The 72089-nt window shown below is 50.6% G+C and overlaps 1 pseudogene; it reads right to left on the bottom strand.

Moving 5' to 3' along the window:
* Positions 1–50817: 50817 nt before the first annotated feature.
* On the bottom strand, positions 50818–70968 carry LOC100089951 (annotated as a pseudogene).
* Positions 70969–72089: the final 1121 nt, after the last annotated feature.

Raw genomic sequence — 72089 nt, 5'->3', positions numbered from 1 at the left:
ACCTGATGACCTCGTATCAACCCGATCCAGGGACTGCAGCATGGCTAAATGTCAAGGGCATGGGCTTGGGACTGGGAGGAGGTGGGTTCTAATCCCTACCCCAACACATTACTGCTGTGTGACCTGTGGCAAGTCGCTTGACTTGTCTGTGCCCTCAGTTACCTCATCTGGAAAATGGGGATTAAGAGTCTGAGCTCCACGTGGGACAACCTGATTATCTTGTATCTCCGCAGATGCTTAGAACAATGCTTGGCACATTGTAAGCGCTTAACAAATACCCTAAATGGGGACTGCCAGCGTGGCTCAGTGGCAAGAGCATGGGCTTGGGAGTCACAGGAGGTGGGTTCTAATCCCTGCTCCGCCACTTGTCTGCTGTGGGACTTTGAGCAAGCCACTTAACTTCTCTGTGCCCTCGGTTACCTCATCTAGAAAATGGGAATGAAGACTGTGAGCCCCACGTGGGACAACCTGATTACGTTCAATCTCCCCAGGTGCTTAGCATATAGTAAGCCCTTAATAAATACCATGAAATAATTTTTTAAAAAGTGCTGAGTACAGTACTTGGCACATAGCAAGCGCTTAGCGTATACCATAATTAGAATGATTATTATTATTATTAAAAAATGAGGGGAAGTGAGGGAGTAGATGGATATGTTGATGAGGCATTTCTATCGCCTAAACTCCTGGCAGTACGTCATACAGCTAACTGGGGGCTGGCAAGAGCAAAGGGAGAGACCTCAACAGACACACACACAGACACAGACACACAGAGAGACGATGAGCATGCACCCCTTGCACCCCATGGTTTCCGCCCCATACCTTTCTCCCCCTCAACAAAACCCTGAGCACCAATCATCCCCCCTAAAACCAGACTGAATAGCATCACAACCACTCAAATTCCTCCTCTCTAGAGATTTTTTTGCCCCAACCAAAATTAGACACTTCCCTTCCTAGATCCCAGATTCATCTCCCAATTAGCCAAACCAAAACCTGTGTAGTCTGTGGCATTCTCTCCCCTCTAGGGCATGAGTACTATAGCCAAACCAGAGGCTGGACTACAGACACCCTTAACTCCACACATCAAAATCCAATCTGATTATCTTGTACCTACTCCAGCACTTGAAACACACAGTAAGTGCTTAACAAATACCATCATCACATCAACAGTATGGACAAGTCAGTAATATCAAACACATTCTCCTTACCACCATCAACTACACCTACAACTCATTAATGTGGGACTAATTCTGGGAGTCAGAAGGTCATGGGTTCTAATCCCAACTCTGCCACTTGCCTGCTCTGTGATCTTGGGGAAGTCACTTTACCTCTCTGTGCCACCGTTACCTCATCTGTAAAGATGGAGATTAAGGATGTTAGTCCCACATGGGACAAGGATTGTGTCCAACCTGATTACCTTCTATCTCACCCAGCACTTAGACCAATGCTCAGCATCTACTAAGCACTTAACAAATACTCTCATTATTGGGATTACCATCACCCCAGACTTGGGTATCCTCTCCCCACCCCTCAAATTCAAACCCTTGAGACCAGCCAATTCCTCAACCCCCTCAATCACCATAATCAGTAAAGACACCAATATCCCCACCTCAAGCCATTGTTGTCTCACCCATGTAAAAGTAACTCCCCTCACCAGCCACCCTATCACTGATATATGCAACATCAATTAGACCAACCTTCAGTAGCTCCCCAAAAGCATCAAGACAAGTCACTCCTGAACTATGAAAGCCAAACCATTTGCCCTACCGACCTCAGCAGCACCAGGGCCATTGGTATAAAAAGTAGGTAGAGAAATCCCACTACGGGGGGCTTTTAATCCTATATATCAACTACCAAGCCAACAACTTCCACAACTGATCAAAAGATAAGTTAACCAAAGGGGACATCTCAGGCCCTACTCACCAAACCCACAGACAAATACACTACATCTCCTCTTCACAGCCTATGGCAAATACAGCCCACTGGCCCGATTTAGGAAAAAGAAAGGCCCAACCCCCTCTGGGATTTTAAAGAGGCACTGCCACTTGTCCCATTGAAGGGCACCTAATGGAGAGACTGGGTTTCTGGGGGTGGGGTTGTAGGATCAGAGAAGGAAGAGACAGAAGGCTATTAAGGAGGAGAGGATTTGCAGCTGCCCATCATTAAAAGGATCTGGAAAAATAGCCTTAATTATACACACCTGCAACCCATTCATTTACTCTTTGAGGATGGGGTCTAAACCCATCCAAGGCTTTCCCAGAGCTTAGTACAGTGCTTTGCACCCAGGAGGATAGTCAAATAATTAATTCATTCAATTGATCAATAAATGAACACAAGCTCTTCACTGAGGCCTCCCCAGTCCCCATGGTCCCCTCTACTCTGTCTCTCTTTTTTGTTTTTTGTTTCCTTTCTAATGATATTTGTTAAGTGCTTTCTATGTGCCAGCCACTGTGCTGGTCACCGTGGTGAATACAAGTAGGTCGGATTGGACAGGGTCCCTGTCCCTCATTCATTTATTCATTCAATCATATTTGAGTGCTTACTGTGCACAGAGCACTGTACTAAGCCCTTGGAATGTACAATTCGTCTAGATCGGAAAGAAAAGCCCAAGAAGGAAAACCAGGAGGGGGCTGTGAAGGGGAAATTGAGGGGACAGATTTCACAGGGGAACAGGGTGGTCCACACTGTCACACACAGCTGAGAGGACTAGAAAGACATGACGGAGATTGAGGACCCTTTTTTAGTAGTGATGGTATTGACTCATACTTCCTACATGAAGAGCTTGTTTTTAAGCACTGACAGTTGCCTTGGTGACAAGAACGGAGTTGGGGCACTGGGGATTTAAGACAGGAGTTAAAAGTCTGGGATAGATGGTGAAAGCAATAGGCATGGGAGTCATTCAGGAAGGGGAATCCTTGCAGCTGAGCAGAAGACAGGTATGAGACCGGCTATGAGATCATCAAGGTGGTCCTAGTACATACATTCCCTCCAGCTGCACTCTGCAGAGTGAGTGGTCTGACGATGCTCCTGTAAGTTGAGAAGGAAATGGTAGGACATGCAAACCAATGCAGTTTCTCCAAAATAAAGACATTTCCCCACCCGCCTCAATCAAGTTACTTCTCAACAGGTCTGAGAGGACCACCACATATGCCCTGGCTTCTCCACTGTTCCCTCCCCTTGCCTTTGGATTCCCACAGTCCCAACCTGGGAGAGGCCTGGACTTCAAGAGCAAGAAGTTTCCAGTGCACTGGCAGACAAAACAGGAGAGTGATACGACCTGCAGTACCCAGGACCAAATTTTTCTATGCTCTCTACAAAAACTCAGGTCGGAGGCTAAAGGACACCATTCATTCATTCATTCAGATTTATTGAGCACTTACTGTGTGCAGAGGGCCATACTGAGCACTTGGCAAGTACAATTCAGCAATAAAGAGAGACAGTCCCTGCCTATACCGGACCAGAAAAGAAAGGAATGGGTACACACACACGCAGTCTGGACACCCACCTCCACCTCGTGCCACCTTCCCTTTGGACAGCTAATAAAGGTGTTGGCTCCATTTCTGCACGGGAGTGGGTTGCAGGTCTGAGAACCTGACACTTGGCTCCAGAACTCGTTACCTTCCCACCCATACCCTGTCCTTCCCATGACTTCCATCAAGGTAGATGGGACCACCATCCCTCCTGTCTCTCAAGCCCATACCCTTGGTGTTAACCTTGACTCCTGTCTCTCAGACAACCCACATATTAAATTCATCACTAAATCCCGTCGGTCCCACCTCCGCAACATCGCTAAAATCAGCCCTTTCATCTCCATCCAAACTACCACCTCAATATAATCACTCAGCCTAGCCTTCCTGCAATAGCCTCCTTGCTGACCTCCCAGCCTCCTGCCTCTCCCAACTCCAATCAACCTTTGCAGGAAACAAAAACTCCTCACTCGTGGCTTCAAAGCTCTCCATCACCTTGCCCCCTCCTACCTCACCTCCCTTCTCTGTTTCTACAGCCCATCCCGTACACGCCACTCCTCTGCCCTTCACCTCTTCACGGTTCCTCGTGCGCGCCTGTCCCGCCGATCCCTGGACCACGATCTACCGCTGTCCTGGAATGCCCTCCCTCCTCACATCTGCCAAACTAAGTCTCTTCCCCTCTTCAAAGCCCTACTGAGAGATCACCTCCTCCAGGAGGCCTTCCCAGACTGAGCCCCCCCTTCCCTCTGCTCCTCCTCCCCTCTCCATTCCCCCTTCTCCCGCCCTCTCTTCCCCTCCCCACAGCACCATGCATATTTGTATCTATTATTTATTACTCTATTTTGTTAATGATGTGTATATATTGATGATTCTATTTATCTTGATGATATCTACGCCAGACTACTTGTTTTGTTTAGGTCTATTTTGCTTTGCTGTCTGTCTCCCCCGTTTAGACCGTGAGCTTGTTATTGGGCAGGGATTGTCTCCATCTGTTGCCAAATTGTACATTCCAAATGCTTAGTACAGTGGTCTGCACACAGTAAGCACTCGGTAAATATGAATAAATGAATGAATGAATGCTTCATTCTGCTGCCCGGATCATTTTTCTACAGCAGTGTTCAGGACGTGGCATCGCTCCTCAAAAAACTCCAGTGGTTGCACATCCACCTCCTCCTCATACAGTTGTATGGGCTTTACCATTGGCCTTAAAGCAGTCCATCACTTTGTTCCCCCCTTCACATCACTACGCTCCTAATACAACCCAGCTCCTCTCCACTTTGCTCCTCTAATACCAACCTTCTCACTCTATCTCACCTATCTCGTCACCGACTGCTCGCCCACGTCCTGTCTTGGGCCTCTAACGCTCTCCCTCCTCAAGTCTGACAGACAACTACTCTCCCCCACTTTCAAGCCTTATTGAAGGCACATCTCCACCAGGAGGCCTTCCCCCATTCCTCTTCTCCCACTCCCTTCCATGTCGCCCTGACTTGCTCCCTTTGTTCTTCCCCGATCTCCCTGCATTTATGTACATAATTGTCATTTATGTATTTCTATTAATGTCTGTCTCCCCGCTCTGGAGTGTAGGCTTGTTGTGGGTAGGGAATGTACTCTCCCAAGCACTTAGTACAATGCTCTGTGCACAACAATACCTCAATAAATATGACTGAATGGAATTGGATACCACCACAACTTGTGCACTGCCTTGCGTTGAGGATGCGGGACTTCCTGCAGGGTCTGGGAGCTGGCTAGAAACTCAACTGGGGAAACTTACTGCTGAGGCCTCCTCTAGCACCACGGTAAAGGACCCCAGAGCATCGGTGGGGTGGAAATGGAGCTCCTGTGCCGGTCCTGTCCGATGCCCATCTGAAACCTTGGCAGGGACATCTGGATTGGTGATTGTGAAGGTTTGAGTTTCTCATCTTGACCCTCTGTCAGCACCTGAGGACCACATTTCCTGTTGCCAAATATTAATGTCTCCAGGAAAATCAACGATCCTGAAGCTGGAGAGAGAAGGGAAGGTGTTTCAGACAACCATTTTTTTTGTTTTGTAAGCCCTCAATTCTCCCTCCACCCAATGACCCCCACCACAGGAGAGGTGAGGTCTACAGACACAATCAATCCCACTTATGTTGAATGCAACTCTCTGCTCTACTAATACTTAGCCACCCCTTCCAAATCTGTTAGTTCGGGAAGGGCATGTACTCCAGGGACCTGGAGGTCCAACCCAAACTGGACAAAATTCAGTTTTGTCTGTCTTCCATGCTCCCTGTCCACACCTGTGACAACTCAATCTCTAAACTCTGTTTTTCAGAGAGGATTATAGTGGACACACCGATAGTCTTCCTAGCTGACTCTGGACCCTAAATTCCCAGCAGCAACCACTGGCAGGCCGAGACAAGTCCCTTTGTTCTATTCCTGGCTCCGGTTCTCATCTGCTGTGTGGCCTTGGACAAGTCACTTCAGTTTTCTGAGCCTTGGTTACCTCATCTGTAAAATGGAGATGGAGTTTAGTGATCCCCACGTGGGACAGAAACTGTGCCCAACCCGATATGCTTGTATCCACACCAGCACTTAGAACAGTGCTTGGGACATAGTAAGCACTTAAATAATAGAATAATAATAATAATTACTATTAATCTCCAAGGCCTGAGGGTGAGCAGGCTGACTCTGCAGACAGGACTGTGGGTGCAGGAAGTTTTGACCCATCTACAGAATTAAGGGTCCTTGGTCTTCTCAGTTCCACACTCAAGTCAGACAGAACCAGTTCCCTGCCCAGACCCCTGGGCCCCTATTTCCAGAACCCAGCTTCCTTGCCAAGAGTGGCAGCTCCCTAATTGTTGTAACCCCTTCATGCAAACACACACACACACACACACACACACACACACACACACACAGACCACCATCCCTTTAACATGGCAGTATAGCCTATGGCTCCATCTGTCGACAACAGGGAAAGTCTGGAGATGGATCTCACAGTGCCCACACTGCATGGAAAGAGTCCTCCGGTGGGAAGACGCATCAAGCGGCCTCTGTAGACAGAGTAGGAGACAGTCAGATTTGCCCCTTGGTCATTCAGCTCTGAGCTGTATGCTGCCAGGGCTACAGTTCTTCGGCCAAGGTCTCAAAACTAGCTGGACATAGAGGTGGGGGATTTGGGACTCACCATCAAAACTTCCTCTGTGGACGGGTTGCAGAAAAGCCTCAAGTTGACACTAGCAGGGCAGTGCCGAAGCTTCTCAAATGATCCTGGCCAATGGATTCCTGGACTTGGGAAATCCCTCTGCTGAGCGGCCACAAACCGAGCGGACCATCGACCGTCGCCCGGGATGGAGGACACTGAGATCTCTCCGCCGAGACATCCCAAACAGGTGCGGACCATTGACCGCCGGCCGGGACGGAGACCTGCCCGAGGACACGACACGCATGATGGTGATGGAGTGGACCACAATGAAGCAGTTTCTGTTTCAAAATCTGGAAATGTTCCATGTACCTGCAAAATAGGACACCACTCAATTGAAACATACACTTTTTTTGGCTCTTCTCCATTTTCAGGCACACCTCAAAGTCAGACTGGGACCTCCACAACTCTAATCTCCAGAGAGGAATGGCAGACCAACGTTCCTGACATCCCTCCCCCTCCCCCCCCCCAACTCACACACATACGCTCCAGGGGAAAGGGGAGAGGCAAGGTGACTCTGCAGGTGGGACTGGGGGCACAGGGAGGTTTGACCCATCTAGAGCTTTAAGGGTCCTGGGTCTCCTCAGGTTCAAGAGTCAAGTCAAATGGAATGAGTTTACTGTGTTAACTCCAAATTCCAGAATGAGCCACTGCACTGAGAGCGGCAGCCCCTTCCTCATAAAACTAATCCCCATCCTGCAGGCACAAGTAGACACAAACACACGTACACTCCATCTTCCCTTTGGACAGGTAATGTGGCTCCTGGCTCCATTTCTCCACGTGAGTGGGTCACAGTTCTGGGAACCAGACAGTTGGATCCTCACTCCAGGGGTCTAAAAATGAACTTAGCAGCCTCTACAGAAGCATTAACATCAGCCAACTACCCCTACAATCTCACCTCCACTCACCCGAGTCATCCACACCCAAGCTGCTCGTTGCTGGGCTGGGAAGATAAGAGGAGCCATCCTCCCCGGCAGCTCTGGGTTGGGATTCTAGGTGATGGTTCCTTCTGGGACCAAGAGCCAAGGGAGTCATTCACCACTGCCATGAAGGGACTTCTCTGGGGATGGGAAGTCGGGAGAAGAGAAAAGAACATCTGTCCTGGAATCTCTCCACTGAGAAAGAAAACAATATACACCTGTATGGAGTTAGAAAGTGCTCTCTCTGCCCTCAAAACTCAAAGCAGCAGCTTCACCCTCTCTCCTTCCATTCCCCAAGCCCAATACTCCTCCAAATCACCTCCCATCTGGCCAGGTGGAGACTCAGACCTAGAGGGAAGTCTTTGGGTGTGTGAGAATCATCATCTTTCACTCCTGATTCTAGCTCCACAACCCCCCAAAAGCAGCTAAGGAAGTCCTTCCCCAAATCTCAGCATGGACCACCCTCACCTCAGGAAGCAGAGAGGAGCTTGGGCTAGTTGTTCAGCAGACAGTGAAGCCTCCATTTAGGCCATCTGGGCCTGGGGCAGAGGCAAATAATCCACGTGGGCTCCTTGGATATCAAATGACCCACGTGGGCCCTTGTCTTTTCTTATGCCTTCGAGTCATCTCCGGCCCATAACGATGCCATGGACACATCTCTCCCAGAATGCCCCAACTCTACCTGCAATCATTCTGGTGGTGTATCCACAGAGTTTTCTTGGTCAAAATATGTCAGTGGCTTACCATCGCCTTCTTCTGTGCAGTAAACTTGAGACTTCACCCTTGACTCTCATGCTGCTGTCTCCCAGCACAGGAGAGTTTTGACTTACAGCATATTGCACATATGCCCTTGGGGGGCTGGGGTGTGTGTGTGGAGGGGTGATTTGACACACATGGGCCTCAGTAGGCATAAAAACTGAAACAGGCCCTTGTGGGGCCAAATAAATGACATTGGCCCCTTGGTGTATGAATGGACCCGGGCCCCTGGAGGGTCAAATATCCCACATGAGGCCATGGGAATCAAACACCTCACTTTCACCCCCAGGAGGCAAAGTATTCCCATGTAGGCCCCTGAGGGGTGCAACAACTCAAAACAGCGCCCAGGGCCCCAGTAACCCACTTGGGAGCCCAGGTGCCACACCCGCCACAACCACATCCCCCACTCCCCTAACTACACCCCACCCCCTACCCTGCATTCCCAATGCCCACCTTATTCTCCTCACCCCCCGTGCCTTATGTCCCCAACCCCCCATCACCACTCCCAGCACCTCCATCCCTCTCCATCCCACCACCCTGTCCCCCTCCCCACAGTTAGTCCATCCCCCCCACACCCATTCTGGCAGCCTCCCCAGATCTCATGGTTGTTCTCAAGCCCAATCCATCATTTTTATTCAACTCCTACATGGTCCACAGCCTTGGGGAGAGTACAGTGTAACTAACAATGACCACATTGCTTCCCCACTCTGGGCTTCTTACAGGCTAGAGTGGGAGATAGACATTATCATACATAAACGTATTACAGGTACATACACCATCGGGGTGGAAAAATTAACAATTCTGGTTTAATCACTGTAAACTGTGGGAGACACCAGAGATGAGGGAGATGTCAGAGATCCACGCTCTACCCTGAAGCTCCTCGTGGCTGTGTTAATTCTGCCTTGTCTGTCTTCCAGTGGAACAGCCAACAATTGGTCTGTTGTGACCTAGTCCGTTCTTCGGGGACCTTCCCTCATCTCAGCTACCCTGAAAACACGAGTGCTCGTTGGTCAAGAAGGATGGCCCAGATGACAAGCATCATGTTAGGGTGGAATGGGTTGGACTCTCTATCCTGGCTCCTCTAAACCCAAGTCAAAACAAGTCCTTTTGGGGAACAACTAGTTCATTCCAGACAGGCCTCAATATTCACGGCTGCTCTCTGGGCCTCTGCTGGCTATGTGGATAAGAAAATGTCCATCCCCGGAGCGAGACAGATGTTTGTCTACTAGTTCTGAGCTGCGCACATCTGCAGTGGTGGATCCTGTGCCCAAAGTACACTTGGATTAGTTACAGACCTTGCAGTCCATCATCCTGCATGCTGCTCCCTGCCTGTTCCGACAAATTCTAGCAGGGAAAACAGGTACCTGTCATATTCTAGTACTTCATCCTAGGGTCTAGGCGCCATAGTATGTAAGGGTTAGTGAATGCCCAAGTCCCTCAAGCATGAGAGCATTAACGTAGCAGTTTGTGAGGGGAAAATAGGATGGAGAGATGAAGATGTCCTGGAGAAGATGTCATCTCAGAAGATCCTTCACAATGGAAGGCAATGGTCTGGCACCTGAGAAGATTGGGGAGGAATTTGAGGGTCTAAAGAAAAAGGATAAGCAGGAAGATAGTGAAAGCCTAAGAGTGCGGAACTGAGAGAGAGGCCCCATAAGTAGCTCATCTCACGAGTTGAGCGGGTGGGCTGAGCTGTAGGGGGAGAAGAGTGAGGCTATGTTGTGGATATCTGGTGGACCATCTGAGGTCCTAGGGAGAGTGGAGAGCATGAGAAGAGAAGAAGATCCAAACTTGGGGGCCACCCACAGGTAAGAGGAGGGAGGTAGAGCAAGTGTCGAAGCCAAAGCAAGAAAAAGATGCCAGAGGAGGAAAACCAGGAAAGGGATGTGTTGGGAAAATTGCCAGTATGTAGTGTTCACAGGTGAACAAGGCAGTCCGGGTGTCAGAAGCAGCTGACAGGCCGAAAAATTCAGGCCTTAAGAACTTCCTGACAGATTTGCAGGGGGAGGTGGAGGGAGGAGAAGGAGGAGCAAAATGGCCTAATGGCTAGAGCAGAGACCTGTGCATCAGAAGGGCTTGGGTTCTAATCTCTGCTCTGCCACTTGTCTGCTGTGTGTCATTGGGCATGCCACTTCACTTCTCTGTCTCAATTACCTAAGCCGCCAAATGGGCACTAAGACTATGAACCCCCCATGTAGAACAGGGGCTGGGTCCCACTTGATTAGCTTCTATCTACCACTGAGATTAGAACAGTGCTTGACCCAAACTAAGCACTTAGTAAAAACCATGATTATTATTAATTCTACTATGGAAGTGAAGGAGGACAAGGATAAGAATGAGGAGGAAATCTGCAGTCTCAAACAAGTGGAGCTCGATTTTAGAGCGACTGAGGTGGTTGAAAAGGAACAAGAGGCTGCTGGTATAAACGTCCCATTCTAGAGTTTTGGACACGAATGGTAGGAAGGATTCAAAATGAGCAGTGTGGCGGGATTAAGGGGTACAGGGCAGGTTCTTTTTTTGTGTAAGACTTGCTGAGGTGTGGGCATGTGTGAAAAGCAGTGAGAAAGGAATTAATTCAGCAGCGGGCCTGGTTTTAAATGGTCATCAGGAAGGTAAGAAAAGTGGATGGAAGTGTTCAGGCAGTGAGAAGCAAGAGAAATCAGAGGCCAAGTTTGAGGGGACTGATTTCAAAATCAGGCAGATGAGAGATAGCTGACAAGGATGAGGAATATTTGGGGACAGGGCAAATCCAGTGGCTTCAGTGTCACTAGAATCTTTGGTGCTAGTAAGAGCGTAGTAGTAGTAATTTGGCAACACAGAACTACACAGGATTAAGCACTGCCACTTGCCTCCATGAGAAGGCGGGAGTTGGGGGATAAAGTTGCTCTTGCTCTTCCTCTGACCCTAGCTAAAAGTCTAGAACAGCAGACAAAGGGAAAAGGCATGGGAGTCAATGCGGGAGGGAAATCCTTTTGGCCGAGCACAAAGATAAATTCATTCTCAACAACTTTGAGATGGTTGAGGGGGGCCTACCACCTGGATTCCTCCCAACAGGGCTCCCTGGCATCAGTGGTCTGTTAGTGCTCCTCAAAGTTGAAAAGCAAATGGGAGGAGACGCAAAGAACTCAGTTTCTCCAAAATAGGGACATTGCTCCCCCCGCCCCGTCTCCCGCCCCACTCAAAGTATTGTTCAAAAGACACAAGATGACCATCGCAGACACCTTGGATTTTCCACTCTTCCCTACTCCTGCCATTTGATTCCCACACTTCCAGAATGAGAGAGAGAGCTGGACTCAAAGGACAGGAGGTCTCCAGTGTAATAGCAGACTAAACAGGGGGGTGGCAAGGCCTGCAGTACCCAGAACCAAATCTTTCTTTGCTCCCTATAAAGGCTCAGGTTCGAGGCTACAGGACCTCAGAGAAGAATCGAGTTAATACTACACAAACACATACACACACACACACACACACACACATATACATATATATATATATCTATATATATGTATATATATATATCCCCTGTCAGTCTTGAAAGTTGCCTCCCACTCCTCTGGGACTAGCCCCTAGCAGATATGCCAAGTCCCTTCTTGAGAGTTAGAGATGTGCAAGGCAGTTTCAATGAGAGGACTCTTCACAGATATGCTCTAACCCTATTTTTCACACTAAACCCCTCTCTGCCCAAGCAGTGACTTTCCAGTCCACCCCTTTCCACACCACCCCCTCAACCCCCAAAAAACCATCAGGCCTGTAGAATTTGTATTCCTGAGTCCAGAGATAGCTCGCACATTTGTACGTTGGCCAGCACTCAGTCTCTAGAACAGTGCCTTCATTTTCAGCTCCCCAGGCTGTGTGCTTCACTCTGCAGGAAATGTATCTACTGCACCCCATTGTGTCTCTGATCTCTGATATCCATTTTCTATTCAAGTCCCCACAACTCAATGTCTCAGGATGAGGTAGACAGTGACTATCCCTGCCTTACTCTCCTGACAAAGCATCCTCTACCCGGCTTCCCTAGAAGCCCTTGACAGACACACAAAAGTCCCTTCTTTGAGGCCTGCACATTTGCAGGGTGATTTTGAAAGCAAGACCGTAGGCACAGGAGGCTTGATAGTTCCACCGTCAAGATAAACAGCACCAGCACCCTACACAGAGCTACAGACCCTATTTCCAGAACCAACTTCTGTGTCAACAGTGGCATCCTCTTCCTCACTGCTCTATCCCCCCGGCCCATCACATTCTCACACCCACACACCCCTGTCTTTTTGAGGTAGCAGTACAGACCATGGTTCCATCTCAATAGGAGAGCAAGTTTGAGAATTGACCTGTCCAAACTGCGGAGAGATGATCATCAAGATCAGGGAAACATATTTGGCAGCCTCTGTTGAGGGAGTACTAGCTAATCAGAGAGTCTCTCCTTAGTCATCCCACCCCCAAACTGCACAGTGCCAAGCTTTGAGGCTGAGGACTTCCTGCTGGGTCTCAGAGCTGTTTTGACACGCAACTGGAGGGACTCACCCCCGAGGCCTCCTCTGCAAACATGATACCGGATCCCGGAACATCAGCCTGATGATGGTGGGGAATAATTACAGCTGCTCCACTGGTCCTGGCTGATACATACTGAAACCTTGGCAAGGACACCTGGGTTAGTGATCCTGAAAGTTTCGACTTCTCACCATGCCTTTTGTCCACAGCTGAGGCCCACATCTAAATCACCAGATACTAATTTCTTTCAGAGAGGTCTCCAAGCTGGAGAGAGACGGGTGAGGGTTTCAGATGACTTTATTTTGGCAAGCATTCAATTCTCCCTCCCACCAAAGATCCCAACACCATCAGATGTGAGGTTTCCAGAAAGAGACCATCTTTCACACAAGCTGGATGCAAAGCTGTGCCTGACGAATACTTAGCCACCCCCTCCAAATTTTAGTCCAGAAGGGGCTTGTAGTCCAGGGACTGGAGGTCCAAACTAAACTGGACTATTTTCATTTGTGATGCTTGCCTTCAGTGCTCCCCATCCACACCTGTGACAACTCAATCACAGAAGTCTGCTTTTCAAAGAGAAACAAAATAGACACAGTGATAGTTTTCCTGCCCAACTCCAGACACTGGACTCCCCAAAGCTACCACTGACAGGCCCACACAGGTCCCTTCACCAGGGCTTGAGGGTAAGCAGGTTGACCCCAGTGACAGGACTGTGAGCACAGGGAGGTTTGCCCCATCTACAGAATTAAGGGCCCTCCATCTTCTCAGTCCCACAGTCAAGTTGGACAGAGCCAGTTTCCTGCACAGAGCCCCAGACCCAATTTCCAGAACCAGCCTCCATCCCAAGAGGGGTAGCCTCCTCCTAAATGTTCTTCCCCAAAAGCTAACTCCATTTTACATACACACACACCAAAAAAAAAAAAATCCCAAAACCAAAAAACCTTCCCTTGGTAATGGCCACATGGGCCACAGAGTTCAATCTGGTGGAGCAAGTCTGGTGATTAACTTGTCTGTGCTCACACTGCAAGGGGATGATCCTCAAGGCCAGGGCATGCATTGAACAGCATCTATCTGGAGAGAAGTAGTTGGTTAGATTCTTCTCTTGGTCATTCTACCCCAAGCAGAGCATTGCAGGACTTCTTGTGTTGGATCCGGCAAGACATCAAGTTGGTAGGAGTGTGGGCAAAAACTTGGCGCACACCACCAAAAACCCCTTTGGGTGAGGAGTCTGAAGCATCCCTCTGAGGGAAGGAGGGAAGTCAGTTGTTGCTGCTGCTTCTCTGCTAGTCCTGGCTGAAACCCATATAGTGTTGAGGAAACTGGCCCTGGAAGAAACTTGTGGAATAATGAGCCTGAGGCTGGGTTCCCTCCATCTGCCCTCTGAGGTCCTCATCTGTTACCAAACACAGTCTCCATTAGCAAAGGTTATCACAATTGTAGATGGAGTAGGAAGTTGCAGACAACTTGAATTTTTCCTTTTTTTGTTGGGGGGGATGGGGTGGGTGGGGGGAGACAAACACTGTTTTCGCTCCTCCCCCCCAACTCCCCGCAAAATGTCATCACCTCTTCTAAATTAACTGCAACATTCTGCCCTACTGATTCTTAGCGGCCCCCCTCCTCAGAACCCCAGTTCTGTTAATCCAGGAGGGGCTCCTTCTCTAGAGACTGGAAGTGCAGCACAACTGCACAAGTCAACTACTAGTATCAAACCTCACTGCTCTTCTCCTCCCACTCCACACCCCTGCTGACTTGGACTCAGACAGGAGTCCTCAAGGCTCTGCTTCTCAGAGGCCAATGGAGTGGCTACACTGATGCCATCCCATCCTGCCCCTGACACTAGACCACCAGAAGCCACCACTGCCAGAGACAGAGGGGTCCCTCTTCCAGAGTCTGAGGATGTGCAGGGTGAGTCTGCATACAGAACTGTTGATATAGGAAGATTTGACCTATCTATGGAATTAATGGCCCAAGGTCTTCTCGGTCCCACAGTCATATCCAACAGAACCAGTGCTTCACACAAAACCCAGGTTACCAAAATCAGCCTCTGTACCAAGAGTGGCAACCCCTGCCTCACTATATCATCCTAAAAGCTAACTCCATCACACACACACACACACACACACTCAAAACCTTCCCTTTGTGGGGCAACGTGACCCATCACTCAATGGTGGGGGTAAATCTGAGAATTGATTATACCCATGCTGCAAGGGGATGGTCCTCAAGGCCAGGTTGATTTGTGGCACAGTCACTCCTTAGAAAGTAATAGCCGGTCAGATTCTCCTTAAGTCATCCTACCCCAAGCTCTGCACTGCAAGGGGTTGGTGCTGTGAGGTTCTTGCCTGCCTTAAACTGATGGAACACAGACCTGATGGAGCTGGGGGAGCCAGAGAAGATGAGGATGAAGACGAAGAAGTCCGAGCCGACCCAGGCGAAGGAGACGCTGACGATGGAGTTGTCAGACATCTGATCCGTCTGCCACGAGATGTGAATTAACCTACAAGGACCCTCGGTTAATAACTCACATCGGTCTGAAATAACCCCCCATTAGCCTGTAATAACCCCCAGCCCACCAACCCCTAAGTATCGCACATCAGGCTCAAGCTCACTATCATTTCATTTCAGTGTATGCCAAAGTAAAACATTTCACATAGTTGATGACACTGGGTGTGTGCCGGAGAGAGTAGAATGTGTTAACATGACAAGAAGCAGCATGGCATAATGTTTAGAGCACAGGCCAGGGAGTCATAGGGACCTGGCTTTCAAGCCTGGCCCTGCCCTTTGTTGGCTGTGTTACCTTAGGCATGTCACAACCTCTCTGTACCCCACTTCAACTATAAAATGGAGATTAAAACTGTGAGCCCCATGTTGGACTGGGACTCTGTCCAACCTCATATCCTTGTATCCACCCCCACTCTTAATATAGTGCCTGACACACAGTAAGTACTTAAATGCCAGTGTCATAATGAGTTTCATAGAACCTTGAATCACAGGGCTTTGGAGCAACCTATTCTGCAGCCCTGGGTTGAATGGCATTTTCAGAAGCGCCTTCCAGCTCTCAATTTACAAAAACTCTTGACACCAAAAGGACCCTGAATTCCACATGAGTCTCCGATGTTTTCAAGTCAGGAAACTATTTGCACTAACAAGGCAAATTCCATGAACCACTGTCATACTTCCAGCCCTCACTCATTTGGTTTCAGCATGGATTTTCTACAGTGCTCCTCCTCCACAAGTGATGGGACACACACAGATACACAGACAGAGAAAACCTGATATTGCCATTCCTCAGGCCCCACCCCCCACTACTCCCCTCACCCTTAGCAGTACCAAAGGGCTCCTTTCTCTGGGGGGCCAGAGTTCTGTGAGGGGCAATCCTGAAGACTGGACCGTGGACTCTGGTAGGTTTGACCCGCCTATGGATTTAAAGGCCCTGGGTCTTCTCCAACCCACAGTCCAGTCAGCAGAATCCATTCCCGGTACAGAACTCTGGCTTCCAGATCCAGGGCTGGCCTTGGTGCTGAGAGAGCAGAATCTGAGTCCTGTGCAAACACCCAGCAGGTCATCAACCGTGACTTAGTCGATTCTTTGAGCACCATCCCTCTCATCTCCCCTGTGAACAAATGAGGGGAAGTGCGGGACAAAGGAAAGAATTTTTTGCTTAAAACAAGGCCAGGAGTGGGTATGTCTGAAAGCAGTGGGGAAGGAAGAAATATGGCAGAGAGGCTCTGGTTGAAGATGGTAATCCGGAAGGGGAGACAAGTGGATGCGAGTGTTTGGGCAGTGTAGGAAGGGGAGTCAGAAGCAAAGTTTGAGGGGACTGATTTTCAAATTGGGCAGATGCGTGAGATAGCTGAGAAGGATGAGAGTGGAGAGGAAGTGCGTGAGGGAGATTTGGGGACAGGGAAAATCCAGTGGCTCCACTGTCACTAGATTCTGTGGTAGTAGTGATAGTATTAAATACATCCTAAGGGCAGAGCGCAATATTAAGCACTGGCAGTTGACTTGATGACAAGGAGGGAGTTGGGAGTACCGGGGGTTTAAGGCAGGAGTTTAATGTCTAGAACAGATGATGAAGGCAATAGGCACGGGAGTCAGTGAGGGAGGGGAAACATTGCTGCTGAGCAGGAGAGAGCACCAAATTAAATTTTTTTCTCACCAGCCTTGAGATGGTTGAAGGGGTTGTAGTACCTGGATTCCCCACAAAAGTCCTCCGTGGCATGAGTAGTCTGATGTTGCTCAAGGTCAGGGCGAGGTGTTGAGCAGCCTCTGTCTGCAGAGTAATAGCTTGACAGATCATCCCTTGTATCATCCTATTTGTGCACTGCAGGGTGTTAGTGCTGTGGGACTCCTGTCACAGACCTGGGGGAGATAGGGGGGAAGGAGACAGAAAGAGCATGTTAACCTGACAAGCAGCAGCATGGCCTAGTGGATAGAACACAGGCCTGGGCATCAGAAGGACCTGAGTTTCAAGTCTGGCCCTGCCACTTGTCTGCTGTTTTACCTTGGATAAGTCACTTCACTTGTCTGTATCCCAGTTACCTCATGTAAAATGGGGATTAAGACTGAGAGCCCCATGTGTTCAGCCCCATTTGCCTCCATCCACCCTTGTACTTATTACAGTGCTTGGCACATAGTAAGCACTTAACAAATGTCATTAGTATTGTTATCATCATCATGCATTTCACCAAATCCTGAAACACAGGGCTTTGGAGCAAACTTTTCTGCAGACCTGAGTCAAGTGGAGGGTTTAGAGGCTCCTTTCACTTTACCTACTCAGTTTACCTACTCTTCACACCAAAAGGACTCTGAACCCCACCTCAGTCTCCCTCAAACCATTGCTACCAGGCTTTCAGGGGAGGAAACTAGTTGCACTAACAATACAGTTTCCATGAACAACTGTTGCTTTTCCAGCAGCCCCACTCTGCTTTGGTCTCTGCCTAGATTCCATATAATGCTCTTCTCTACAAGTCACAGGCCACGCAGACACACAAAAACTGACGTGGCAAATTGACCCATTCCCAATGCTGGGTCCCCTTTCTCCCCAAGTCCTCCCCACCATCGGCTCCAAAGGCCTCCTTTCTCTGGAGGCCAGAAGTTCAGTGTGGGGTGATGCTGAAGACTGGACTATGAACACATGTAGGTTTGATCCATCTACAGATTTAAGGGCATGGGGCCTTCTCTGGCCCACAGTCCAGTCGGCAGAATCTATTACCGTACAGAGCCCTGGTCCCTGGATCCAGGGCCGGCCTTGGTGCTGAGACAGAGGAAGCCTTCCCTAGCACCTGACTTGTCACCCTGACTTGCTTCACCCTCTCTCTGATTGCCACTTACAACAGTGTCTTTCTCCCCTTCTAGACCATAAGCTTTTTGTGGGCAAAGAATGGGTCTGTTGTGATATTGTACTCTCCCAAGCCCTTGGTACAGTGCTTTGCACATAGTAAGTGCTCAATAACAATGATTCAATGAATGAACAGCACTCTCACATCCTAAAGTCAATCGCATGATGCACACACATAGACCACACCAACCCATCACTTCTAGAGGAGACCACAGACAGCCCCTGGCAATATAATATTTAGCCTCAAGGGAACGGCACTGTTGGACTGTGGACAAGGTTTGATTCTTAGCTCAGTCTCTGGAGAGGGCTGGAGAGACATCCAGTCAGTATCCACGCTACACAGTCAATATCCTCAGAGCGGCGGAGAACCCAAGTCGTCCCTCGTGACCTAATCCATTCTTGGGCACTCTTTCCCTCATCTCCCCTTTGAACACAAGCGATGGTTTGTCAGAAAGGAGGACCCATATAACTTGAATGTTTTTAGGGTGCACTAGGTAGTGATTTTTACCCTGGCCACTCAAAGCCAACCAAGTCCAGACAAGTCCTTGGGGGAGCTTCCTGTTTGTTCCAGATAGGACTCAGCACTCACCTTAGCTCTCTGGGCCTCCTCTGAAGACATGGATAAGAAAATGCCCACCCAAGGGGTGAGACTGATGTTTCTTTACTGTTCCTGATCTGTGCACATCTGGAATGGTGGATCCTACACCTAAAATACACTTGGATTAGTTGGAGAACTTTCAGTCCATCCTGCATGTAGCAAACAGTAGCTATTCAGTACAATCCAAGGAGACATGGTCCCTGCCCTTCAGGAAAGGACAGTCTAGCAGGGGAAACAGGCACCTGGCGTTCTAAAACTGCTTTCTACTGGCAATTTTAATGTTAAAGTGCCTAGCAGGTAAGGATTAATGAATGCCCAAGTCTTTAAGCAATGAGAGCAATCAAGTGGCAGCTTGGGGGGAAAACAGGGTGGAAAGATGAAAGGTTAATCATGCACAGCCTCCTGGAGAAGATTTTATCTCACAAGATCCTCAAAGAGGGAAGGCAATGGGCTGCCACATGAGAAGGTTGGGGAGGAGTTTGAGGGTCAAAGAAAGAATAAGCAAGAGAATTGTGAGATGAGACACACACACACAAACACACACATAACACACAATGAGTAGCTCACCTCCAGAGAGAAGTGTGTAGGCTGAGTCATAGGGGAAAGAGAGAAAGGCTAGGTAGTGGGTATCTGTGGACTAAAGGAGTGGGGATAATAGGAGAATAGAAGAGAATCCAACCTTGGGGGACACCCACAGGAAGTGTCAGAGGAAGAACAAGCAAAAAAGGCCACAGGGGGCAAGCCAGGAGGGGTCTCAGATGGGGAAATTGAGAGTACATAGTGTTCACAGGTGAACAGGGTGGTCCATGGGGTCAGACATCTGAGAGATTGAGAAAAAACATGACAGAGGAGGAGGAGGAGTCTTAGGTAGGAGTGAAAGTATTGACTCAATATTCCCTAATAGCAGAGCATGTTCTTAAGCACTGGCAATTGCCTCAGTGACAAGAAGGGAGTTGGGGGCACTGGGGGTGTAAGGCAGGAGTTAAAAGTCTAGAACAGATGGTGAAGGCAATAGACATGGGAGTCACTGAGGGAGGGGAATCACTGTTGCCAAGCAGTGAACAGGCAAAATTAAATTCCTGCTCACGGCCTGTGAGATTGTTGAGGCGGTCCTAGTGACTAGATTCCCCCCAAGAGCACTGCGCAGTGAGTGGTCTGATGGTGTTCCTGCAAGTTGAGAAGAAAATGAGTGGTGATACAAACAATGCAGCTTCTCCAAAATTGTGTTCCCAGTGTCCTCCACTCCTCCATCCCCCTCCAAGTCAACCTATTGTTCAACTGGCCTGAAAGAACCACCACAGATATCATCGCTTCTCCAGTGTTCCCTATCTGCCTTTGGATCCCCACACTCCCAGGCTGGAAAAGGCCTGGACTCATAGATCAAGAAGTTTCCAGTGCAATGGCAGACTAAAACAGGGAGTTCTAAGACCTGCAGTACCCAGGACCAAAACTTTTTATACTCCCTACAAAGAGTCAGATTGTAGGCTATAGGATTCCAGAAAAAAATGGGGTGGATGGATGGACTGATGGACAGACACATGCACACAGTCAGTCTGGACACTGATCACTCACTCCCTTGGGAGCAACACATATCAAATAAAGGTCCCTTCTCTAGGAAATAGAGATGTGCAAGGAAGATTCAATGAGTACTGTTCACTATTATGCTGTACCCTATGCTTCACACTGGACCCCTGTGTACCCCAGAGTCCCTTCCCCTCCAATTATCTGGCCTGTAGGGCTGGTATTCCCGATTCCAGAGGAAGCCAGCACATTTGTATATGGGACAGAAAAATCAGTTTCTAGTACAGTGCCTGCATTTTCAGTTCCCCTGCCTGGATACTTGACTGTCAACACAACTTATCCACAGTATGCCTCACTGTGACACTTACCACTAATATCCATTTCCAAATATCCCCATAAATCAATTTCTCAGCGCATGATGAAATAGACAGTGACCAGCCCTGCCTTACTCCGGAAAAAGCACCACCTACCTGGCTTCCCCAGAAACCCCTGTCAGATACAGAAGAGTCCCTTTCTTTGGCATCTGAGGATGTGCAGGGTGATTGGGAAGGCAGGATTTTGATTCGTCTATAGAATTAAGGGGTCCGGGTCTTTGGTCCTACAGTCAAGCCAAACAGAACTAGCACCTTCCACAGAGCCCCAGACCCATTTTCCAAAACCAGCTTCTGTCAACTATGGCATCCTCTTCCTCATGGTTCTGACTTCCCCACCCAGCTAATGCGCAAACCCCCGCAAACCCCCATGCATCATCCATTCAATCAATCATATTTATTGAGTGCTTACTGTGTGCAGAGCACTGTACTAAGTGCTTGGAATGTACAATTCGGCAACAAATAGAGACAATCCCTTCCCCACAATGGGCTCACAGTCTAAGCCGGGGAGACAGACGACAAAACACAACAAGGAGTCAGGCATCAGTGTCCGCCCACCACCTAAAACTCTCCATGTCCAAGACTGAGTTCCTTATCTTCCCTCCCAAACCCTATCCTCTCCCTGACTTCCCTGTCACGGTGGACAGCACTACCATCCTTCCCATCTCACAGGCCTGCAACCTTGGTATCATCCTTGACTTTGCCCTCTCATTCACCCCACACATTCAATCCGTCACCAAAACCTGCCGGTCTCACCTTCACAACATCGCCAAGATCAACCCTTTCCTCTCCATCCAAAGATTTTTCCACACCCTGGCCACCTCCACGTCTTGCTGGTACAGACACAGAAAGTGGCCCACATAGTCTGGGGTAGGATAGCCAAGGGAGGAATCTGACCAGCTATTTCTCTCCAGAGAGAATGTATCCTCCTGGCCTTGGGTACCATCCCCTGGCAGTGTGGGCACAGTCGAGTCAATCCCTCAACTTGCCCCACCAGTGAGGGATTGAACAGGTGTCACCAACGCCTGCCGGTTTCACCTTTACAATATCGCCAAGATCCGCCCTTTCCTCTCCATCCAAACGGCTATCATACTGGTACAAGCTCTCATTATATCCCAGCTGGATGACTGTGTCAGCCTTCTCTCTGATCTCCCTTCCTCCTGTCTCTCCCCACTCCAGTCTATTCTTCATTCTGCTGCTGGATCATCTTCCTGCAGAAATGATCTGGGCATGTCACTCCCCTCCTTAAAAACCTCCAGTGGTTGCCTATCAACCTCCACACAAAACAAAAGCTCCTCAAACTCGGCTTCAAGGCTTTCCATCACCTTGCTCCCTCCTACCTCACCTCCCTTCTCTCTACTGCCCACCCCGCATGCTCCGATCCTCTGCCGCTCACCTCCTCATCGGCCCCTGTTCACACCTATCCCTCCGTCGACCTCTAGCCCACGTCCTTCTGCTGACCTGGAATTCCCTCCCTCTTCATCTCCACCAAACTAACTCTCTTCCCCTCTTCAAAGCCCTATACAGAGCTTACCTCCTCCAGGAGGCTGTCCCAGACTGAGCCCTCCCTTTCCCTCTGCCCCTCCTCCCCTCCCCATTCCCATATTCCCTCCCTCTGCTCTTCCCCCTTCCCCTTCCCCATATGTGCATATTTGCTATCATTTATTACTCTATTAATGATGTATTTATATCTATGATTCTATTTATCTTGTGGTATTGATGCCTGACTACTTATTTTGTTTTCGGTCTCCCCTGTTTAGATTGTGAGCCTGTTGTTGGGCACGGATTGTCTCTATCTGTTGCCAAATTGTACATTCCAAGTGCTTAGTACAATGCTCTGCACATAGTAAGTGCTCAATAAATACAATTGAATGAATGAATACCATCAAGGTAAATAGAATCGTAGACATATACATATCATTCATAAAATAGAATAATAAATAATATATACAAATATGCACAAGTGCTGTGGGTAGGGGGAAGAGCAGAGAGTGGGAGAAGGGGGAATGGGGAGGTGGGAGGGGCAGAGGGAATGGGAGGGCTCAGTCTGGGAAGGCCTCCTGGAGGAGGTGAGCTCTCAGTAGGGCTTTGAAGAGGGGAAGAGAGTTTGGCAGATGTGAGAGGGAGGACAGTCCAGGTCAATGGTGGGACGGGGACCGGAGGTCGACAGCAGAACAGATGAGAACGAGGCACCGTGAGGAGGATAGCTGCAGAGGAGCGGAATGTAGGGGGTGGGCTGTAGAAAGAGAGAAGGGAAGTGAGGTCGGAGGGGAACAGGTGATGGAGAGTTTTGAAGCCAAGAGTGAGGAGTTTTTGTTTCATGTGAAGGCATTCACTAACATACACACACCCATACCCCCACACTCCCACAACACCTGCCTTTGAGGTAGCAACATCTTCCCATGGTTCCATCTCAATGGCTGGACAAATCTGAAAACTGACCAGACTGTCCAAACTATGGAGGGATGATCCTCAAGGTCAGGAAAATGCAGTGAGCTGCCTTTGTACAGCAATTAATAGCTAGTCAGAGTCTCCCCTCTGTCATCCACCCCTAACCTATGCACTGCCAGACTTTGAGGCTGAGGGACATCCTGCTGGGTCTCAGAGCTGTCTAAGCAAGGAACTGGGAAAAGACTCACTATTGAGGCCTCCTCTGGCAGCATGGGATCCCGGAGCATCTGTCCGAAGGAGGTAGGGTACTATTGGAACTCCGCCGCTGATCCTTGTCGATGCATATCTGACACCTTGACGGTGACGCCTGGTATAGTGATCCTGAAGATACTAGATATCTTTAGATATCAGAGTGCCCCCTATCTAAAGCTGAAGATCACATTTAAATCTCCAGACGCTATTGTCTCCAAGAGGATGAGTGGTCTCAAAGCTGAAGAGAAACGGGTTGGCTTTCAGACTTTTTTTAAAAAAAACAAAGTATTAAGTTTTCCCTCCTCCAAATGACCTTACCACCAGGAGACGTGAAGTCTACGGACCTAAACAATCAGTTGCAAAAATTCTACCCTACTAATACTTAACCACCCCCTCCAAATCTGTTAGCCCAAGAGGTGCTTGGGGTCCCTGAACAGGAAATTCAATCCAAACTGAACAAAGTTCAGTCTTGAGTAGAATGCTGGCACTCCACGCACCTTGTCCACATCTTTGACAACTCAATCTCACTACTCTGTTTTTTAGAGAGGAATGGAGTAGATACACTGATCATTTTACTGCCTGACTCTGGACACTAAACTCCCAGAAGCCTCCGCTGCCAGGCCAAGATAGGTCCCTTTTCCAGGGCCTGAGAATGTGTAGGTTGACCCTGCAGACTGGACTGTGCATGCAGGGAGGTTTAACCCAGGAATAGAATTGAGGGCCCTAAATCTTCTCAATCTCACAATCAAATCAGACAGAACCAGTTCCCTGCAAAGAGCCCCAGGCCCTGTTTCCAGAATCAGCCTCCATATGTAGAATGGCAGCCTTGTCTTAACTATCCTTCCCCAAAGGTTTAGCCCCTCTATACATACATACAGGCGCACACACACACACACACACACACAAATCCTTCCCTTTGTGGTGGCAACATGGTCCACAGTTCAATCTCTAACTGGTGGGGCAAGTCTGGGGATTGACTTGACCATTCCCACGCTGCAAGGGGATGTTCCTCAAGGCCAGGACAGTGCATTCAACAGCATCTGTTTGGACAGAAAGAGCTGGTCAGATTCCACTCTTGGCCCTACTACCCCAAGCTGTGCACCGCAGGGCTTCTGTCTATGTCTGAGTCAGCAGGCTATGGAGCCGGCAAGGGTGTGGGCAGAAACTTGGGACTCACCACCAAGAACTCCTCCGGGTGACTGGAGGAGGAACCTGGAACATTCCCTCATGGAAGCTGATTGTTACTGGAGCTTTTCCCACCCATCCTGGCTGAAATCCATATGGGGTGGAGGAAACTGGCCCTGGAAGACATACATGGATTAGCAGGCCTAAGGGGCTGGGTTCCTGCCCTCTGAGGTCCTCGTCTATTACCGAACACCTCAGCCTCCAGGAACATCATTTCTCACAGCTAGAGATAGAGGGGTAAGGAGTGGCAGACTACCTAGTTTTTTGGGTTGATTTTTTTTTGGGGGGGGCGTGGTGGTCACAAATACTGACCACCACAGTTTAAACTGACAGACCACAGGCTTGGGATTAAGAGGATACGAGTTCTATTCCCAGCCCCGCCACTTGTCTGCTGGGTGACCTTGGTCAAGCCATTTAATTTCTCTCTGCCTCAATTACCTCATCTGTAAAATGGGGATTAAGACTGTGAGCCCAGTGTGGGACAAATTGATTACTTTGTATCTTCCCCAGCACAAAGAACAGTGCTTGGAACATAGTAAGCACTTAAATACCATAATTATCATTAAGTGTTGGTATTTGTTAAGCGCTTACTATGTGCAAAGCACTGTTCTAAGCGCTGGGGGATACAAGGGAATCAGGTTGTCCCACGTGGGGCTCACAGTTTTAATCCCCATTTTACAGATGAGGTACCTGAGGCACCGAGAAGTGAAGTGACTTGCCCAAAGTCACACAGCTGGCAAGTGGCGGAGCTGGGATTCGAACCCATGAACTCTGACTCCCACACCCTCGCTCTTTCCACTGTACCACGCTCGGGGAATACTTACCCTTTTAGTACTTAGCGGCCCCCTCCTCAGAACCCCAACAGGCACTACATCTCCAGGGACTGGAGATTCAGGACAACTGGACAAGTCCATTTCTAATAGGAAACCTTCTGCTCCACTCCACCCCACCACACCACTGTTGACTCCCTCAAGTCATCCTAACCTGAGCTGTGCAATGCTGCGGTTGGGGATTTGGGACTCCTTTCTGGGTTTCAGCCAACAGTAGAAACTCATGCCACCTTTCTGTCCCCCCAACCCCCAAACACATTCCCCACCACCTCCGAGGCATGTGACTCACTGCAAAGACACCCTCTGGGCACAAAGCAGAACCTGGATCTGATGGAAGCGAGGTGTCACTGGAACTTCTCCTCCAGTTCTGAGTGAAACTCACCTGGAATTGTGGAACCCGGCCTTAAGACACACAGGGATTAGTGAGCCCGAGTGGACGGGCTTCCCCCATATTGTCCTTTTGAGGTCCACTTCTGGAGTCAAACCCTTCAGTCTCCAGCAGATTCAGTCTGTTACACAGTTGGAGACAGGGCTAGGAGATTGCAGACAACTGAGGTTTCATGGTGTTTTTTTTTTTTTGCAGACAATTTTCCCACTCCCCCACCAGACACGGAACCTATCATCAGGAAAAATTAGGTGTATAGACATACCACAGCTAAGCTAACTGCAATACTCTGCCCTATTTATACTCAGTGGCCCACTCTCAGAAACTCACCTTAGTTACTCCAAAAGGAGGTCCAGCAAAATTGTATCAAATCAACTACTAGTACCAAGCCTCACTGCTCTGGTCCTCCCAAACCACACCCTTCCTGTCTTATTCTTAGACACGAGTCCACAAGGCTCTGCTTCTCAGAGACGAATGGAAAATGGACACATCGACGCCACCCTGTCCTGTTCCTGACACTGCACCTCCAGAAGCCATGACTGCCTGACGCAGAAAGGTCTCTTCTTCAGGGACTGAGTATGTGCAGGGTGACCCTGCATACAGGACTGTCAGCACAGAGAGATTTGACCCATCTATAGAATTAAGAGACCCAGGTCTTCTCCACCCCACAGTCATGTCCTACAGAACCAGTTCCCTGCACAGAGCTTCAGCTTCCAGAACCAGCCTTTGTACCAGAAGTGGCAGCCCTTCACTTCACTATTCTATCCCAAAAGCTAACCAATCTTTCAGTGTCTCTCTCTCTCTGTCACACACACACACACACACACACACACACACACACACACACACAAAACCTTCCATTTGTGGTGGCAAAATGGCCCACAACTTCAGCTCTCCAGGGTGCAGTTAATCTGAGAATTGATTTGCCTGGATCCACACTGGAAGGGGCCGGCCCTAAAGGCTGGGTGAGTTGTTTGCAGAGTAATAGCCTAGCAGATTCTCCCTCGATTCATCCTACCCCAAGCAGTGCACTGCAGTGGGCTGGTGATGTGGGACTCTTGTCTGGGTCCAAACTGACAGGACACAGACCTGGTGTGGGAGGCAAGGGGGAGGAGACTTGTGACTCACCACCAAAGCCTTCTCTGGATAAAGGGCAGTAAAACCTGGAGCGTGAGTCTCATAGAAGCGACTTGTCACTGGAGCTTCTTCACCGGTCCTGGCTGAAATCCATCTGGACTTGTGGAACCTGGCCTCAAGACACATGTGGATGACAGAACCTAAGAGTCTTCGTTCCCCATCCTGCCCTTTAAAGTCTCTCTGGCTAAGCCCTTTAGTGTCCAGCCAAATCAATTGTCTCAAAGCTGAAGAACAAGGGGTAGGAAATTGCAGACAACTTTTATTTTTTTTTTTCAAAAATTTCCTCCTACCCCCCCACCTCACCCATCAGTCAACTATACTTATTGAGCTATTATTGTTTGCAGAGCACTGAACTAAGGAGAGTACAAGAGACCTATTGCCTGCCCACAACGAGCTTACGGTTTAGAGAAGTGGCAGACATTAAAAGAAATAAATTATAGATATGTATGTAAGTGTTGTGGGATTGAGGGGTGGTGGTGATGAAAGGGGGCAAGTCTGGGTGACACAGAAGAGAGTGTGAGAAGAGGAAAGGAAGACTTATTGTGGGAAGACCTCTGGGAGGAGATGTGCCTTCAATAAGGAAGATAGAGTAATTGTTGGTCAGCTATGAGAAAGGAGGGACTTCCAGACTTCCAGAGGCGGGACCCCGGTGAGAGGTCAGCAGAAAAGTAGATGACATCAAGATTCAGTGAGAACGTTAGCATTACAGCCAAGTGTGTGGGCTGGGTTGGAGTAAGAGAGTAGCAAGGTGAGGTAGGAGAGAGCAAAGTAATTGTGTTTTAAATAATAATAATAATGATGGTATTTGTTAAGGGCTTACTATGTGCCAGGCACTGTTCTAAGCACTGGGATAGATACAAGTCAATTGGGTTGAACACAGTCCCTGTACCACATAGGGCTCACGGTCTTAATGCCCATTTTACAGATGAGAGAACTGAGGCCCAGAGAAGTTGTGACTACCCTAAGGTCACACAGCAGACAAATGGCAGAGCTGGGAAAAGCCAGTGGTAAGAGTTTCCTTTTGATGCAGAGGCAAATGGGCAGTCACTGGAGAGGGGAAAAATGATCTGACAGTTTTTGGAGAAAAATGATCTGGGCAGCAGAGTGAAGTATCAAGTCGAGGGGGAAGAGACAGGAGGCAGGAAGGTTAGCAAGGAGGCTGATAAAATAATCAAGGTGGGTTATAATAAATCATGGGATTAACATGGATAGAGGAAAGGGAGGATTTTAGCCATGTTATCAGGATATAGTGATGGATTGAATGGGAGAGATGAGTGGAGGACAATGCCTAGGTTATGAGCTCGTGAGACAGGAAGGGTAGTGGTGCCATCTATAGTGATGGAAAAGTCAGGGGGAGGACAGGTTTGGGTGCCAAGGTAAAAAGTTCTGTTTTAGATCTGTTACGCTTGAGGTGACATGAGGGCATCCAAGTAGGCAGGAAGAAATGTGAGACTGTCCAGAGAGAGAGAGAGAGTTCAAGGATCAATAACCTCCAGGGCTTGCCCATCCACCTGCACATCAAACGGCAACTCCTCACCTTCAGTTTTCAAGCACAGTTACCTTGTCCCCTCCTGCCTCACTATCGTATTACATCCCAGCCTACATACTTCACTCCTCTACTGCCAACCTACTCACTCTACCTCAACTTCGTCTATCTTGCCGTTGAACTTTTGCCCATGTCCCACCTCTGGACTCAAACACCTTCAGTCTTTATAGCCTACACCAAATGACTCCCCCCAGCTTCCAAAGCCTTACTGGAGACACATGTCCTTCAAGAGGCCTGGTCTAAGGCCTCTTTTCCTTTTGTTCCACTCCCTTTGGTGGGTCTCTCCCCTTCCCCCCAACCCCCCAGCACTAATGGATATAGGGTTAATTTATTACTTATATTAACGTTTGTCTCCTTCTCTATATTCTAAGCTCGCTGGGGACAGGGAATGGGACTCTGTGCACACCTTAAGCACTCAATAAAGCTGATGGATTGGAAGACACCTGGATTAGTGATTATGGAGGCCCAGGTCTCACCACCCTGGCCTCTGTCAGCTGCTGAAAGCCCCCTCTGTCAGACACTTGGTCTCCAGCAGAAACATCTGTCCAACGGAAAGGAAGAGAGAGTGGGTTGCAAAAAATCTAGTTTTGCAAACTAGAGTCTCCCCCAAAACATGGATGGTCTAGGAGAGGTGAGGTTTACAGGCACAGCTACACTCTACACTCCCTAACCTCCACCTTCAGATCCAACTCTGTTAGTCCAGGAGGGGTTCATTCTCCAGGAATGAGAGGTCCAGCACTAACTACAGACTAGACAGAATTCAGCCTTATCTGTTCCCTTCCAACAACACCTCCGCTGAATTACTCTGAGACTGAAGTCTGCAAGGCTCTGCTTCTCAGAGAGGATTAGTATGGATATACTGATGCGACTCTGTCCTACACTAGAATCCCAGAAGCCACCACTGTCAAGTCCAGAAGGGTCCCTTCTCTGGAGACTGAGGATGTGCAGGGTGACCCTGCAGACAGGACTGTGGACACAGAGGCTTGACCCATCAATAGAATTAAGGGCCCCGGGTCCGCTCCGTCCCACAGTTAAACAGAACCAGTGCCCTGCTCAGGCCCTCAGCTTCTAGAACCAACTTCTTTGCTGAGAGAGGTGGTCCTCTCACTAACCTTCCCACCCCCAACTCCCCCTGCCAACACACTATATACACACCATGACCCTCTTGACAAGCAGGGCATTTCTGGGAATTGGCTTGTGTCCACATAAGAGAGATGGTCCAAGAAGCAGGGTTAATGCACTGAGGTGTCTTGGGAGAAAGAGCCAGAGACGGGTCAGATTTGCCCTGTGACCATCCCACCCTGAGCTGTGCGCTGCCAGTACTGAGCCGACATGCCACAGGGGGATTTTGGACTCACCACCAAGGCCTTCTCGGGGAATGGTGCCGAAGATCCCCTACCCGATGGAGTAGGGTGTAACAATGGAGCACTTGAAATGAGGTCTGTGTCTGGAGCTGTGGATCCTGGTCTTGAAAGCCACACCTAAATTAGTAATGTTGAGGGGTGTGGATGCCCACCCTGCCCTCTGTCAACAGCCTGTGGTCTCAGCTGGAGAAGGGGAGGGAGGGCGGGGGCAGAGGCGAATTTGCAGGCAGCCTAGTTCTCTTGCAAGCACTTGGCCCTCCACCCCCCACCCCTAAGACACTGGCCCAAACAAAGAGAGGTGTAGATATAGGCCACCCTTAAGCCAGCTGCTTATTCTAACCATAACCAATACTAACCTGCACCTCAGATCCAACTGTGTAACTCCAGAAATGGCTTGTCCTCAAGAGACTGGAGGGCCAGCAGCTATGCATGGGATAATTCACTTTCTAATATAATGCCTATTCTGTCCTCCCCACCCACACCCCTGATGATTCACAAACTCACTCAACTCTTCTCAGAGAGGAATGGGGTGGACCCCATTATGGGTACTCTCCTCCATCTAGCAACTCCATTGCCAGAAGCCAGCAGCCCTCACAGAACTGTTCCTTCCCTGGGAGAAGAGGACGCAAAGAGCGATCTTGACAGACACACAGATACACGCACACACATGCACAACCACCCCCCGCAACCTCCCGGGCTTACCACACTTTACTTTTGTGTGGTGAAAAGCTTCTGGGAGGAGAAGTGAGCTGGTTCCTCTCTTCCCCTCACCAGGACCCCTTGGACATCCACCTCCCAATCTGGAGGTTGAGTTGGATTTAGGAAGTCCCTGAAAGCTCCAGCCTGCTCACTGTGTTTCACTTGGTCCACCTCCACCCTCAACCCATCCCCACACATCCTCCCATACCTCACCCACATACTGCACATGCCTGCAGTTTTCCAAAACTTTGCAAACCTCACTGAAATTCTCTCTTCTCCAACAACTTTACCCTGACTAAAGCTCTTATCTCCCCCAACCCCCCGCCCCCAACCCCACCACACACTTTATTTTCCCTTCCAGCTCACCCGTGCAATTAGGCTCACCCACCAAGCACTGAAGTCTTTACCACATATCCTTATATTCAGATCCTTCCCTTACCACTGTTGTATCATCTGTGTCCTCCCCATTCAACTGATGCTGGACCTATAAGATGCAAAAGGAACGATGTTACAATGGGGAAGACAAGCATAACTTAAGGTATAAGGGAAGGAAATACCATAATGAGAGCAGGGAAGTGGGGGACAGGTGTGCTGAGGTGATGCATCAGGGCTGCAGGTGACAAGTCTACTCATTCTGTTATATTACACCCTCCTAAGCATGGAGTACAGTGCTCTACACAAAGTAAGCACTCAAATACCATTGTTTGCCAGAGGGAAGTGTCTCAGAATTTATACAGTCTCAGAGAAATGCTGGAGAACAAAAGGCAGTTTGAGTGGCCAGGAAGCCTTCTGAGATGGAGTTTTAGGCACTTCACCCCACTATTCACCCCTCACCCCCAACACGGGCATTAATGAAGTCAGGATAGGTGAGGGATGATATCCCTAACAGAACAGTCCTGTCTGGAGGTCTTTAAAAATATTACCCAGCCCAGAAGAGCTGCCAGTTCACAAGCCAGTACTAACAGTGCTTGACACATACTAAGCACTTAAATACCATTATTATTATGAAGCCAGAAAACAGATTCAAATTTACCCAAAATTCAACACCTACTCCTTTTTTGCCTAAACTCACTAAACACTTGCAATGATGCAAACACAGGCAACTCTGAGTAGAGGAAGTGAGTCCCTGGAGGCTTATATAGGGCCAAGATGGTACTAATTCCCCTGAATGAAAGCAGCTGGGTTAGAGATCAGGTGGCCCGGGGAAGAAGCCTGAGCTGCTTCATTGGAGGAGGGGATGGCTGTGGGAAAGATAGGGGGTGGGGGAGAAAGGGGAGCAGGGGGAGAGGATCTATAGCATGAAGGTCATGGGTTCGAATCCCAGCTCTGCCACTTGTCTGCTGTGTAACCCTGGGCCAAGTCACTTCACTTCTCTGAGCCTCAGTTACCTCATCTCTAAAATGGGGATTGAGACTGTGAGACCCATGTGGGACAGGGACTGTGCCCAACCCAATTGACTTGAATCCACCAGGGCTTAGTACTGTGCCGGACATACAGTAAGCACTCAGCAAATACTACTCATCATTATTATTTACGGGTTTGTCCAGAGAAACACAAATTCCCAACAGCTCTCCAGTGGGTCTTATCTCTTGACCCCCATCACACCTTCCTGTCCTGCCTCAGTTCCCTCCTCACAGCCTCCACATCTGGGCAGCTGACACTGGACCCCAGGAACAGTCTGGGCAGCCTGGCCCTTAAAAGCAGACAGACCGTCCCTTTCCTCAACTTCAGAGCCTTCCTAAAATCACATCTCCTCCAAGAGGTCTTCCCCATCTATGCCTCATTTCCTCTATATAATAATAATGGTATTTGTTAAGTGCTTACTATTTATTCATTCAATAGTACAAAGCACTGGAGGCAATGTACTAAGTGCAGAAGAGAGTGAGAGAAGAGGGAGAGAACTGATTTTGTTTGGATTTTGTGCATGTGTGTTGTGTTTTACTGTTGCATCATTCCTGATGTGTCCTTCCCCAGTCTCTCAGAGCAGGAGAAGGAGGCCTAGAAGATTCCAGACAACCTAATTTCTGGGGGGATTGGGGGGGGGGTGGCAAACACTGTTTCTGTGTCTGAGACCACAGGACAGACTCACGCTCCCCTTCTCCCTCATACCCACCCCCTGCCCCCTCCAAGACACAGGGCTCACTGCAGAGCCCTCCTCTGGGTAGGAAGCAGTAGAATTTGGGTCTAATGGAAACAAGGTGTCACTGGAGCTTCTCCACCAGTCCTATGGAAACCCACCTGGAGTTTTGGAACCTGCTCTTAAAAGACACATGTGGACTAGTGAGTCTGAGGGGCCGGGTTCCCTCATTCTGCTCTCTGCAGTCCATCTCTGTGGCCAAACCACAGACTCAGTTGACTCATAGTTGGAGAGGGAGGGGTAGAGATTGCAGATAAACTAGGGGTTTCTTGCAGGCTCCATTTCCCTCTCCCCTATGCAACAGTGAACCTATCATCAGGAGAACTGTGCTGTATAGACAGATGACCCCACCTAAGCTGACTGCAATGCTCTGCCCCATTGATACTTAGTGGCCCCCTTCTCCCAACACCAGCTCTGTTACTCCAGGAGGGCCTAATTCTCCAGAAACTGGAGGTCCAGCACAACTGCACAACTCGACCTCTACTACCAAGCCTGGCTACTCTGTTCCTCCCAAACCACACCCCTGTTGATGGTCTCTGACGGGAGCCCACAAGGCTCTGCTTCTCAGACTCGAATGGAGTGGACACACTGATGCCACCCTTTCCTACTCCAAATATTAGAATCCCAGAAGCTACCAAAGACACAGAAGGGTTCCTTCTCCAGGGATTGAGTATGTGTAGGGTGACCCTGCAAGCACGACTGTGAACACAGGCAAATTGGACTTGTCTATTGAATTAAGGTGTTCAGGTCTTCTTGGTCCCACAGTCAAATCCAACAGAACCAATTCCCTGCACAGACCCTCAGCATCCAGGACCAGCCCCCACCTCACTAACATATTCCAAAAGCTAACCCCATCTTTCTTTTTCTCTCTTTCTCTGTCTCTCTCTCTCACACACACATACAAAACAAAAAACAAACCTTCCCTTTGTGGTGGTGACGTGACCCAAAACTCCATCTCTCCAGGGTGAGCAAATCTGAGAATTGATTTGACCGGACCCACACTGCAAAGGGATGGTCCTCAAGTCCAGGGCGAGCTGTTGAGCAGTCTCTGTTTGGAGAGTAATAGCTGGACAGATTCTCCCTCAAATCATCCTACTCTGAGCTGTGTACTGCAAGGGGGTTGGTCTTCCGGGACTCCTATCTGCATTCGGGACACAGATCTAGTGCAGAGGGTGAGGGGCAGGACACTTGTGACTCACCACCAAAGCCTCCTCTGGATAGGGGCAGTAGAGCCTGGAGCATGGGTCTGATGAAGATGAGGTGTCACTAAAGCTTCTCCACCTGTCTTGGCTAAAACCCATTTGGGCTAAACCTCGTGGTCTCGGAGAGGAACCCGCAAGACTGCTTCTAGGAGTCGAATGGAGCAGACACACTGATGCCACCCTTTCCGGCTCCAGACAGTAGAATCCCAGAAGCCACCAAAGACAAAGTTCCTTCTCCGGGGATTGAGTATGTGTAGGGTGACCCTACATATAGGACTGTGGACACAGGGAGATTTGTCCCGTCTCTTGGATTCAAGTTCTCAGGTCCTCTGAGTCCTTCAGTCAAATCTAAAAGAACCAGTTCCCTGCACAGAGCTTCAGCTTCCAGAACCAGCCTCTGTACCAAGGGTGGCAGCCCCCACTTCACTATTCTATCCCAAAAGCTAACCAGTCTATCAGTGTCTCTCTCTCTCTCTCACACACACACACACCCACCCCAAACAAACAAAAATAAACCTTCCCTTTGCAGTGGCGACATGATCCACAGCTCCATCTATCCAGGGTGGGCAAATCTGAGAATTGATGTGACTGGATCCACACTGCAAGGGGATGGTCCTCAAGTCCAGGACGAGCTATTGAACAATCTCTGTTAGGAGAGTAATAGTCGGTCAGATTTTCCCTCAAGTCATCCTACCCTGAGCTGTGTACTATAGGGGGTTGGTTCTCTGGGACTCCTGTCTGCACAGGTGCCAACGGGACACAGATCTAGTGCAGGGGATGAAGGGCAGGAGACTTGTGAATCACCACCAAAGCCTCCTGTGGATAGGGGCAGTAGAGCCTGGAGCATGGGTATGATGAAGATGAGGTGTCACTAAAGCTTCTCCACCTGTCTTGGCTAAAACCCATTTGGGCTAAACCTTGTCTTAAGATACATGTGGATTATAGGCATCTTAGTTTTCTTGCAAGTACTTGGCCCTCCACCAGTCCCCTCGTTCCCAAGACACTGACCTTAACAGAGAGGTGCCCCACGTGGGACAACCTCATTCCCCTGTGTCTACCCCAGCGCTTAGAACAGTGCTCTGCACATAGTAAGCACTTAATACCAACATTATTAATGGACTACGGCTAAGGGTTTTGCCTCAGCAAAACAAAGTTGTGAGTTTTAATCGCACTTGTGGAAAAATAATCTTTTTAAGATCCTAACACCAGAGCCAGGAGTAGAACACAGGCCTCCAGCCTCAAGGGGCTGTTACTTTTCCTCTAGGCTACAGCAGCCCTCATAAGAGAAGGCCTCCTTCATCCTGTTTCAAGCCGAGAAGAAGGAAGAAAGAAGAAAGGAGAAGGAAAGAGAGGAAGGGATTTGCAGACGGTGCTGTTTCTCCTCTCACACTTTCCTCCCCCAAACTCCCCACCACTGGCTTCCCCAGGAGGGATGGGTGTACAGGCAAAATCGTGACAGGTTGACTGCTACACTCTGCCTCACACTTAACACCGGACCCCCAGAGATTCACAATCATCAGTACTCCTGAGGCCTGAGATACCCAGCAAGGCCGTAGACTGGACAGAAATCTGTTTCCTGTACAACACCTGCCTCTATGCTCCCTGGATTCCCCAACCATCCCCCCTGCTGATGGGCTCATCCTAAACCCCCCATGGTTCTGCCTCTCAGAAAAGGGGATGGAGGGGACACAGTGACAGTCCATCTGATACTGTACCTCTCCCCTTCCCCCTTCTCTCCCCAAGAGGAAGCCACTGGTCTCACAGAAACATTCTCAAGAAATCCAGAGCAGAAAGAAGGGACTATTAAAGCAGAGGTGCAAGCATTTCTTCTTTACAAGTGAAGCTTTTACCACCTAGTCCTCATTCTGCTCATCCAGGAGAGATAGAGGTCATAGGTAATCACACACACATAGATAGGCACCCCCCTGCTTATTCCTGTCCTTGTATCCCCCTCCCCCAGGGGCACCCCCCTCAGGCGGGAGAGGGAGTCTGTACTCTTGAAGCCAGAGCAAGGCAGATAGCTTTCAAGGGAAGGGCCCAGCCAGGAGGAAGTTGCACTGACTATAGAATTAAGGGCCCCGGAGCGACTTCACACCTGTTCTCAGGTCCTTCCATGGAACACCTGCCCGAAGCTCTAGACCTCTGTTTCCATAACCCTCTACCCGGGCAAAGAGGGGCAGCCCCTCTCTCCCTGCTCTAGTCCCAGCCTTTGCTCTCACACACGTGTCACACATACATGCACACACCTCCATCCCCTCCTGGAGTTGCAAGGCACCCATGATGCAGTGTTTGGCCCTTGACCCCCAAAGGAAATGGCATTGTCTGGAAGGAGAGGATATTCATTCAATATTCATTCATTCAATAGTATTTGAGCGCTTACTATGTGCAGAGCACTGTACTAAGCGCTTGGAATGTACAAATCAGTAACACATAGAGACAGTCCCTGCTCTTTGACAGGCTTACAGCCTAATTGGGGGAGACAGACAAGAACAATGGCAATAAATAGAATCAAGGGGAAGAACATCTCATTAAAGCAATAGCAAATAAATAGAATCAGGGTGATGTACATCTCATTAACAAAATTGGGTAATGAAGATATATACATTTGCTGGCTTGGAGGCAAGAGGTAGGGGGTGTCTGGGGGGCAACAGCAGTGGCCAGGAGGCAGCAGCCCAGTGTCAACCAAATGCCTGCCGGGTGTCGGTGCAATCCATCAGTGTCCATAGCATAACTGGTCAGTCTTCCGCTGTCCACGGGGTCGGATGGTCCAGTCCAGGCTGTGCTGTGGCTTGAGGTGACCGTTGGTTGACTGATGAGGTGTGGTTCAGGACACCTGTGGGGAGATTGCCAGCCTATTACTGTTGGGGGTAGGGAAGACTTGGATGGGTCTCCAAGGGGGACCCAATTGCTACAGGTAGGGAGCTGGAAGTTGGATGTTGGGGATGAAACTCATCAGGGGTCACTACTGAGCCTGGGGGTGGGGGAGACTTGGTCACTGCTCTGGTTTGTGGACTATCAGGATTGCAGTGGGTTGTGAGTGTATGTAGTGGGGGATAAGGTTCCCTTCACTCTACTCTCTTAAGTGCTTCACCTAGTGCTCAGTAAAGACCATCAATTCCTTCCACTTGCCTGAAACAGAACCCAGAAACCCCCAAACTTAAAGTATAAAAAAAAATCACCATCCTGTTCAGTCCTGTCTGCACCAACATGTCCTTGGGGAATCAGGGTTGGACCAGGAGGTCAGGTCTCCCATGATGTACCTGGGGCTCAGGCTCCTTCCTTGGCCCTGAGGATAAATGTGATCAGGTCTCAGGGTAATCTCTCTGCCCCTGCTTTGGTCAAAGGGTGCTACAGTCAGGGCCCAGCCCCATCAGTACCCCATGCTGCAGGTGGACTGTCACCTGCAGGCTCTCTCACACCAGACTTGAGACCAAGCACAAGAGAAAAAGAGCAAGTGAAAGAAAGAGTGAGAGAGAGAGCAAAAGAGAGCAAGAGAGCGAAAGAGAGAGAGTGAGCCAGAGAGCGAGAGCGGCAGAGCGAGAGCAAGATAAGTGAGAGAACCAGAGAAGTGAGAGAACCAGAGATGAGGGGCGACCCCTCGGAGATATAAAGAGAGCGGTTGCCATTCGCACACCCTGCAGGAGAGGCCCTGACTGGCTTTATCACCCCAAGGCAGGGAACACCAGGTACTCTGGGTTTCCCCAACAGACTCAGCTCCTGCAGACCCCTCCCCGCCACACCCACCCAATTCCCCAGAATCTTACCTGTGAGCAGGATTGTCTGGGACACTTCTCTAGGGCCCAGAAAGAAGCTGGGCTGCTGTCTTTTCTCTCAGGCAGCCAAGTCTCTAAACACTTACCCAGTGCCAATCTGGTCCTTCACCCCTGCTCCTCTTCCAGTCCACCAACAGTAGACCCGGATGGGGCAACTGACTAACTTAGGCCTGGACCAAGACTACACCCCCTTGAGCACACTCTTTGGCAAACTTGGGGTAGGAGAAATATCTGGAAATATTCTGTAGACTAGATACCAAGTCAACGAGATATTTGCACTTGGTAACTCAGTCTCCCAGGCACGCATCTATTAAGTACTCAACAAAAACTGTTGGAGACTCAGCTTCTGCTGTTACAACCATGCTTGTGTTGGTGGTGGTCTGGCTCAAGCCGGAGTATTTGAACACAGAATACGGTATTAAGCACTTTGGAGAGCACAATGTAACAGACATTCCCTACCCACAATGAGTTTACAGTCTATTCCACACGGGTGAAACTACTGATCCCCAACTCACTGCTGGGTTTTTGTGGGGTTATGGAGTCCCATGGTAGCAGAACAGGAGATGGTATCTTGGGGTACAGGAATTGGGAAGCCCAGAAAGAGTCCCACGACGGCAAGCTGAGGACAGCGCAATACTGCCTTCAAGGGCCGCATGACGGCACCACCACCCCTTCCCCATCAGCAGGTCTCGCTTCCTGCCCCGGGGGGCTCACATTCTGTTACTCCGATACTGTAGCTTTCCAGACCCACCCACGGCACTGAATTCACTGAGAAGAGTGGAGACTGGGATAGGAGGAAGGTTTCCAATGGAAGAAGGCTGGAGATGCACTCCCTTTTGGATAATAGGATCTGGGGGTGGGAGACTGTACAAGACTTGCAGAAACAGCCCCTCACCTTCCAGCATAGTACAGGCACAACGTCCTGGGTTGAGGTTGTGGAAGGTTACTAGCTTGGATGATTTTATGATTGAGTGGGAAATACTAGCTAACTGGAGTCTGGCCCGAGCCCAGGAAAAGAGCTCAATGACAGACACACAAACACACAGAGACAGTGAGCATGGACCCCCATGCACCCCATAGTTTCTGCCCCATCCAAACCCTCACTTCTAGACCCAGAGCACAATCATTCCCCCAAAAAGCAGCACTTCATTGCATCACAACCCCTTAACTTCCTCCATTTCTGAGAACCAAGTCAGAACTCAGCTACACTTAACCACACATGTCCAGTCTGTTTATCTTCTACCTACCTCAGCACTTGCAACATGTATTAAATGCCTACCAAATACCATCATCTCATTGACAAGATTATAAGTAAATGATATTGAACTTTCTCCTACCACCCTCAGGCCTCTCCACTGCATACACATAATTAATCCGATTGATGCTGACTCTCCAGCCCTAGTCTCCTGCCTCCCCCCCACCCCCCAAAAAAACCCTCCAGTTTTCTTCACCCCATCTTGGCTAATTCAGTACAGGAGATATCATTTATCCCAACCCTAGATTATCAACTCCAGTCATTGTTATCACTACTTACCTTGTATCCAATCCAGTGCTCAATACAGTACATAATAAGAATAATGTTGGTATTTGTTAAGCGCTTACTATGTGCTGAGCACTGTTCTAAGCGCTGGGGTAGACATAGGGGAATCAGGTTGTCCCACGTGGGGCTCACAGTCTTAATCCCCATTTTACAGATGAGGGAACTGAGGCACAGAGAAGTTAAGTGACTTGCCCACAGTCACACAGCCGACAAGTGGCAGAGTTGGGATTCGAACTCATGAGCCCTGACTCCAAAGCCCATGCTCTTTCCACTGAGCCATGCTGCTTCTCTATGTGCCCTATAGTAAGCATTTAACAAGTACCATTTTTTTAATCAATAATGCAGAAGTCAGATTTATGGAATACTTACTGAAGACAGAACACTGTCTCAAGCACTTGGGTGAGTACAAGATAACTCCAAACTGCAGCCCTTCCCCCAAAGGACCATCACCATTACGCCAGTTATCCAAATCTTGGGTCTTCCTACCCTAACTCTTTAATTCAAACCCTGAGCCTAGCCCATTCTTCAGTCCCCTCAATCACCATAATCAATAAAATCACTAATATCTCAAGCCTAAACATCCAAGTCATTGCTGAGTCATCCATACATAACCAACTCCACTCTTAAGCCACTCCATCATTGGAGTCAACATCAATTAACCCAGCCTTAAGTGGTCCCCCAAAATCATCAAACCAACACACTGCTGAACCATCAAAACCAAACCATTTGCCCTACCCACCACAGCTCCACTGGTATAAGAAATAGGTAGAGAAAACCAACTTTGGGGAGCTTTTAATCCAATACATCAACTACCACAGCTGAACTACCAAGCCAGCAACTGTTACAGCTAAGCAAAAGATATGTTAACCAAGGGGGCATCACAAGCCCTTCTCATCAAAACCCCAGAAGAACACACTATATCTTTTCTCCACAACCTACAGCAAGTAAAGCTCCCACCCCTTAACTAAGATAGAATAAGGCCCACCAGCCTCTAAGGCTTTAAAGGGGCAGTGCCACACCCTATTGGAGGGCACCTAATGGAGTCACTGGTTTGCCTGGGGATGGGGGGTGGGGCTATAGGAGCAGGGAAGAAAAAGAGGCAGAAGGCTATTAAAGAGAAGGGGATTTGCAGCTGCTCACTGTTAAAAGGATCTGGAAAAACGTCCTTAATTATAAACATCTGTAACCCTTTCACATACTCCTCGAGGATGGGGTCTAATTCTCATCCAGGGCTATCCCAGTGCCTAGTACAGTGCTTTGCACCCAGCAAGATATTCACTAAATAAGAATGATTGAGCAAATGAATGAATGAATCAATCAGTCAATAAACTCAAGCTCTTCTCTGAGGTCTTCCCAGCCCCCAGGTCCCACTGTCCCCTCCACTCTTTCTCTCTTTTTTGTTTTCTTTTTAATGGTATTTGTTAAGCACTTTCTGTGTACCAGGCACCATGCTGGGCACCATGGTGAATACAAGATTGGTTGGACACAGTCTCCATCCCACGTGGGGCTTGCTCTCTTGATCTCCCATTTTACAGATGAGATGACTGAGGCCCAAAGAAGTGAAGCGACTTGCCCAGGGTCACATAGCAGATGGATTGTGGAGCTGGGGTTAGAACCCAGGTCCTCTGACTCCCAGGCTCGGGCCCTTTCTGCTAGGTCATGCGGCTTTTCTCCTCCCTGCTTCTGTTCCTTTCAGCCTCTGGGGAAGGACTGTTGGTGAAAGAAGTAATTAGAGAAAGCCAAGTTTGGGGGGCTCTTAATCCAAGAGCCTGGGGAGAGTGGAGGGAAAAGGCAGGGAAGGTGAAGAAGACAGGAAGGAAGAGCGGGTAACCATTAAGGTTAGCCACTTTGGTGGCCCCGATGGCCTCTGCAGATCTTGGACCGACATAATAATAATGGTATTTGTTAATAGCTTACTTTGTAGCAAGCACTGCATTAAGCCCTGTTGCCCAGGGTGTCACGTGGCTCAAGGAGCACTTTTTTACTATTTGTTAAGCGCTTACTATGTGTTCAATACTATTCGAAGCCCTGGGGTAGAAATAAGTGAGTTAGTTTGGAAACAGTACCTGACCCTTATGGGGCCCACAGTCTAAGTAGGAGGGAAAATAGGAGAAATGAGGCCCAGAGAAGGGGAGTGACTTGGCCAAGGTCACACAGCAGACAAGTGGCAGAGCCAAGATTAGAACTCTTGACTGTCTGACTCCCAAGCCCGTGCATGATTCACTTTTTTAAACATCACACTGTTGATCCTTTCCTTTCCACTCATTCTTCAGTGTGCTACTATTTTACTCAAATTCACCCTTCATCTGTGCACCTCATTTTAGGGAGGTGGAAAATAGAGGAATTTTATGGTTCTTTTAAAGGCACCCCTCTTCCGAGAGGCCTTCCCCACTTAAACTCTCATCAAACCTGGGGAAATGGGGAAATTTTATGGCTCCTTTAAGGCACATCTCCTCCAAGAGGCCTTCCCTGACTGAGCCCTCATTCCCTTTTCTCCCAATCCCTTTTGTGTTGCCCTGACTTGTTCCCTTTATTCACCCCCACCCTCAGCCCCACAGCACTCTTGTCCATATCCATAATTTCTTTATTTCTATTAACGTTGGTCTCACCCTCTAGACTGAAAGCTCTGTTTGGGAAGGAAAAGTGTCAGCCAATTCTGTTGTACTGTACTCTCTCAAGTGGTTGGTACAGTGTTCTGCACACAGTAGGCACTAAATACATACCACTGATGGATTGATTGGCTCTTAGATTGAAAGCCTGGAGCCTGGACAATGTCCCATGATGCTTTTTCAGGCTACCAACAAACACCTCAATGGTGGGGAAGAGTTTCTGGGTCCCAGGTGGGACAGAAACTTTGTCTGAGGTGATTGTCTTTTGATCTAAAAACTCTATATATTAGAGGCCACCCCATTTATCTTGCTCCTCACTGTGTGCATGCATGTTTGCAATCTGTGGTTAGGTTGCTATCTCTTTAAAGTGGCTTAACTAATTCCACAGAAAGTAGTTTTTTTCAGCTGGGAGAATTTGGTCAGTGAGCCAAGCTGAAAAATTGCTAAGGGCTCTTAGCGTTAAGCTGAAACCAATCCAGGAATTGCAAAACTGATCACTGACCTTTGGGATGTCAGTCCCTGCTCAAGTCCATGTAAATGCCTTGCTTGTCACTTATCAGTCTATTGGGAAATGGTATTTACTGAGCCCTTACTATATGCAGAGCACTGTACTAAGCATTTGGGAGAGAACTATAGGACAGAGTTGATAGATGCACTCAAATCGATCAATCAACGGTATTTATTGAGTGCTTACTGTGGGCAAAGTACTGTACTAAGGTCTTGGGAGTGGACAATAGAACAGAGTTGCTGGATGCGTTCCCTGGCCACAAGGAGTTTATGGTGTAAAGGGGGAGACAGACATTAATCTAAATCAATAAATTCCAGATGCCTGCATAAGAAGTGCTGTGGGAAAGAGGGAGGGGTGAATAAAGGATGCAAATCCAAGTGCAAGTGCAAAGCAGAAGTGAATCTTCTATCTTGTCCAGGCTTGGTACAGTTTTTAGGTGCAAAGAAAGTGCTTAATAAATACCATCATTATCATAGAGACCTTGCTTCTGCTGCAGGCACATGGGACAGTTGAGACACAAACACACACACACACACACACACACACCCATACACACCCTCCCTCCCCTGCTTCTCCCCTCTTTCTCTGTAGCTCATCTTGAAACTCCATTTCATCCCTCTGCTTAAGAAGTATTGTAGGGTCCATCTCTCCCACTAGATTTTAAGCTGAGAAGGTGTTGTGTCTTCATGTTTCAGCATCCCTTGCTCCCCACTAGTGCTCTTAGATTGTGAGCCCCTAAGTCTAATTCCCACCTGTGCCTTCTCTCCCCACGCCTAGTACAGGGCTCTGCACCCAGTATGAACATAATACCTTTACTACGACTGTTTTTGCTACTATGGCACAGCTCCAAGCTCATCTCCTCCAGGAAGCCCATCTTAGTTGACTCCATCATTTTCCTCCCACCCCAATATCCTGAGTGACTCGTGCCGTGAGTGTCCCGCTCCGGGAATCAGGAGTCGTGGTTCACTGGTCACCGTGCGTGGCTGCGGGCGAGTGTGTGGTCTGGATACCCTGAGCCTGGGAGGAGTGATGCCCTGGCTACCACATGAGGCTCTGGGTCCGAGGCTGTGGGTGACCGTGGGCCTCCCGTTCTGCCCCCCGGCCCCCGTGCCCTGAGGAGATATCCTCGGCCTTGACCCTCTCTCGGACCCAGACAGCCGCTGGCCTGCGAGCCTGGGCCTGTCCGACAGATATTACAAGAGATGACTTTGTTCCCGGCAAAATTCTGCCTGTAAATCCTCATCTAGAGCTGTGGAACCCCATCTTGAGAGATGAGTGGATTAACAATAATAATAATAATAATAATAATGGTGGTATTTGTTAAGCGTTTACTATGTGCAGAGCACTGTTCTAAGTGCTGGGGGAGATACGGAGTAATCAGGTCATCCCACCTGAGGCTCACATCTAATCCCCATTTTACAGATGAGGTAACTGAGGCACAGAGAAGTTAAGTGACTTACCCACAGTCACACAGCTGACAAGTGGCAGAGCCGGGAGTCGAACCCATGACCTCTGACTCCGAAGCCCAGGCTCTTTCCACTGAGCCATGCTGTTTCCACATAATCTACCCTGGATTACTGATACAGGGGTCCAGAATCTCGCATCCTACCTTCTGGAAAAAGCTGAGAAGCGTGTTTGTTACCAGACATTTCAGTCTCGGGGCTGGGGGTGAAGAAACCAGCAGTATCAGAGCTGGAAAGAGCTGTGTAGCAGACTGTAGACAGCTTAGTTTGGGGTAGACACTCATCTCCCCATATCCTAAAATACTGATCCTAATTCCAAGAAAGGATGTGTACAGAGAGATGTAGCTGACTGCTACTATGTCCTACTAAGACTTGCCCCCCTCCCCCTTGTCCTCAGGCCCCCTTTAGGGCACTAACAGGTATTTGGGGAGGCTTGCCTCTCTATCACCCCTCTGATGACAACAGCCTTGTTCATGGAGCCTGCACCTTTTTATCGCTCACTGGTGGTAATAGGCATCACTCTAGTAATTGTATATATAGTATAATAGTAATAATAATAATCATCATCGTCATTATTATTATTAGAACTGCACCTTGCTATCGCCCCCTGGTGGCACCAATCGTTATACCGGGAGACTGAACCTCTCTATCGCCGCCTGGTGGCACTGTAGTATAATATAGTATAATATTGGATAGTGTAATGTAGTGTAGTAGAAAAGCAGCGTGGCTTAGTGGAACGAGCCCCAGCATGGGAGTCAGAGGATGTGGTTTCTAATCCCACCTCCTCCACGTGTCTGCTGTGTGACCTTGGGCCAGCCACTTTACTTCTCTGTGCCCTAGTTACCTCATCTGTAAAATGAGGATTAAGAGTGTGAGCCACATGTGGGACAACCTGATTACCTTATATCTCCCCCAGAGCTTAGAACAGTAGTTGGCACGTAGTAAGCGCTTCACCAATGCTACCATTATTAGTAGTAGTTGTAGTAGTAAGGTAGAGGTGCTTTAGGGAAGCAGCTTGGCTCAGTGGAAAGAGCCCGGGCTTGGGAGTCAGAGATCATGGGTTCGAATCCCCGCTCCACCGCTTGTCAGCTGTGTGACTTCAGGCAAGTCACTTAACTTCCCTGTGCCTCAGTTACCTCATCTGTAAAAGGGGGATTAAAACTGTGAGCCCCACGTGGGACAACCTGATCACCTTGTATCCCCCAGCGCTTAGAACAGTGCTTTGCACATAGTAAGCGTTTAACAAATACCACTATTATTATTATTACAGCACTAGGCTTCTTTTGGGAAGCTGCTTTTTGCTACTGTCCCACGGTGGTACTAGGCGTCGCTCTGAAAAGCTGCGCCTATCTCCCTCCGCGCCCCCGGATGGCACTGATGGTTGTTTTTTTGTTTGTTGTTTTTTTTCTTCATGGTGTTTCTGAAGCATTTACTATGTGCCAGGGACTGAACTAAGCGCTGGGATAAGAGAGAAGCTTAACGGGTCGGACACAGTCTACGTTCCACATGGGTGTCATAAATCTTAGCTCCCATTTTAGAGATAAGATAACTGAGGCTCAGAGAATTGGTGTGACATCCGAAGTCACCCGAAATAGAAGCGGAGGGGGTCTGGATTAGGAGCCAGGTCCTTCTGACGCGCAGCCCCGGCCTGTAGCCACCAGGCGGCGCTGCTTCTCTCCCACATGGTGATTCTGGGCGGCCGAGCTCCTCTATCGCCATCTGGTGGCACTTTGATCCTACTGCGCCGGCTTCTTCCCTGGGCCTCCAGCTCCTCTATGTCGCCTCCGACTCCTTTCCCACGGCCTCCCCCTGGCCTGGAACTCCCTCCCGCTCCACATAGGCCGGACCACCACTCCCCCTCCCTTATCCCCTCTTGAAAGCATTATTAAGGTCGCAACTACGCTAAGAGGTCTTTTCCAATGAAGCCCTCTTCCCCCACGCCCCCCACCCCTGCTCCTTCTCCCTTCTAACAATAATATTCATTCATTCATTCATTCAATAGTATTTATTGAGCGCTTACTATGTGCAGAGCACTGTACTAAGCGCTTGGGATGAACAAGTCGGCAACAGATAGAGACAGTCCCTGCCGTTTGACGGGCTTACAGTCTAATCGGGGGAGACGGACAGACAAGAACAATGGCACTAAACAGCGTCAAGGGGAAGAACATCTCGTAAAAACAATGGCAACTAAATAGAATCAAGGCGATGTACAATTCATTAACAAAATAAATAGGGTAACGAAAATATATACAGTTGAGCGGACGAGTACAGTGCTGTGGGGATGGGAAGGGAGAGGTGGAGGAGCAGAGGGAAAAGGGGAAAATGAGGCTTTAGCTGCGGAGAGGTAAAGGGGGGATGGCAGAGGGAGTAGAGGGGGAAGAGGAGCTCAGTCCTGGGAAGGCCTCTTGGAGGAGGTGATTTTTAAGTAAGGTTTTGAAGAGGGAAAGAGAATCAGTTTGGCGGAGGTGAGGAGGGAGGGCGTTCCAGGACCGCGGGAGGACGTGACCCAGGGGTCGACGGATAGGCGAGACCGAGGGACGGCGAGGAGGTGGGCGGCAGAGGAGCGGAGCGTGCGGGGTGGGCGGTAGAAAGAGAGAAGGGAGGAGAGGTAGGAAGGGGCAAGGTGATGGAGAGCCTTGAAGCCTAGAGTGAGGAGTTTTTGTTTGGAGCGGAGGTCGATAGGCAACCACTGGAGTTGTTTAAGAAGGGGAGTGACATGCCCAGATCGTTTCTGCAGGAAGATGAGCCGGGCAGCGGAGTGAAGAATAGACCGGAGCGGGGCGAGAGAGGAGGAAGGGAGGTCAGAGAGAAGGCTGACACAGTAGTCTAGCCGGGATATAACAAGAGCCCGTAATAGTAAGGTAGCCGTTTGGGTGGAGAGGAAAGGGCGGATCTTGGCGATATTGTAGAGGTGAAACCGGCAGGTCTTGGTAACGGATAGGATGTGTGGGGTGAACGAGAGGGACGAGTCAAGGATGACACCGAGATTGCGGGCCTGCGGGACGGGAAGGATGGTCGTGCCATCCACGGTGATGGAGAAGTCTGGGAGCGGACCGGGCTTGGGAGGGAAGATGAGGAGCTCAGTCTTGCTCATAATAATAATAATAACAATAATAATGTTGGTATTTGTTAAGCGCTTACTATGTGCCAAGCACTGTTCTAAGCGCTGGGGTAGATAGAAGGTAATCAGGTTGTCCCATGTAGAGCTCACAGTCTTCATCCCCATTTTACAGATGAGGTAACTGAGGCACAGAGAAGTTAAGTGCCTTGCCCAAGGTCACACAGCTGACAATCGGTGGAGCCGGGATTAGAACTCATGACCTCTGACTCCCAAGCCCGGGCTTTTTCCACTGAGCCACCTTCTGCATCACCTACACCCTTTGGACATTGGCTATTTTTCCCTACCACATTTATATGCCTATCATTAATCTATGCACTGTGTGTACAGAAACGCGGTGGATGGGTATGAGCACAGATGGGTAGTTGATAATAATAGTAATAAAGATAATAATAAAAATAATTTTGGTATTTGTTAAGCACTTAATATGTGCCAAGCACTGTACTAAGCACCGGGATAGATACAAACAAAAAGGGTTGGATAGGGCTGACAGTCAATACTTCCAGCTATTCAAGAAACCAACAGTTTAAGCAAAAAGACTTGAGGCAACGGAATGGATGGTTAGCAAAGACCAGATTTCCAATTGTGGCCGAGAGTTGAGAACCTCAGTTTGTGGAGCAGGGGCTCGATTGACAGTGGGAGACACCTCCAGGACTAGGGGGGAGACTGAGGCAGGGGAGCAGAGCATATGCCTTATTGAAGGCACATCTCCCCCAAGAAGTCTTCCCTGATTAAGCCCCCCTTTCCTCTTCTCCCACTCTCTTCTGCCTCACCCAGATTTGCTTTCTTTATTCATCCCATCCCTCCAGCCCACATCATTTATATCTGTAATTTTATTTATATTAATAACTGTCTTTCTAGGCTGTAAGCCTGCTGTGGGCAGGGAATGTCTTTAGTTATATTGTACTCTCCAAAGTGCTTAGTACAGTACTCTGCACACAGTGAGCACTCAATAAATACTATTGAATGAAGCATGGCACCATGTGAACCACTAGACAACTGCTCCTCCTCCTCATTACCCCCCATCCCCAGCACTCGTGTCTCTGCTGAGACAACAGAAGCACAAATCTGGTGAGCTGGTGGTGTTGACAACCACAGGGAGAATTGGTAGACATGTTCCCTGCTCATAACGAGCAAGAGTCTAGAGGCCTGAGAACAGGAAGGGTCGGAATCTCTGCCAGGGGAAGACCCCAGGTGAAACCAGTTGGAGAAATCCACAAGTCCTGTCGGGGAGGGCAATTACTGCTGCTAAGGCAGAAGCAGAAGACTTTTTAAATGGCCTGCCTCGGCACTTTTGGGTAGCCCAGTGGGTCTCAGGGAACAAGAGGGAGATAGAACCAACTGCCGGTTGGCAGGAGAACTCCAGGGATCAAATGTCATTGACTGGGGAAGCAGCAAGGCCTAATGGAAAGAGCCCAGATCTGGGAGTCAGAGGACCTGAGTTCTAATCCCAGCTCTGCTACTTGCTTGCTATGCGACCCTAGGCAAGTCACTTCATTTCTCTGGGCCTTGGTTTCCTCATGTGTAAAATGGGAATTCAATCCCTTATCTCCCTTTTTTATGGTATTTGTGAGGCATTATGTGCCAGGCACTGTACCTGGGATAGATACAAGCTAATCAGGTTCACACAATCCATGTCCCCCATGGGGCTCACAATCAATCCCCATTTTAGAGATGAGGCAACTGAGGCACAGAGAAGTAGAATGACTTACCCAAGGTCACACAGCAGACATGTGGCAAAGCCAGAACTAGAACCTAGGTCCTTCTGACTTCAAGGCCCGTGATCTATCCACTAGGCCATGCCGCTTCCCCTTCCCAGATTGTGAGCCCCACACAGAACAGGGACTGTGTCCAACCTGATTACCCTGTATCTACCTCAGTGCTGATTACAGTGCTTGGCACACAGTAAGCTCTCAGTAAATACCACTCTTCTTCTTATTACCTAGAATTCCCAAATCCAGCATTGTAGTCCGATAGGAGACCCTGAAGCGGAGTATCTTCCCTGCCTTCTCAGGGTCAGAAGCCCCTCCAGGTGGGCTGAGGCCGGGTCAGTTAGGGCGAGTAGACTGTAAGCTCATTGTGGGTAGGGATTGTGTCTGTTCTATTGTACTCTCCCAAGTGCGTAAGACAGTGCTCTGCACAAAGTAAGTGCTGAATACATATGATGGATTGGCAGTAGGGGAGGGCTGGGGTCTCTGGGACCCTGGTGCGGTGTCTGTGAGAGGGGATGAAGGGAGGGGCTGCTCACTGCCACCCCCTAATACCAGGCAGGACTCGGGGAAGGAGCTCTGAATGCAGGACAGCTGTAGAAATGGTTTATTGTTGGTTTTTGCAGGCTCTGTTCTTTCCTTAGACAATCAAGGAATTTAGGGTTTCTCAACAGCAACTCTTTTTTCAAAAGAAAATACACATCAACCATCTCCCTGAAACATCTCTGGCCCCAAGGTCCTCGTGGAGGGTGGGGGTTGGGAGGGCTTGCAGGGGAGGGGGGGTGGAGGAGAGTGGAGACTCCTCAGGCCCCTTCTCCAGGCCTGCTTGGGAGCAGGAGGTGGGCAGAACTTCTGTGCATGAAGCCTGGCCACAGGGCATAAGAGTCTGGAGCATTGCTGGTGGATGTCCAGATGCAGTGTGGGTCCAGAAGGGATGAGAATATTGGGGTACCCCCCCTGCAATGGCAGGAGCTTCCCCTGTCCCCCAGAGCCATAGGACCTGCTCTCTCTCCCTCTATGACTCCCGACCCCAGAGACAGAGGTTATGCCCAGCTACCACCATTCAGTGGAGAGGGGGTCTGGATGCCACTGGCCCTTCCCTTTAGCAAGCAACCCCTCCCCGGGACCTTGTGCCTGGTGGCCCCAGGTTCCAGATTGGGAGGCCCTGGGATAGTGCCTGACGGGTGGGGAAGAATTTTAGCCCAAGTCGCGTGGCCTGTCCTGGGCTGGCCACTGAGAGGACCCCCCCCCCCCCGACCCTGGCCTATCACTGTAGCCCCCGAGAGGAGAAGTCCTTGACAAAGCCAAACTCAACCCATAGGGCTTCTCCCTTCACTCTCCAAAATACCTGGGTGAGGCGGTGGGGGGAACAGTCAGCAACTCCCAGTCTGCCCTCTCCCTAAGAGACAGACAGTACTCAGACTAATTCTTCCCAAAGCTGGGGGAGTGTGGAATCTGATCCTGTCAGAGGAGAGGACATGCCCCCCTGATGTGGGCACTGGCACTTTCCACCCCAAGCCCATTCCTGGCTAAGGCAGAGGGTGCTTCATCTAGGAGTACGGGAAGTGCTGACCCCATGGTTAGCGACCGGGCAGAGAGGACCCCAAGGAGGGGACCAGCTGGGCAGGTAGGAGGGCCCAGAGCTGGAAACTGAAGGCAGAAAGAGAAGTGAGAGGAAAACCCCAGATCTGCAGCAGGGTGCAGATCTCTGGGGGCAAAAAGGCCTGTCTCTGGGGGGCAGAGGGCCAGGGCTCTCTCCAGCAGGCTGGCCACGCTTCAACAGGCTGGCCCAAGCTGGCACACACCCAGATCTGTTCAGGTATGTGCCAGCCTTGGCGTGGTTGAAGCCTGACCGGTGCGGCTGTGACTACCCGAACTAGGGAAGCCCAATTCCTGGCCAGAGTTGGGGGGCAGGTTGTCCTGCTGGACCTGGACACTTCTGGCTGTGGACTTTAACAATTCGGGGTGACCTTCAGCTCACACCTGCTCTAGGGGACGAGTGGGACCCCAACTTCGGTATTGGGGAAGGAGGAGGGTGGCAGGGGAAGGGAAGAATCTCGGTGTCCGGCCCCCAAGCAGCCCAGGACGCTCCAGGTTGACAATGGGTATGCCCGAAGGTGTGGTGGCCTGATGGCCAGATCCATGGGGGTCCGGGAGCCTGGGCCTTTGAGGGTCTGGAGGTCCGGTGAAATCCCAGGGGCCTGCCGGGGCCAGCCAAGGCCGGGCTTCCCTGCCTGGCAGTGCCCACAACTCTCCAAGGTGCCATGCCCGGGCTGGAGGCAGGAAAAGCCTGTGGGGCAGGGAGGCAAGGGTACTGCTAAACTGGGCCGGCACATGTTCAAGTCGAGTGCTCTGCATCCATGGCATCTAGGTACTTGGTTTTGATGATTCTGGGCAGCAGATTATACCTAGGGGAGACACAGACAGCTGTGGGGGGAGTCGCAGGTGGGGTGGCAGAGCTGAGTGAGTAGACCGACGGTTAAGGGAGACTCAACTGGGAGGGGGAGTCCCTACTGAACCCCGCTGTTCCCCCCAATAATAATAATAATGGTATCTGTTAAGCCCTTACTATATGCCAGGCACTGTACTAAGTGCTGGGGTGGGTACAAGCAAATTGGGTTGGACACAGTCCCTGTCCCGCATGGGGCTCACAGTCTCAATCCCCCCTTTACAGATGAGGCAACTGAGGCCCAGAGAAGTGAAGTGACTTGCCCAAGGTCACACAGCAGTCACGTGGTGGAGCTGGGATTAGAACCCACGACCTTCTGACTTGGAGGCCCATGCTGTATCCACTATGCCACACTGCTTCTGATAAGGCCAGGTGGCAGGGGGAGCCTCTGGAGGTTTTCAAACATCGTCAACAAGGCTCCACCTTCCTCTAGACTGTAGGCTCATTGCAGGTGGGGAATGTGTCGGTTATATTGTAATACTGTACTCTCCCAGGCACTTAAAACAGTGCTCTGCACTCTGCAATCAATAAATATGATTGACCAACTCAGGACCTGAGTTCCCAATTCCAGTCTGACCTCATTCATTCATATTTATTGAGGACTTACTGTGTGCAGAGCAGCCTATGCTTCCCATGTAGTCTCTAGACTGTAAGCTTGTCGTGGGCTGGGAATGTGTCTGTTTATTGTTGTATTGTACTCTCCCAAGCACTTAGTATAGTGCTCTGCCCACAATAAGTGCTCAATAAATAAGATTGAATAAATGACTGAAAAAGATAGGCCCAAAGGCCCCCTCCGACTCGGAGGAGAGATCGGAGGGTGCCCCGGGGAGGTGGAAGAGGTCAGGGCGGGCACCTGATGATGATGTTGGTATTTGTTAAGCGCTTACTATGTGCAGAGCACTGTTCAAAGCGCTGGGGTAGATACAGGGTAATCAGGTTGTCCCACGTGAGTCTCACAGTTAATCCCCATTTTACAGATGAGGTAACTGAGGCACAGAGAAGTTAAGTGATTTGCCCACAGTCACACAGCTGACAAGTGGCAGAGCTGGGAGTCAAACCCATGATCTCTGACTCCCAAGCCCAGGCTCCTTCCACTGAGCCACCTGATGGGGATCATGACGGTCATGATGAGGGGAAAAATCATCTTCATGTAGGGCAGCGGAGACATGCTGAACGCACAGAGGAGCAGCAGCTGGAGCACCTGCAACCCGGTGAATTACTGGATGGTTCACTGGGGCACCCACCGGATGTAATGCGTCGGAGGGTAGACCGTCTGCAGAGGGAGAGTGCGGGGGGGCAACCGGATGGGTATAAGTCAGGCTTTCCAGACCTCAGGCTGGCCCCGGGGGCGAGGGCTCAATAAGACTGGGGTCAGCGTCGCCCTCCACCCTCAGTCAAGGCCAGGGCAGGGGGGGACCGGGACAGGGGGGTGGGAGGGGGCCGGGTACCTGTTCCTTGAGCAAGAGGGAAACCTGCTTGAACAGCTGGTTACTGTCAATGGAGGAGGGCGATGTAGAGGAACAGCCCGTAGAGCATGGGCTTTGGGATCCACTGCAGTGGGAAGGGCTGCGGCAGGAGGGACAACCCCACCAGGACATTGGCCACCAGGGTGGTCAGTCGAGTCTCCGTCACACTCACGATCCTGGGGAAGGGGGACAGGGAGGTCTGGCCTGGCCAATCCATCTTCATCTTCACAGCCCCTCCTCAAACCTGACAATGTCTCTCTCCTACTTCAAAGCCTTACTGAAGGCCCATCTCCTCCAAGGGGCTTTGCCTGACTAAGCCCCCCTTTCCTCTTCTCCCACTCCCTCTGCGTTACCCCGACTTGCTCCCTAGATTCATCCTCCCTCTCAGCCCCACACCACTTATGTCCAGATCTGCCATTTATTGATTTCTATTAATGTCTGCTTCCCCCCTAGACTGTAAGTTCTTTGTGGGTAGGGAATGTGCCTGCTATATTGTTCTATTGTATTCTCCCAAGCGCTTAGTACAATGCTCTACACCCAGTAAGCCCTCAATAAATATGATTGATTGAAAGAATGAATGAATGAGGGGGCTGCTGCCCCGTAACTAAACCCCACCAATCCACCTGCCCAGGCCTCGTCGGGGACTGGTGCTGGGGTATAGAGGGGCTGAGGGTGGGGACAAGGGTTGGGGGGAGGGATGGGGGCACTCACATCTCATAGATGTGCCCGTTCTCCATGCGCTTCTCCACGAAGGCCAGGGCTCGGACGTGCATGGGGGAGTGTGGGTAGGCGGTGTGGATCCAGGGCAGACAGAACAGGGACAGGCCCGAGTTGATTAGAGCCACCAGCAGCAGGTCCCAGTGGTAGGCTGTGTGCTTCACCAACCTGTGGTATGGACCACAGACATTCAGGGTCAGGCACCCCCAAAACACACTCAGAAAGACACAAACATACAAACAACCCCACACACCTCGTTCTACAAGCCATGTGGGAAGCAGTGGGACCTAGTGGCAAGAGCCTGGGCCTTGGAGTCAGAGGACCTGGGTTCTAATCCTGGCTCCTCGTCACCATGTCTACTGGGTGGCCCTGGGCAAGTCCCTTCACCTCTCTGGACCTCAGTTACCTCATCTGTAAAATGGGGGTTAAATCCTACTCTCTCCTACTTAGATCTTGAGCCCCTTGTGGAGCTGGGGCTCTGTCAAACCAGATTAACTTCTAAAGTGCCCCAGCACTTAGAACAGTGCTTGGCAGTATAGGTTTCTATCTGAAACCTATACTTAACACCTTAATACCTATACTAATACTAATATCACCTATAATTATGATAATACAAGGAGGGACTGAGTTGAGCCCCTCTCTCCCTTACCAAATGAGGAGGCAGATCAGAGAGGGAGAGTGCTGTCCCAGAGTCCCATAGCAACTGGCTGCAACTGCCTCTCAAGCTCACTCCCCAACTTATTTTATTTTTTTAATGGTATTTGTTATGCACTTACTATGTACCAGACACCGTTCTAAGTGCTGGAGTACATACAACAATGTCAGGTTGGACAGAGTCCCTATCCCGCATAGGGCAAACAGTCTTAATTCCCATTTTATAGATGAGATAACTGAGGCACAAAGAAGGGACGGGACTCACCCAAGGTCACACAGCGGACAAGTGGAGAAGCCGGGATTAGAAACCGGTTCCTTTTGAATCCCAGGTCCTCTCCACTAGGCTGTACTGCTTCTCTAGGCCTGGGGTCCCCAGTCCCTGGCAATGTCTCCTCCCACTGGAGCCACCTCTGACCCAATCCAAAAGATGAGGCGGAGGGAAGTCGGGGCCAGCCTGGCAGGGGTGGGGGGGTGGGCGGGGAGAGGCCATACCTGTTCTTGGGGGCGTTGCCCAGCGACGCCACAGTGTTCTGCTCAATGAAGAAGAGCATGGACAGCAAGAAGTCCAGGCCCATACCGCTCAGGGCCACACCGGTGGACAGCAGGTGCACCGGTGCCAGTTCAAACAGGCTCTCGCTGGGGTTGTAGCTGAACTTGGATGCTACGAGGGGGCAGGGAGGGGCCATGAGGAGCCCATTCCGTTCCCATCCTGGTTCTTTCCCCATCCCCATCCTGGCTCTGGCCTCCCCCATTTCCTCATGCCCCCGGGCCTTCTTGCTCTAGTGCCAGGGGAAGGGGCAAGTGCCACAGCCAAGTTGGTGCACTGAGCAGAACGAATGGCACCCTCACCCCCGGTTGCTGTGTCACCCTCCCCTCTTCCCACCTGGACAGGGCCAGAGGGTCCCCCCGCCAACTGTGCCCACCCCCAGGCTTCCTCCCTAGGCCGTTCACATCAGCCAGCAATGTGGTTCCTGCCCCCATCGTCGGGGGAAGGAAATACTGATCTGCATGGCTGGGCCCCATCCAGACACCCTCATTCCTCTCCCCCTGGCCCCTCCACTCCCCCACCCCCCATCCGCCGGACATCTGCAGCACAGCTGGGATGACCCATCTGAGCCAGCTCAGACTCAGGCCAGGGCCTGGAAGGTGGGCCCAAAACCCAGGCAGCTGGGGAAGAGGGCTCAGATTGGCAGAGGTGCCCTCAGGCAGGGTGGGTGGGTGATAACACAGGGCACCCCCGGATGCACTCACTCTCTATCTCCTGGAAGAAATAGGAGCCCACAAGGGAGAAGGTGAGCACCGAGATGGGCAGTGCACAGTAGGACAGGATCTCCAAACGTGGGTGTGCAGATAGGGACTGAGAAGGGCAAGCATACCGGGAACTGCGTTTCCTTCCGAAGCTGAGCACTTCTTCTAACAAGGAACCGGCCTGGATTGACCCTCGGCTTGATTCCAGTCACTCCAATTGTGTGTGTGTGTAACCCTGCCTAACTCCAGTCACTTCATCTTTCTGAGATTCTGTGTATGTGTGTGTGTGTGAGTGTGTGTCCTTAGTTACTCATCAGACCTTGAAGGCAGGGATTGTATCTCCTCCCTCTGCCTCTCCTCCAACATCCAAGTGTATGTGGGAGGAACTGGGGGTGATGGAGGGGCCTTCCCAACATGCAGACCACCTGCCCTCCATCCCCCCAACCCTTCCCTTGGTCCTGGGCCCCATGCACTGTCTAGGTGGGCTTGGGTCAGCCACCCCGGGTCTTCCGCCTGCTCACCTCTTCTTGAACTGGTAGAGGGTGTGGCCCAGCCAGAGGGTCCCCAGCAAAAGCATGAGGCTCATCACTGCTGTCTCCCGCCCTTAGTGCGCCAGCTGGTACCCACCGGTTTGGTTCTGAGGGCACAGCGAGCCACCGACCAACGAGTTCACCAGGAGGGTCTTGTTGAGGCTGAGGCTGGGGAGGCCGCGGGATGCTTCTGGTGGGCAGGGGTGGCCACTCAAGGGCTCGCTGTAACAGTATTTCCTGAAAACTGATGGGACATGTTGAGCAAGCAACCACACATCCTATCACGGCCTGGGCCACCAGGATTCCCTCTTCAAACCAGGTGCTGGTGGTACTCCTGGACCCCCGCCCTCCATCCCCGAATCTCCAGCAATTGGTGGGCTAAGCCTTGGGTCTGGCCTATTTGGTGCCCAGCTTCCCGACGGAATGCATTATGTTTGCTTGCTTTCCGCCCCGATGAGAGCATTTCCTGCTGCTTGTTGGTTCTAGACCTACCACTGTCCACCTACAACTGGGGGTCCCCATCTTGCTGGGGTTGGTTGGGGTAAAAACAATGCTGGGTTCCCCCTGTTCACACCCTTCCTGGATCTGTAAACTCTACTTCTGCACCCTCTCAGCCTGCAGAATCCTGGCCCCTTCAGGCCATCTCTCCATCCATCTCCCCGGCCACCCTGGCCGCCCATCTCTGTCCCACCTTCTGATTGCCTTAGACATAGTCACCAAAATTGTATGCAAGGGCCCCGGGGCGGTCACCCAACAATTTTATAGAACAGCTTCCAGAGATACACAGACACGTACAGACATGCACACCTACACGAATGTGCCCATGCACACATAGACACGAATACACCTTCATGATCACACAGCACAATCAATCAATCACTCAGTGGTATTTATTGAGCTCTCACTATGTGCAAGGCACTCAACTAAGTGATTGGGAGAGTATACTAAAGTAACTAGAGAAGAAGCGTGCACAGAGCACAAGCTTGGATATCAGAGGTCGTGGGTTCTAATCCCGGCTCCAACACTGTCAGTTTTGTGACTTTGGGCAAGTCACTTAACTTCTCTGTGCCTCAGTTGCCTCATCTGTAAAATGGGGATTGAGACTGTGACCTCACATGGGACAACCTGATTACTTTGTATCTTCCCCCACATTTAAAAGAGTGTTTGGCATATAGTAAGCGCTGAACAAATACCATCAATATTTATTATTATTAAGTAGACATGATCCCTGCTCTCAGGAAGCTCAAAGTCTAGTGAGGGAGACAGGCATTGCAATGAACTATGGGTAGGGGAAGCAATCGAGTAGAAATCAGATTCTCAACACACACACACACTCTCTCTCTGTCTCTCACTCACTCAAATACCCCAACCTCCACAGTGAACGTGGGTTCATTGCTAAGGATTCAGTGAGGCAGGCAGGTCCTCAAATCTCCATGCCTCCAAGGCATGATGGAGATTCATGATGTCAAACCCCCAATTCATGATGTCAAACCCAACGGGCCCATCTGGGTGCCCACCTCAGCCTGGCCCCGGCAGGAGCCCAGTTCTTCCTGGGACTCCGTACATGGAATCAGGAAAGCAAGGGAACCTGGGTGGAAGGGGGAGACTTTCAACACCTTTCTCTGGCTCAGCTGGATCAGGACTAGGGAGGGGGCCAGGGTGGGGCTGAAGCAGATTTGAATGTCAAGGTTGGGGCGGAGGTGAGCGCCTTTGGTTCGAGTCAGATAACTTTCCTGGCCTTGACACGTTCCCCTTGATAATAATAATAATAATGATAATAATTGTGGTATTTGTTAAGTACTTACAGTGTGCCAGACTCTGTACTAAACCCTGGGGTGAAAACAAGCAAATAGGGTTGGACCCAATCACTGTCCCGCATGGGGCTCACTGTCTCAACCCCCATTTTACAGATGATAGAGCTGAGGCCCAGAGAAGTGACTTGAGCCTGGTCACCCAGCAGACAGGTGGTGGAGGAGGGATTAGAACACATGACCTTCTGACTCCCAGGCCCATGCTCTAGACACAACGCCATGCTGTTTTGATGCCAGCCAGAGCCAGAGGCTGGGAGGGGGCAGCATGGTAAGGGACTGCCGGAACACTAGAGGAGCTCATTCTTGGCGGAAGAGTTGTCAGGTGCCCCTTCAGGGAGCACTGTGGGTTTGGGGGATGGGGTGTGTGGAAGGGTCACCATGCCTGGGGTTCCATTGGCAGGATGACACCTACAGTTCTCAACTCTGCCCCGGGCACTTTTGATGCTTGTCCTGTCACCAGCCAGTTCCAGGGAGGGCAAAGGTCAAGATCAAATGATGGGATGGTGGCTCCAAGCACTGGGAACGAGGGTCTGGAGGCTGGGGAGGAGCAGCCTCAGGTGTCAGCACTTCCTGTGCACTTCCCAAGCCCCTGGTCTGCCCAGCTTGGATGCGGAAGGCCCCCTTTCAGATCCCTGCCGTGACACCGCCTGTCTGGGCCAGCCATCCCAGTTGCCTGGTTGGCCACGCTACCTCCCAGGTCTCCTGGAGAGGCCTGCCCCCTCGAAGAGCCCTGGGGAGTGGGGAGACAGCAGAGGGGAAGAGGGCTGGGACTCACTTTTGATGATCCCCTTGATGGCATTGAGCACAAAGGTGATGGAGATGAACAGGGCGATCTCCTCCGTGTATCTGAGGTCGGCAGGTGAGGCACCGGGGAGGCGGGAGGACCAGAGGGTGGGGGCACAGTTGGATGGACAGATGGACATTAGCCGGTCACAGTCCACAGTGCGTGGCCAAGACATAAAGCCTCTCATCTCATGTCTCGGCACTCTGGTCCCGACTAACGGACCCCTTTTATTCCTATTATGTTTGTGGTTGTAGCATACTCTCCCAAGAGCTTAGTACAGTGCTCTGTACACAGTAAGTGCTCAATAAACACCACTGACTGACTGACTCTAGACTGCCCACATTGAGGGCAGGGAATGTTTCTGTTTGTGGTTGTAGTCTACTCTCCTAAGCGCTTAGTACAGTGCTCTGCACACTGTAAGTGCTTAATAAATATGAGTGGTTGACCAGGCCACACTGGGGCCTTGTGAATGAATTAGGGAAGCTCAGCCCCTTTCTGGTCCACAGTCCTGGGGATACAGCCACTGGGGGCTCCATCCCCACCCCAGGGAACTACTCTGCTGGGACTGGGCCCCCTCCCTCCCTTGTGAGAGGTCTGCCCAGCCCGGTCCCCGGCAGCCCCCAGTCCCGGGAACCCACTTCTTGAAGAGCTTCATGATCGGGCTGAAATTGAAGAGGGCGTAGAGGGCGAGGAAAAAGCTGTTCCACAGCCATGTCCAAGCATAGAAGACATGCAAGTCCAGACTGTAGTGATCGCAGATGCCCCGGATCACTGAAAGGCACCAGCCGCTCACCAGTGGGAAGGACGCACGGACACACATACGCCCCTCTAGCCAGCACCCCCCGCCCGGACCCCAGTCCGCATAAACTGGCAGTCTCACCCCGCCAGGCACAGGAGATCCCCTGGGGACCTGTGAGTCTAGGACAGGACCCCTCTTCCTTCTCCTCTTCACAGCTATAGGAGTCCACAGCCTTCCTGAATCTCAGAGGCTCCCCTTCAAAGCACATCTCCTCCAAGGGGCCTTCCCTGAATATGCCTTTCTTTCTTCTTTTCCTCCTTCCTCCATCAGCCTCCTATCTAAACTCAGAGGCCCCCTTCATAGATTTACTGAAAGCACATCTTCTCCAAGAGGCCTTTCCCTGATGAAGCCCTCCTTTCCTCTTTTCCCTCTCCCTTCTGCATTGCCCTGACTTTCTCCCTTTATCCATCCCCTCTCCCAGCCCCACACCACTTACTTCGAAATCTGTCACATATTGATTTGTATTAATGTCTGTCGCCCCCTCTAGACTGTAAGCTTGTTGTAGGTACTTTCCCAAACTCTGAGGACAGTGCTTTGCATACAGTAAGTGCTCAATAAATACGATTGAATTAATGAAAGAAAGGCCCCGAACCCAGTGGGGGGACGGGAGAAGGCAGTGACAGCAGCAGGGCCAGGCCGATGCCACAAACGGAAACTTGGGGGACTTGGCCTGATCTGCCCCCAATCCCGATAGCATCAACCTCCAGCAGCCCAGGGCTGGGGAGGGGGCTGGAAGGGATTAGGGGTTGGGAGGGATCTGAGAGAGGCAGCCCACCAGGGCCCAAGAGAAGGGCAGAGACTGGCTTATGAGACAGTTGCATGGCACAGGATCAGCCCTGCCTTGTCTGGGGTCATCCTGGCCCCTAATTTGGTCCCTCTCCAAAAGGGTCAGTCAGTCAATGGTAATTATTGAGTGCATAGTGTGTGCAGAGCACTGTACTAAGCGCTTGGGAGGATCCAGTAGAAGAGCATAACAGACACATTCCCTGCCCATAGTGAGCTTAAAGTCTAGAGTTCAGGCCCCGCTGGGTGGCATCCGCCCCTGGCATCCGTAGGGGCTTCAGCAGTATGAGGGGCAGACGTAGGCCCACGGGGGCCGGTTGTGTTGGGCACCGAGTCCTCCCGCTGGACCCTCATCCCCCTGCCTGGACCGGCATGCCCTACCCTCACCATTGATATAGAACGCCAGAGGGGCGGTGGTCAAGAGTATGACCAGAGGCTGCCCAGAGAACAGAGCATACAGCAGCCCACTGATGCACTGGCCCATGATAGTCTTCTGCACGTCTGCAAAATGGACCGACAGGTGGGTGGCGGCCCCACTGCTCCCAGAACAGCCCCCGGGGGACTTGGGGGGACCACAAGGGGGCTGCACTAACTTCCTGGGGGTGGGATCTGTTCAGAGCAGGCCAGACCCTAAGGGTCAGCGCTGGACAACTGGCCAGGGGGACCGGTTGGTCCATCTGGGAGTCCCCAGCCCCTCCCTGGGGGTCCCACACAGACCCACTGAACCTCACGAGAGGAGACATAATGATAACAATGATGATATTTGTTAAGCGCTTACTATGTGCCAATCACTGTTCAAAGCACTGGGGTAGATACAAGCTAATCAGGTTGGTCTCAGTCCCTGTCCACATGGGGCTCACAGTCTTCATCCCCATTTTACAGATGAGGGAACTGAGGCTCAGGAAAGTGAAGCGACAGATGAGGTCACTGAGGGACAGAAAAGTGAAGTGCCATGCCCAAGGTCACACAGCAGACAAGAGGTGGAGACAGGAATAAAACCCGGGTCCTTCGACTTCCAGGCCCATGCCACTTGCCTGCTGTGAGACCTTGGGCAAGTCACTTGACTTCTCTGGACTTCACTTACCTCATCTGTAAAATGGTGGTTGAGATTGTGAGCCCCATGAGGGACAGGGACTGGCTTCAACCTGACAACTGTGTCTCTACCCCAGTGCTTTGTACAGTGTCTGGCACACAGTAAGCACTTAACAAATACCTCGATTATCATTATTATTATCATTATTATTATTATTACTATCATCACTACCCGGGTAGGCTGCGCTGTTTCCCAAGGCATGACCCAATCTGATCCGAACCCCAGGGTGACCCCCAGAACATCCCAACCTGGACCGGCAACCTGATTGGGTCCGGCCTGGCTCTGTGCCCGGCCCCTCACTTCCAGCCGACTAATATGGGGGGGACCCAGGGGTCCCTGCCCCCTCTCACCCACTGGCATCGTGGACCCCAAGGTGAGGGTAGAGCTTACCGATAGCACCGTGCATATTCTCATCACTGAGGGAGCCAAAGGTGATGGTAGGCAAAAGGCAGGCAAAGTACAGGAAGACTGTGGTGGTGATGTACTTCCCCACCGCCTTGTTGCTTCCGATGATGCCTAAGTAGAATCATGACAACAAAAATGATCATCGCTGTGGTACAATTTAAGCGTTTTCTTTGTGCCGAGCTCTGTACATAGACCTGGGATAGGTAGGAGCAGATGAGACACAGTCCCTGTCTCCGTGCCACACAAGGTTCACAGCCTAAGGGGGATGGAGAAAAGGCATTTGGTTAATAATAATAATAATAATTATGGTACTTGTTAAGTGCTTACTATGTGTCAAGCACTGTTCTAAGTGCTGGAGTAGATACAAGTTAATCAAGTTGGACATAGTCCCCTTCTCATATGAGGCTCACTCTCTTAATACCCATTATATAGATGAGGTAACTGAGGTCCAGAGAAGTGCCCAAGGTCACACAGCAGACATGTGTTGGAACCAAGATTAGAATCCACGTCCTTCTGACTCCCACGCCCCCGGGCTCCATTCACTAAGCCATGGCTGGGCGTCCCAGAGCGGGAGCCAAGACCTGCCCCAGGATGGGGAAGATTCAGAGTGACCGATGGCTGTGAATTCTGCTTTCTGAGGGGTTGGGGTGGGGGGCTTGGAACCCCAGAAATACAGCAACCCACCCGAGCCAAAACCACAGGCTCCTCGCGAGGTCATTAGGTTTAGCCCCCTGATTCTGGGCAGGGGGTGGCTCCAACCCAGGGGGACTTGTGAAGTCTTAAGAAGCAGTATTGCCTAGTGGATAGAGCAAGATCCAGGGAGTCAGAAGAACCTTTCATTCATTCATTCAATAGTATTTATTGAGGGCTTACTATGTGCAGAGCACTGTTCTAAGCGCTTGGAATGAACAAGTCGGCAACAGATAGAGACAGTCCCTGCCGTTTGACAGGCTTACAGTCTAATTGGGGGAGACAGACAAGAACAATGGCAATAAATACAGTCAAGGGGAAGAACATTTCGTAAAAACAATGGCAACTAAATAGAATCAAGGCGATGTACATTTCATTAACAAAATAAATAGGGTAATGAAAATATATACAGTTGAGCAGATGAGTACAGCGCTGAGGGGATGGGAAGGTAGAGGGGGAGGAGCAGAGGGAAATGGGGGGAAAAGAGGGTTAAGCTGTGGAGAGGTGAAGGGGGGGTGGTAGAGGGAGTAGAGGGAGAAGGGGAGCTCAGTCTGGGAAGGCCTCTTGGAGGAGGTGAGTTTTAAGTAGGGTTTTGAAGAGGGGAAGAGAATTAGTTTGGCGGAGGTGAGGAGGGAGGGCATTCCAGGACCGTGGGAGGATGTGGCCCAGGGGTCGACAGCGGGATAGGCGAGACCGAGGGACGGTGGGGAGGTGGGCGGCAGAGGAGCGGAGGGTGCGGGGTGGGCAGTAGAAGGAGAGAAGGGAGGAGAGGTAGGAGGGGGCAAGGTGATGTAGAGCCTTGAAGCCTAGAGTGAGGAGTTTTTGTTTGGAGTGGAGGTTGATAGGCAACCACTGGAGGTATTTAAGAAGGGGAGTGACATGCCCAGGAAGATGAGCCGGGCAGCGGAGTGAAGAATAGACTGGAGTGAGGCGAGAGAGGAGGAAGGGAGATCAGAGAGAAGGCTGACACAGTAGTCTAGCCGGGATATAACAAGAGCCCGTAGCAGTAAGGTAGCCGTTTGGGTGGAGAGGAAAGGGTAGATCTTGGCGATATTGTAAAGGTGAAACCAGCAGGTCTTGGTAATGGATAGGATGTGTGGGGTGAACGAGAGAGACGAGTCAAGGATGACACCGAGATTGTGGGCCCGAGAGACAGGAAGGATGGTCGTGCCATCCACGGTGATAGGGAAGTCAGGGAGAGGACCGGGCTTGGGAGGGAAGATGAGGAGCTCAGTCTTGCTCATGTTGAGTTTTAGGTGGTGGGCCAACATCCAGGTGGAGACATCCTGGAGGCAGGAGGAGATGCGAGCCTGAAGGGAGGGGGAGAGGACAGGGGCAGAGATGTAGATCTGCATGTCATCTGCATAGAGATGGTAGTCAAAGCCGTGAGAGCGAATGAGTTCACCAGTGAGAACCTGGCTTCTAAACCCAGCTCTGCCACTTGTCTGCTGTATGACATGGGGCAAGTCACTTCACTTTCCTGGGTCTCAGTTCCCTCACCTGTAAAATGAGGATTAAGACTGTGAGCCCTCTGTGGGACAGAGACTGTGTCCAACCTGATTATCTTGTATCTATCCCAGTGTTTAGAACAGTGCCTGGCACATTATAAGTGCTTAACAAATACCACAGTTGTTACTATTATTATTTTCCAAGATGCATCTCAACCGTCTAAATCAGGGTGAATTTTGCTGATGTGGGCTGGGACTGAGGCAGTCTCAGGGGGCAGAGGGATGGACAAAATGATACCCCTGCCCTCCCACACCCACTCTTCAGTGTGTATCTGTAGGTGGCGCTCTTCTACGTCCCTTAGCTTCAGTGGGGACCCAGAACTTCATGCCGGGATATCAAGCACCTGGCTTGGCTCTGCCCCCGACCCTCTTTGTTTCACAAAAGCCAGCTGGCAGCTGCCATTGCCTCCAGACGCACAAGCCAGTTTCCAACCCCCTCCCTCCCACCACATCCAGGGCCCCCAGAGCCCAGCGAGACCCCGGCTGACACTCTGGTTGCCCACCGTTGGTGAAGTCCAGCGCGTACATTGGGAATCACCGGGCACTGTCATCCAGGATGCCTTTCCTGACCCGGAAGAAGTCGTTCAGCTGTGGGAGGAAAGCAGCGTAGGGGTCAGGGCCCGGAGGGCCTGAAGAGCAGCATTCCCTTATCCCCACCCTTTCCCCCACCCAGTCCCAGAATGCAACCTCGACCGACTGTCTCTTAACTGTCCTGGCGGCTGAGGTCCCGAAAACGCATCAGAGCAGACAAAACAGAATGAAGGACATGGTGGCAGGAGAAGGGGCTGTGAGAACTCTTTATGGAAGGAGATGCCACAATCGCTCTCGGTCCCTCATTCCCCGGTTCCCTCCCCCGGGAAACCCTTCAGCCTGTCTCATCTCTATCCTTTCCGCTGCCATTTAAATCAATTCCTTTTGTTTTGTTCCTGGTGGAAATGGAGAACTAGAAGCAGCATGGCCTGGTGGATAGGGCCCAGGCCTCAGAGTCAGAAGGACCTGGGTTCCCCTCCTGTCTCCACCACTTGTCTGCTCTGTGACCTTGGGCAAATCACTTCACTTCTCAGGGCCTCAGTGACTTTATTTGTAAAATGGGGAAGAAGACTGTGAGCCCAATGTGGGACAGGGACTCTCTCCAACTCTATTTGCTTATATCCCCTTAGTACAGTGTCTGGCACCTAGTAAACACTTAACAAATGCCACAATTATTATTATTATTATTGTATTTGTTAAGCACTTACTATGTGTCAGGCACTGTACTAAGCTCTGGGGTAGAAACAAATCATCAGGTTGGACACAGTCCATTTCCTAAAGGGGCCCAGTCTTCATCCCCGTCTTAGAGATGAGGGGACAGAGGCCCAGAGAAATGAAATGTCATACAACAGACAAGTGGCAGAGTCAGGATCAGAATCCAGGTCTGGGCTCTAACCACCAGACCATGCTGAAGAACCTTATGTTTCTTCTCCGAGTGCGGAGCCTGCCTGGCAGGATGGGCACTGGCCCATGGTTGCAAGGCCTTGGAAAAGGGTGGCATGATGGGGAGAACTCGGTAGTAGGCCCTGGGTTTTTCCCCGATGGGGTGGTGGCCAACTGGGCTTTTTTAGGTGTTTGCCTGCTGTGTGGAGAGTGGCAGTGGGTCTAGAGGGCAAACCCGAACCCACCGCCTAGCCTCCAGGGGACAAAAGGTTTAAAGTTGCCACCAACTCCAGGCCTGGCCCTTGAGAGAGGACAACCCAGAGGCTGATGGGAGACAGGCACATTCTGGCCCTGCTCCCCTTCTGCCTGGATCCCAGGGGTGGTCCTCCCAGAGACCCATCTGGAGGAGCTTGTGACTGGGCTCCTTGAGGGTCTCGCTGAGGCCGGCAGGTGCTGGTTGACCACAGTCAGCAGATGCTGCTGGTGCACCAGGGTCTCCTTGAACTCCTCCTCCACTTTGGTCTCTAGCAGCTTCAAGCAGAAGGTAATGTCAGAAAACATGGTGGCGAAGGTTCGCTCCACCTCTGTGGCCGTCCTTGTGCTCTTCTGTGGGGGCCATGGCCAGGGGTGGGGAGATGAAGAAAAGGAGGGAATGGGGATGGTTATGGCAGAAATGGGGGGTTTGGAGGAGCACCAGCCTGTGCTGAAACTGTGAGGCTGGGAGGGAAATTCACCCTCCATTTGCTAACTGCTCTGTGCTCGATGAACTGGAAATCTGACGATGGTAATAAGAAGGATGTGTCTTGAGTGCTTACTATGTGTCCAGCACCGTGATCAGTGCTGGGGCGGATACAAGATAATCAGATCTAACCCAATCTCTGTTCCACCTGGGGTTCACAGTCTAAGGAAGAGACGGGAGAATGTATTTTACCCCCATTTTGCAGAGGAGGAAACTGAGGCTCAGAGAGGGTAAGTGACTTTTCAGGCAAGTGGTGAAGCTGGGACTAGAACTCAGGTCTACTGACTCGCAATTTTCTTTTTTCTAATGGCATTAGTTGGGCACTCACTATGTACCGGGCACTGTAATAAGCGCTGGGGTAATATGCAAGCTAATCATGTCAAAAACAGTCCACGTCCCACATGGGGCTACCTATCTTCATCCCCACTTTATAAACATAGGAACTGAGGTCCACAGAAGTGAAGTGACCTCCCCGAGATCAGACAGCAGACAAGTGGCAGAGCCGGGTTTGGAACGCAGGTCCTTCTGCCTCCTAGGTCCATGCTCTTTCCGCTAAGCCATGCTGCCTTCCCCTCTGATGAAGGAGAAACAGCTCATATGCGTATGCACACGCACACACACAGACACACATACACACATGAATAGGAGCACCCCAAGCACTGGGGGTGGGGGATGGAGGAAGAGACAGGATACAATTGCAGGTCTTGGCTCCTCTCCTGCCCTCCCCTCTGAGCTGCTCCAACGGGTCCCCCTGAGCCCATGACAAGGGGCTGAGCTGGGCCGGAGCATCCTGTCCTCCTGCTTTGGGGACCCATGGGGGCACTCACCATCTTGGGCGGTGCCAGCAGGAGGATATCGAAGCACACCTCACATGAGTTCTCTCCCTAGTTCTGAGGTCGCTCCAGTAAGCTGACACAAATGTGGTGCCTTTGCAGGGTCTTGATGGTGCAGCTGGGGGAGTGGGGCAGAGGGGACTCATCACAAGTCACCCATAGGCAACACAAACCCACGGACAACACAAATCCAAGGAGTATCCATCCCCCTTTTCCTTGGTTTGTTTTGTATTTATGGCATTTGTTAAGCGCTTACTAGAAGCAGTGGGAATCAGTGGCAAGAGGCTGGGCTTGGGAGTAGAGGTCGTGGGTTCTAATCCTGGCTTCAGCACTTATCAGCTGTGTGACTTTGGGCAAGTTACTTAGCTTTCCTGTACCTCAGTTATCTCATCTGTAAAATGGGGATTAAGACTGTGAGCCCCACGTGGGACAACCTGATTACCTTGTATGTACCCCACGCTTAGAACAGTTCTTGACACATGGTAAGCGCTTAACAAATACCATCATTATGTGCCAGGCATTGTTCTAAGGGCTGGGGTAGGTACAAGGTCATCAGGTTGGACATAGTCCCTGTCCCATATGGGGCTCAGTCTTAATCCTCACTTTTACAAACGAGGGAACTGAGGGCCAGAGAAATGAAGTGATTTGCTCAAGGTCACACAGCAGACCAGTGGTGGAGCCGGAATTAGAACCCAGGTCCTTCTGGCTCCTAGGACCAGGTTCTATTCATTAGACCACACTGCTTCCCAGAATTGGTGGTATCCTGGGGCCTCCCTGTTGCCTCTGGGGAAAAGCTCCAAGAAGCACCCCATTCGGGGCTATGGAGATGTTCCCCTCCAGATGGGGAAGAGTCCAGGGCCCGGCCCCTGGGCAGGCCTGCCCCTTCTGGGGGATGGGGCTGGAGGCTGGTGGGGACACGGAAGGACAGGTACATACATGATGCAGAGCCAGGACTGCTGGTACTGGACCCCTGTCACTGTGGCCGTCACCCCCTGGATAGTGTCCAAGAGAAGGTGGACTGGAAGGACAAAGACAGGTGGTGTCAAGTGGAGAACCGACTGAGCCCTCCTTTCTTCTTCTCCCCCTCCCTTCTGTGTCACCCTGACTTGCTCTATTAATTCAGCCCCCTCTCCCAGCCTCACAGCGCTTCTGTCCATATTCCTAATTTATTACATTGTCCACTCTCTGGTGTTTCCAGTGACAGTGTATGGATCAGAAAGCTGAACAGTGAAAAAACAGGATGGAAAAAACATCGACACATCGACTCTTTTGAAATGTGGTGTTGGAGAAGGCTTTTGTTAGTACCACAGACTGGCCGAAAGACAAACAAATGGATTTTAGAGCAAAGTAAACCTAAGTGGTATTTGGAAGGCCAAATGACTCAACTTGGATTTGCATAATCAGGAGGACTAATTCTAATGCTAGAAAAATTCCAGGGAAAACGTGGAAGAGCTAGACCGGCAGCTAAATGGATAGAGACCATTACAACAATAATAATAATAATGTTGGTATTTGTTAAGTGCTTACTATGTGCAGAGCACTGTTCTAAGCGCTGGGGTAGACACAGGGGAATCAGGTTGTCCCACGTGGGGCTCACAGTCTTAATCCCCATTTACAGATGAGGTAACTGAGGCACAGAGAAGTTAAGTGACTTGCCCAGAGTCACACAGCTGACAAGTGGCAGAGCTGGGATTCGAACCCATGACCTCTGACTCCAAAGCCTGGACTCTTTCCACTGAGCCACGCTGCTTCTCCAACAACGGAAGAACCGTTAGAAAGGTTGAGGATTAATGGCAGAGGACAGGACACTCTAGAGAAAGTATAGCCTTGGAGTCACTATGAATCAAAAATGACTTGATGGCACTAAATAATAATAACATTAATGACTGCCTCCCCCTCTAGATTGTAAGCTCATGGTGGGCAGGTGTGTCTGCTATAATGTTATATTTTCTCCCAAGCGCTTAGTACAGTGTTCTGCACCCAGTAAGCGCTCAATAAATATGAGTGACTGACACTGACACTGCCCTCTTCTCGCTGCCTCCCCTGGCCGACGAAGCCCTCTCTTCCCCTTATCTCCTCTCCCTTTGGCATCATCTGTGGCCTTGGATTAGTGACCTTTGGGCATTTGGTACTGCCAACTCCCAACCTCATAGTGCTTACATATGTATATTTAAATTACATGTTATAAAGTACGAATTGTTTTACATTACTGTCTGTCTCCCCGTCTGGACAGTAAGCTCCTCATGGGCAGGGAATGTGTTTGCTAATTCTGCTGTATTGTACTCTCCCAAGTGCTTAGTACAGTGCTCTGCACATAATAAATGTTCAGTAAATACCATTGGTTGATTGCTTGAATGCCAGGGATTCCCTCGGGGACTGAGGCTGGGGAGACCAGCAATGGGAGGAGAAGGAAGAGAAGGAGGAACAGGAAGAGGAGGAAGAGGAGCAGAAAGAGGAAGAGCAGGTGATGCGATCCCTGATCTTAGTCTGGAAAATTCTTGTGGGCAGGGATCATGTCTACCAATTCTACTGTGCTGTTCTCTCCCAGATATTTAATACAGTGCTCCACAATCAATCATACATATTGAGCTCTTACTGTGGACAGAGCACTGTACTAAGCACTTGGGAGAGAGCAACACAACAATACAACAGACACATACCCCATCCACAATGAGATTTACAGTCTAGAGGTAAGTGCTCGATACATCTCACTGATGGTTCGATCGGTTGATTTCTACTGGGTAGACAGGAGTGAGACACACTCATAGTCTGAGATCCCACAGTCCACTGTCTCCCTCCTTTATGTCCTGGGCCAAGGCCTCCTCCTCTAAGAATTCTTCTAGGATTTCCCTGCTTCCTTCATCTGTCCTCTCCCTTTACTCCCTGCTGCCATGGGTGGACCTGTCTGTCCAGAGGGACGGGTCTGTGTGCCCATCAGAGGGGACATGCGCACGTGTGTGTGTGTGTGTGTGCACGTGTGTCCGTCTACGCACCTCGGCCTGTTTACCGGTGCCTTACCATTGTCCTCTCAGGGGGTGCCTGAGTCAGTGAACAGGGTGCTCATGATCTTGTCGAAGTTGCAGTTGGGCTCGGTGCTGTCGGCATCCTCGGTGAAATGTCTGAGCATCTTGCACAGGACATCATCCAGGGACATGGCCATCTCGTCCAGGAGGATGCTGGCCTGGGCCAGGAAGCCGTCCAGGTCCCGGTGAACCGGATCTTCTTCTCGACGTTCTTCAGCTTCAGGTACTGGGGGCACCGGGTCGGGGAGGGACAGAGGAGGCGGGGAGCCACCAGGGCCCCGGGGCAGGGCAGAGCACCTGAGGGTGGCTCTGACAGGCCCGATCTGCAGCGGGGTTCGGCCAGACGGGCCTGAGCCAGAGTAACCAGAGGGCATGTGCGTGTTGGGGGATGGGCTGATGCAGCAGTGAGAGAAATGGGGGTCAGACCACAGGAAGGACCCTGAGGGGCAGGAGTGGTCAGCATTCCACCACCCCATTCATTCATTCATTCATTCATTCAATCATATTTATTGAGCGCTCACTGCGTTCAGAGCACTGTACTAAGCACTTAGGAGATGATAATGCAAGAATAAATAGACAAATTCCCTGCCCACAACAAGCTCACACCAGACCCTTACTTGAGGTCTTCCTGTCATTCAGTCAGTCAGTCATATTTAATGTGCACTTACTGTGTGCAAAACACTGGACTAGCATTTGGGAGAAGACAATAGGACAATAAACAGATACATTTCCTGACCACAGTGAGCTTTCAGTCTAGTGGGGAGACTGACAGTAATACATGTGACCCCCACAGTTCTCAAGTTATTCCCCCAGATCAAGCCCGAGGTAGCTGTGGAGTGATGGGAAGGCGGTGAGGGCGGGGGGGGGGGGGGCAGACCATGGGGCATCGGAGCATATGAGGGTGCAGGCCAGACTCACTTTCCTGGATGTGTGGAGCAGCACACAGCTGAACCCTTTGCTGTCTCTGGAGAGAGGAACAGGGCACTGGTGAGATGGTGGAGACCCTGGACAGGCCAAGGAGGAAAGGGGGTTGCGAGGTAAGAAAGGGAGGGGGTGGCCAGCCCACGGGACCCCCATTTTCTCGCCTAGTTCCCCTCCTTACTTCAGGACTTGGGGCAAACTACTGTTCCACTCTAGGCCTAGTTAGCCCCTGACAATCCTGCCACCCCCGACAAGCCCGAGCCAGGCCAGGAAACAGAAGCCCCTGGTGGGCGGGCTCCTCAGCCCCTGGAGTGTGAGCTGGGGGGCAAGTGGTGTGGACGGGGGGCACCGGCAGCCGCCCGGATGGCCACACCTGCAAGGCTCTGCTGGACCTCCAGGTTGACTTTGATGAAGAAGCGGCTGCTGTCGCCGGACACGAGGGAGGAGTTGACCATGTCGAAGAGCTCCTGCCCGGCCGGGGCCACCTCCTTGGCCTCACACCCGTCATCCGTTTCACACTTCAGGTACCCTGTGGGGATGGCGGGGACACTAAAATTGGCAGGGGGCACTGACACGGGCCCAATGAGGCTCTGCCCCCCCAGCTTGGGCTCCGGCCGGGACATCTCAAATTCGATGTGCCTCAAACTGAACTTCACCTTCCCTCCCTTCCCAAATCTTCTCCAAATAATCATCATTGTGGCATTTGTTAAGCACCTACTATGTGCCAAGCACTGTACTAAGCATAAGCCTTACTTCCCAAATCCTCTCATAATAATCATCATTGTGGTATTTAAAAATTGGGGTAATTGTACAGTGCTTAATATGTGCCAAGCATTGTACTAAGCACGGGGGTGAGTACAAGCAAATCGGGTTGGACACAGTTTCTGTCCCACCTAGGGCTCAGAGTCTTAATCCCCATTTTACAGATGAAGCAAATGAGGCCCAGAGAAGTTGAGTGACTTGCCCAAGGTCACTCAGGAGAAAAGTGCCAGAACCGGGATCAGAATCCAGGTCCTTCTGACTTCCAGGCCTGTGCTCTAACCACTAGACCATGCTGAAGGTGGCATTTGTTAACTGCTTATTATCTCCCAGGCACTGTACTTTGCAGGCACACTGCATTTGCCTCACTTCCAAAATCCTGGCCTAATAATCATCACTTTGTCCACATAGTAAGCGCTCAATAAATCTGATTGAATGAATGAATGAATAGTATTTGCTAAGCACTTGCTTTGTGACAGTCACTGCACTAAGCGCTGGGGCAGATACAAGCGAATCAGCTTGGACACAGTCTTCGTCCCCCATGGGGCTCACAGTCTTCACCCCTCTTTTACAGATGAGATAACTGAGGCACAGAGGAGTGGTGTGCAGGAGGAGAGGCCAGGGCTTGTGATCAGGGTCGGGAAGCAGGGGCTTGATGTGGGAGAAGTCGTGGGAGGTCCGGGCTTGTGGGATCGGGTGGCACCACCGATACAGAAGGAGGAGGGATTGATCAGTCAATCCATCCGTGGTATTTATTGAGGGCTTATTATGTGCAGAGAGCACTGCACTAAGCACTTCCAGTACAGCAGAATTAGCAGACACCACCCCTGCCCAGAGAGCTTACAGTCTAGAAGGGGGGACAGACAGTGATAGGAGTAAATGGCAAGAGAAAAGGAAAGGACAGTGGAGGCCAGAGAGTAGCCTGCCCCTGCCCCTGGCTGATCTCCTCCCCACAATTCTGTGGTGGAAATGAGGGGCCGGGATA

This window comes from Ornithorhynchus anatinus, chromosome 5 (genome assembly GCF_004115215.2).
Source record: "Ornithorhynchus anatinus isolate Pmale09 chromosome 5, mOrnAna1.pri.v4, whole genome shotgun sequence".
NCBI classification, from domain to species: domain Eukaryota; kingdom Metazoa; phylum Chordata; class Mammalia; order Monotremata; family Ornithorhynchidae; genus Ornithorhynchus; species Ornithorhynchus anatinus.
This window is presented reverse-complemented; position numbering and strand designations above follow the sequence as displayed.